Source organism: Equus quagga, chromosome 4 (genome assembly GCF_021613505.1).
Source record: "Equus quagga isolate Etosha38 chromosome 4, UCLA_HA_Equagga_1.0, whole genome shotgun sequence".
In the NCBI taxonomy this organism is placed as follows: domain Eukaryota; kingdom Metazoa; phylum Chordata; class Mammalia; order Perissodactyla; family Equidae; genus Equus; species Equus quagga.
The window spans coordinates 28,645,303-28,716,112 of NC_060270.1; the positions used below are offsets into that span (position 1 = coordinate 28,645,303).

General features: G+C 45.4%; 3 protein-coding genes across 12 annotated transcripts in view; 2 read left to right on the forward strand and 1 right to left on the reverse strand.

Annotated features, from left to right (window-relative positions):
• Nucleotides 1-9,378: 9,378 nt before the first annotated feature.
• Nucleotides 9,379-12,463, reverse strand: FAM43A (family with sequence similarity 43 member A). The gene has a single exon (XM_046659710.1). The coding sequence runs from the start codon at nucleotides 11,582-11,584 to the stop codon at nucleotides 10,313-10,315; it is 1,272 nt and encodes a 423-aa protein (XP_046515666.1). The 5' UTR covers nucleotides 11,585-12,463; the 3' UTR covers nucleotides 9,379-10,312.
• A 13,364-nt stretch (nucleotides 12,464-25,827) lies between these two features.
• LSG1 (large 60S subunit nuclear export GTPase 1) lies at nucleotides 25,828-56,350 on the forward strand. The gene is made up of 14 exons (XM_046658076.1): nucleotides 25,828-25,966; nucleotides 27,557-27,683; nucleotides 32,455-32,575; nucleotides 32,757-32,843; nucleotides 33,365-33,451; nucleotides 37,810-37,870; nucleotides 39,606-39,782; nucleotides 43,722-44,138; nucleotides 46,599-46,700; nucleotides 46,846-46,989; nucleotides 48,865-48,988; nucleotides 51,526-51,605; nucleotides 52,959-53,132; nucleotides 55,867-56,350. Exons 1-14 carry the CDS (start codon nucleotides 25,868-25,870, stop codon nucleotides 56,044-56,046), a joined length of 1,980 nt encoding a protein of 659 aa, XP_046514032.1. The 5' UTR covers nucleotides 25,828-25,867; the 3' UTR covers nucleotides 56,047-56,350.
• Nucleotides 56,351-65,838: 9,488 nt separating this feature from the next.
• TMEM44 (transmembrane protein 44) overlaps nucleotides 65,839-70,810 on the forward strand; it is a 37,180-nt gene continuing 32,208 nt past the window's right edge. For 3 of the 10 annotated variants that reach the window (XR_006888184.1, XR_006888185.1, XM_046658082.1), the window contains exons 1-2: nucleotides 65,845-66,535; nucleotides 69,153-69,279. Coding sequence is in view for 7 of the 10 variants with exons in the window: in XM_046658082.1 (XP_046514038.1) it covers nucleotides 66,375-66,535; nucleotides 69,153-69,279 (288 nt within the window). In the remaining 3 variants the exon portion in view is untranslated. Of the gene's footprint in view, nucleotides 66,536-69,152; nucleotides 69,280-70,810 lie in introns of all 10 variants that reach the window. The other 7 variants (XM_046658079.1, XM_046658077.1, XM_046658078.1 and 4 more) reach the window with 6 other exon arrangements.

A 70,810-nucleotide genomic window follows, 5' to 3' on the forward strand; every position in this document is an offset into this window, starting at 1 on the left:
GCATTTCCCAGCTGCCCTTGCAGTTACATGTAGCTGGGAACTCAGTTCTGGCCAACGGAACATGGCCAAAACTTGGGTGTGTCACTTCTAGGCGTGCCCATTAAAACCCCAAAATGATCATGCACACTCTTTCTCTGTCCACTGGAGGACATTCTCTGGCCAGAAGCAGATGACCCAGAGAGAATTCTGAGGCACTAGGGTGGGGTCAGCAAACTTTTTCTGTAAAAGGTCAGATACTAAGTATTTTAGGCTTGTGGGCTATATAGTCTTTGTTGCAACTACTCAGCTCTGCTCTTGTAGTGCAGAGCAGCCATAGACAATATGAAAATGAATGAGCATGATTGCGTTACAATAAATCTTCATATACAAAAACAGCCTGCAGGCCCAATTTGAGCCAGAACTCCTGCTCTAGAAGATGGTGGAACCACAATATAGAAAGAGCCTGAGTCCCTGAATGACTGCTTGACAACCAAGAGTTTTCATGCTGGATATTGCATAGGTGAGAAATAAACTCTTGGGGCTGGTCCCGTGGCCGAATGGTTAAGTTTGTGCGCTTCACTTCGGCAGCCCAGGGTTTAGCCAGTTCGGATCCTGGGTGCGGACATGGCATCACTCGTCAAAGCCATGCTGAGGCAGCATCCCACATAGCACAGCCAGAGGCACTCACAACTACAATACACAACTATGTACTGGGGAGCTTTGGGGAGAAAAAGGAAATTGCCAACAGTTATTAGCTTAGGTGCCAATCTTTCAAAAAAGAAATAAACTCTAATTATGTTAAGCCAGTAAGAGTATGGGATTTGTCAAAGCAGCTAGCATTCTTGACCCTGTTTAACTATATCCACCATATTCTGTTCCTTCTGGTTGCCAAGTTCATGGATCAGGAATGGACCAATGAGGAAGAAAACCCAAATATTCTTCTGAAATGGCCCTTAGAAGTACAAGGGTGGAGAGAGGTTGCAGGTAAGAGATCTTCAAAAACACCCCCAATCTCCCTTCCCCATAAAAAAGCTCTAGAGAATTATGCTTCCTCTAGAACTTAGATCAGGCAAGCTTTTATGACTCAGTCAGATCCTTTGAGGAGACCACTTTAATGGCTTAGGAGGATGATCACCTCTTTTGTGAAGCCCGCTGTGAGCACCCCTGCCTCCCTTGGGTGAGGTGGGGTGGATTGGCTGCTCCTTCTCTGTGTTCCCTCAGTACTTGACACTTAAACTGATCATACTTCTTTTTATGTTGGATAGGTACCACACGTTTTAGTCTTTTCTACTGGATTATGAGCTCCAGGAGAGCAAGGACTGCTTCCTCTTTCCCACCCCCATCCCCCACCTCACCCCCACAACCAGCACAGTGCTTGGCACACAGTAGATGTATTATAAATAATTCTTCAGTGAAGGAGGGAACAGGAATGAATGAATGAAGACATGTATAGATTAAGGTCAAAATTACCCGAGTAATAGGTAGGGAAATTATATCATTTATCATCCACACTAGGTCACTTTTGAGAGTAAAAGGTGGCTCCACTATAATTCTGTGAGGACATCAGGCACAAACAGGGACTTCCCTGAGCAAACCAGAATCTGTGTTCATCCTAGCAGTGGGCCTCTTTGGATCATGGTCTCCAGCAATCTAGAGCATTCCTAAAGGAAACTGGTGATTTCTATCACTTCAAGGACCCTTTAAGATTAAAAACAAACAAAAAAGAAAACTCAGAATACAATGGAAAGGAAAGGGTGATGTGATTTGAAGTTTTCCTTGGCAGAAATCTGGGAGGATCAGCATAGCTCTCTCATTGCGCTGTGAGTTTTCACTGATCATTTCACACTACTGCCAACCACAACAGCTTGAGTTCACAGTACAGCTCATATTTACCCTCGAGCACAGTCCCAGCCATACCCACAGGAACACACACACACATACACACACAGAGTTCCATCAGAACAAGTGCACCCCAGCTATTCCTGTGTGTACTCTATGTAGAATGTCTCCAAGGAAAATCTCAGAATCTCTGCATTTCTAGAAAACAGTCCAAAGAATTAGTTTAAGAGGATTGTGTTCATTTCAGGAACATCTATTTGAGAAGTAAATGAAATCATGCTTGCAAATATTTGTGGCAAGTTTTGGAAGCAGTGTGTGTGCCTGCGTGCGCATGTGTGTGTCTGAGTATAGAACACTAATCACACTAGAAATATTGATCTGGGCTGATAATCACATGCTGACAAAATGAATCCTATTACAGAGAACAAATAAAAGTCCAGCCAGAGAGCACAGCCAGCTGCCATGCTCTCCCGCTACAGCTGATGGAAGAGATCGGGCTGGAGATGGAGCCACGTAGTACGTGTGGATATCTAGAGCTTCAGATGGAAAGTTGGCCTGTAATCTTTCCACATAAAGCCTACCATTTAAGTACCACCTACTGTTTCCTATTCTTAATAGATCACTTCCTCGTTTTTGCCTGTTTTCCCTCCTTGGGCCCTGGAACATGTTTCATGGAAAATGTCGCTAACCATGGACAGGATCGCCCTGTGGGAGAGCCCCCCTGAGGCTCACTCATCCCAACCGTGTTATTTCTGAATATCCCAGCAGTAACCACTCCTTTCCCGTACCGCACTTTACGAAGCACTTACTCATCCGATATTTAGATTTTGAGCCTCAAAACAACCTGAGAGATAGTTTGGTTAGATAGTACTATCTCCATTTCACAGAAAGAACTCGACTCAAAAGGAAACTTGCCCAAGGTCAAAGAGCTAATGTGTGGGAAAACCGGGGCCAGATCCGGATCTCAAGTCTAGTTCTCTTTCAGCTATCCCTTACAGCCTTGCCCACAGGAATACTGCTCCCGTCCCCTCCTTAGCCCCCCAATGCCTCATTTGTCAGGTAATATTGGACATTTGCTAAGACCATGGTCAAAAGAATGGAATGGCAGAGCTATAGCATAAGATTAAAAGCCTCTTTTGACTTCATCAATGTGAAAAGTTCCAAATGGGTCTGACCAGCCCTGGACTCTGAAAGCGTCCTTCACTGGCAACGACTGCTGTAGATATGACACACCTTGGTGTGTCTGCACATCTCATTCGGACAAGTGGGTAAGCAGCGTGGTTTAGTTCCAGCACAAACGGGTGCACCCAATCACATGGTGCTCTTTTAAATAGAGGAGCTCCTCTACTGGAAATCAGATGGTGAGTGGTTTTCCCCGGGAGTTAGGGACACTGGAAGCAAGTTGGCATGCAAAGCCTAAAACAAGCTTATCTGCAGAGGAAGTCCTGGAGGAGGACAGAGAGCAGCTGTGGATAAGGAACTGCTGATGATTTTGTAGATCTGTAGATGGTGCCCGGGAATCATTTGCAAGCCCTGAACTAGAACACAGAACTGAGAGTGTGCTGATGCAGGACCCAGTGGCCCTACCCACCCTCCCTCCTTGAACTCACGTGACCTTGAAAACATCACTTTCTCTTTCTCTGTATAAGAGTTCAGCTGCAAGAGTAGAACCTTTAGGAATACGGTTTATGATGCCAGAAGAACATTGGTAGTGTTAGGGGTGGTACTCCCTGTGCCAAAATATTCCTTCCTTCCTACTCTAGCCTCCTCCCATCATGGTGCCTGAAATACCCTGATTATTTGGTCTTTTATATCTCAAAGGCTTTTAATATTCAAAAGTCCCTTATTAAAATGTCAATTCCCTGAAAAGTCCAATTTAGGTAAGAGTTTGGGATATCCACTGTAGGCTGAGGAACAACAGCTTGAGGAGGCAAAAGTGCGAAGTTCATCACTTGTGGAAAGAGGACAGCTCTGTGCTTCACACACACACAATTGGTCCATGTCACCAAGGAAGCGGGGCTCCCCGCATTACTGTTGAGGGTTTCTAAAAGACAACAGTGTGGCATCTTGGAAAGAGATTGGGGGAAAGCAGAAGCCTGAGTTCTAATCCTGGCTATGCTATAAGATTCCTGTGACAGTTGAACAAGTCCTTTGCCTTCTCCGGGCCTCAGCTCCCTCAGCTGTAAAATGAAGAGACTGGACTGGAGGAGCCTGAGGTTCTGTCTGGCTCTCAGGCTCTCAGGCCTAGAGAGGGTAGAAGATCTTGGCATGAGCTGGTGACCCCTTGAGCCATTGTTGGCTAATCCTGGAACAAAGAGGAGGGAGAATCCCTGACAGACAGCTAGGAACAAATTCTCCTGGGAGAGGGACCTGGGACTGGGGTGGTCCTGGAGCAGGGAGTAGCCTGCTGCAAAGGGAGGCGGGGAAGGATGCCCTGGTTGTCAGCTCCCTCTTAGTCCCAGACTTGCTGCAGGCGGGTCCTGGTCTCCATCATTAGGAAAACAAAACACCCAGCTGCCAGGTGCCCTCGTGGCCTTTGAGCAGACGCCTGAGCCCTGCCAGAGTTCCTTGGATAGTTCCTGGGTTGCTTCCAAACTAACTTATCCCAACTCAAAAGGTACAGGGAAAAGAGTGTAGGACTTGGAGTCAGGAGACCTGAATTCTGGCCCCAACGTGCTGAGTGATTGGGAAAGTCATTTTATGGTCCCTAATGTGGCCCAAACCTGACCTTTAGATTCAGTGTCAGTTCCCATTTTAAGACCCACTGTGACCTCCATGTTTTGAGATGGTGAAAGGGAAGCCTAACAGGCAACTCCTGCTCTGGTTTGGCCAAGAGAACGTCACCTCCAAATTAGACTTTGGTGAGGGTCCAGGCCACCATGGGTCCCAAAGATGAGCGCTGTGCACAGAGCCCTAGGAAGTTTCTAGCCCGTGGTCAGAGGTTTCTTCTGTTCTGTCCCACTAGGGGATGCAGGAGGGCAGAACACACCTGACCTTACCCTTTGCTCCTTCTTCCATCCAGAACATTGGTGCTGAAAGTCTTGCAATTATCTAAACCCACCCACCCATTTACCTATGATAATCCTGAGGCTAGAGAGGAGAAGTGACCTGACTGAGTCAATGCAGAGGGAGCACAGGTCACTTCAAGGCCTGGGTCCAAGGCTCTTCCTGCAGGCTTTATGCCACACCACATTATTTAAGCCTTCATTTGGCTCAAATTAGAGGGATCTGGGCAAAAACCTTGCAGCTGAGATGAGCAGAGACGGGACTCCAATTCCAGTCAAAGCCAATTGCAAATAAACCACCTTTCTCCAAACCAGATCCACTCCTCCCGAAGAAGGTCAGGGCAGTTCCAAGAAAAGTCTTGGGAGTCCAATCTACCCCATGTAGCACTGAAGAGTCAATTGAATCCCAATCCTCCCTCCTTTCTAGACATATATTCTTAGAACCTTGGCTCTTCCATCTGGGTGATGACCTTGAGCTTTACGAGACCTATTCTCCTACCCTGACATGGAGTCACCCCTTTACTTCTTCTTCAGCATTTCCTGAGTACCCCCTAGGTACCAGGCTCTATGCTAAGTTTGGTGAGTCAGAGATGCCTAAAGACATATCCCTGTCCTTGGAGAACTCAACCAACCAAGAAGGATACAGATGATTAATAATCATCAGGCAATGGGAAGAGCTCCCTCACCCTCAAACTAGACCTGCTCTTCTAGGGCGAGGTCTTGCCAGACCAGATCTCAGGGATGGAAACAAGAGGAGACCAAGTTCTTCTGGGGGTTGCCACCCCACCCACCAGGAGCATTCTTGCCAGGAAAACAGACAGCTGACCTCTCTACCTCCAGCTTTGTGCAGCTAGTAGATACTCATTCACAATTGGCGGTGGGAGTGGCATGTTGATGAATGGCATCACAAATATTTATCATCAAGTATCTACCATGTGTGAAATGTAGGGGTACAAAAGAAAAGGGGAAACAAAAAAAATCTGACTGCCAGTTTCTGCCCATGCCAAAGCCAAAAATTTGGTTATAAGCCATAAAAACTGGAGGAATGTGAAAAGAGCATGGGTTTAAGAATTTGGACCCCTGGGTCTTTGTCCCTCCTGTGTAACCTTGGGCAAGACATTGCCCCTCTATGCATCAGTTTGCACATCTCTAAGAGAGGGACAGAGCCAAAGCAGGCCTAGGAATTGCAGGATTGGTGCTAACTGATGATGACTGTGTACTTGGTTTGTTTTTCCCTTAAATTTTGGGCTTTTTTTCTTTTAGGTGATTTAAGATCTGAGCTAGGTTTGTGGGAAGGGGGAGAAATGAAGCCAGGATCAGGTGGGAAGCTGGATAACAGGAGAAGCCAGAGGGGAATGATGGGTTACAGGAGGAGGTGGGATGGGAGAGAGATTAAGAGGAGATGCGAGAGGAGGCTGTCGGAAGGGCCACTCTCCATGGAAGTCAGAAACAAGGACCCGTGCTGGTGCCACTGAACAGCCCTAGAGAGGGGGAGGAATGAGCACCAAGCTCCAGGACCACCTAGCCATTCAAACCACCAAAACGGTGGTTAGTCAAGGCTGCTCAGATTGGATCACATTGGAGCTGGAGGTGAGGGTTTGGTCCCAGGCACACCTGTGGCCTGTGAAAATAGATGAACCAGCAGGAGAAGCCCCAGCTAACAGTAAAGTCAGATGTGCCCACATGCAGAAAAACCTGGTAGGCCGAGAGTACAGAGCGCCCTGGCCCCAGCCACCTCCCGCCTGCCTGGCATGCTGAGCAGTTTCCCATGGTCAGACATGGCTCCCAGGCGCAGCAGGCCACGCACATCTCTAGCTCTGTCACGCATCACTTACCAGCAGATGCTAGGACTACTGATGCGTACCACACAGAGGAGAGAGTTCTGCTTATCAAATTACCAAATCCTGCTGGAAACGAGGGCAACTTGCTCCTAATAGAATTTTTATGTTTCTCATGATCCCGGGTGACTCCTGTGAGGTTTTTAATCTCAGTGTGGTGCCAGGGGTGGATTCCCCCAGCCAGTTCTCTTGTCTTTCACCAGCAGAACCCTAAAAAAGCAGCCCTGTCCCTGGGATGGAATGTGCTTTCTTGGTGCAGCAGAGCCTTTCTCATTTATTTAAAATCTACTGTTCTGTTGATGGTGGGGCAGGGAGAGGGCGGTGTCCTTCAGGGTACATCATGCGTGTGCATGTGTATGTGTGTGTAGCGTGGGTGTCCTTCTCTGACATCATAATAGTTGAGAGGGTATGTAATACTATTGTTTATTTTATACCATCCTCCTCCTCCCTCCTTCCCCCTCAACACACACAACGATTTGTGCTGAGAGAAGTTGACGAATGCCTCCGCCAGGGACTCACGCTGCCCTCTCTGCCACCATCCCTCTTGCTGCCGGAAGCCAAGGCTGCATTGTTGGACTCAGAGGCTTACTTAGGCTGGGGAGGAATGTGGAAAGTGTCTTACAGCACCAAAAGTACCATCGGGTTACATAAAGGAGAAACACAAGCCTCACCTGGCAAGAAGGAAAAGCTGTGTAAACCAGACCTCAGGTGCTTTCTGGAATGTGTATTTCATCTAACTACTTAGTTTGGCTTTTGTCGCACCACTCCCGTCCCTCTGAGCATCAGGAACAAATTTGTTTCTGGTTTTTGTTTTTGTTTTTTTTTTTCATTCAAAACATCTCTTCTTACACTAGTGATGTCATCCCTGGAAGACTGAGATGTAAGAAGAGGTGAATCACGTATCACCTTCGCATCTCTTCTAGAATTACATCAGCCAGAGCCCTGGGGTACAGTGGGGATAAAGCCAAAAAATGGAGGAGAGGAGAGGACACCAGGAGGGAGGGAGGGAGGGAAGGAGGGAGCCGGGTTTTACACGGTCTGCTTATTTTCTTCTTCCTCCTTCCTTCCCTAAGGCCCCCCTTCCCTATTTCTAAATCAGGTAACAGGAAAAATCAGACTTAAAGAGATAGTTGCCTTATACTTATTGATGGTGTTGGTTTAAATGGCATTCCTCTGAGCTTTCTGACCAATCACCATGGCCCCATCAGTCCAAGATGGAAGCCAACCTTGGCATTCCCACTGGACACACAGATTGGATAAGAATGAAGACATGCAGACCCTGCCTCACCCCCAAGTATTAGCCATTTGATCGTCACCCTGTTTAACGTCCCCATCAGTTTCAAACAGCAGAGAATCTTGGGAACGTGTGGAAATTATTTGAAATGTGAAACCCAGTCATGCAAGCTAGTGATGGCCCTCACAGCTGTCTGCCCGTCAGGTGAGAGCCGTGTGGAAGGCATGCCATGTGGGTGTCTGGGTGTGGTAGGATTTGACCTTCCCAACTCTCTCTACCTGGGATTTTAAAATGTCACTCCATGATGTGTATCTGAGGCATTCGGGGACAGGGAGAGGGACTCTCAACCAAACCAAAATATGACAGACACAAGGCCCGGACTTTCTCCAGTGCCCTTAGGTGACTGTGAATATTTTTAATTATTTCCCATGCACCCTTTTCTTTTCTAAAGATAGTCTTCTGCCTGAACCAGTCCTGTTCTTGAGGAAGAAGATCTTTCACCCTCCCTTCCTCTAGGGTTCCAGTGAATTCTAGACTCCTTAGGATCTCTGGATCTAGCTGCTTAGACCATATTTATGATGAAAACAAAGCAAAGTGGCCTCAGGACACCACGGAAGGCCAGGAGTGCAATCCATTTCTGCAGTGCAGGAAAAGGGGCCCACAGGGGCAAAGGGAAAAAATAATTTGCAGAAGGCACAGCTTTGGCAGCATCTTTACAACATCCAGCTAATCAGTTGTGGCCAAACTAGAGACATCTGTCTGGAGTTTACAACGGAAACAAACACACAGAAAGCATGAAAACCCTAAGACACACACACACACAGACCAAGCTCTAACAGCTTTCTCTGCCTTGACCTCCACACCATTCCCACACTCGTCAGACTGGCTCACAGACGGGAATAGTTTCTTCCACCTGCCTCTCCACCCAACCCACCTGCACCGTGGCTCATTCATCCCATGACTGAAACGTAACTCTCCTCTCTCCTTGATTTTCCTCCTAGGAAAGAGAGATGGCCCCACTGCTCAGAGAGCCCCAGGGGGCACTTTCTTTAGGTCTCTAGTTCATCTTTAAAGTTCCTTGAGCTGCTTATAAAGAAAAAGGTGAACCACAGAAGGAGGTGGTAAGACCTCATTAGACCTTAAAAGTTACTCCTCCCTAAATAACCTCACAGGTCTGAGAGTAAGCAACAGAATTCATCCTGCATCTCCAACAATTAACTCAGAGACCAGAAAAAGCCCACACGCCCACAACTCAGTGAGTGAAGAACATGGGATATACTCGAAGAGAGGGCCCAGCCACAGCACCCAGAATTACGAAGGACCAGAAGGACCTCAGACTACGCATACGGCAGCTTCCCCTCCCCTAATCGCCTCCCAGCACTGCAAAGGCCAAGACTGTCCTAGCACACTGTCCCAGCAATGGCCACCCCTCTCCCACACCCACAGCCAAGCACTGTCAGCAGCAGTTCCAGACACTCACCTGTTCTCTTCAGTTTTCCTCTTTATTCTCTCCCCAGTGGTGTGCAAACAGAACCAGAACATTGCTACTCTTAAAAAATAACAAAATGTTTTATACACGTTTCTGTATATACAACTGAACAACATTTTACATGTCCCTTTTGCACAGCAAAAGATATAAACATTCAGCTCTGAGAACAGTTATGTACAAAAAAAAATGTCAAAAATACTTCACAACAGTGCAAAAATATTTTACACAGTATCATGGAGTGAGATCTTTTGAGCAGGAGGAAGGTGTGTGTGTTTCTAAAGGAAAACTCCTTTTTTAGATATTAGATGTCTTAGCTGTAAACAAAATGCAACTTTCCTTCATTTCCACGCCCCCCGCCCCAAAAACACAGTTATTTGAGGAATTTGGCAGAATTTCAAGGGTCTGAGTCTGAGGTAAACAACCCAAGCTCTCGCACCACAAAGACTAGGGGCAAGGAGGTGGCATTCAAGCCTCAAATATTGTGAGAGCAAATTCATTTGTTTTTTGTAAATGACATGTCAATGACAGGCTAGGCCGCTGCCAGTTAGGGGGTTGGGGAGGAAGTTAACCCCTCCTCCTCAGGCCCCAGATGCCCCACAAACAGGAAACTGGCCGGCAGGCACCTCACGCCTCCAGGACTTGGTTAACTTCAGCAGGCCCTTCCCCCACCTCCCACCCGAGCCCACAGCCTCTTTCTCCTTCCTTGCGGGGTTTGCCCCTTCGCGCATCTCCCCACATCTCCACGCGCAACCTAAGCCCGCTTCAAACAGAGCCAACTGTGTCAAGGGAGAGGGGCAAGGGGATCTCTGGGCCGCAAGTGTCCCATTTCCCCTTTCCTGGGGCAGGCGGGGGGTAAGGAGGTTGTAGAGACACGACGGGTAGAGTCACAGTGGGGCGCCAGGGGCGCACGCTGGAGATTGCTGGGACCTCAGCCCGAGTGGGGCTCTTCTGGGCTGGCGCCGTCGATGGGGCCGGATGGGTCCCCGGCGGCGGCAGAGGTGGAGTCCGGGGCCCCCCCTTCGATGGAGCTCTCGCTGCCGGTGCTGTCGCCAGACAGCAGGCGCGTCACCCGCAAGTCGGCCTGCAGGCTGCGCACATCGTTGCCGAAGCTAAGCTCGCCCAGGTCGTTAATAAGCTGCGACAGCTCGGCCTTCATGTCGGAGGCGCTGCCCAGCAGCAGAGGCGGAGGCCCAGCCCCGGGGCCCAGCGAGACCCCGCCGCCCCCCAGCGCCTCCTCGCGGCCACTCTCCAGCGTGTCCAGCAAGTCCCCGCATTCGAAGTGCATGGCCACCACCAGCGCCTGCTGCGCCTCGGCCTCTTCCTCTGCCCGGTCTCCCTCCCCGGCACGATCCTCCTCCTCCTCCAGGCAGCCCTCGGTGTGCTCCTCTTCCTCTTCCTCCTGCAGCTCCTGCTCCTGCTGTTCGCCGAGCAGGTCCTCGGTGATGGAGCCGAGCTTGGGCGCGCTGCGGCTGCGCTCCACTGGCGGCTTGTAGCAGCAGGGTCCGTGCAGGAGCAGTTTGCGCAGCGGCACTAGCGGAATGGTGTGCGCGCCCACCAGCTCCTGCTGCTGGTGACGCGCGTCGTCCCGCCGCTTGAGCCGTTTAAATTCCGCCAGTGCGTTGGCCGACGTCTGGTAGAGCAGCAGGGCCATGGCCTGCGCCTTCTCGGGCTTAGACACCAGCACCGCGTGGCAGCGCAGCATTACCGCCTTGTGTTTGAGCTCGTGCCGGTACACCCAGGCGAAGACCTTGGGCAGCCGCGCGTCCGCCACGCAGTAGGTAACGCGGTGCAGCAGGTAGAGGTGGCCCGGGCGGCGCAGCGCACGCTCCTCGGCGTGCACCATGCGGATACCCTGCGCACTCACAGTCAGCTTCATCTTGGTGCCCTGACGACCCGCCTCGCTCTTGCTCCAGATCTTGCCCACCGCTAGGTCAGTGCAGCCGTCGCCGCGCGCCTGGATGGTGGTGGCATTGCCCAGGTAGAGCACGGTGTAAGTGGGGTCCTCGCTGGTGATGTGCAGCTTCTTGCGCTTGGAGCGGAACATGCTGCCCACCCGGCTGAGGGCGCCTTCGGGGCACGCCCGCGCCAGCGAGCTGAGCGCTGAGTAGTGCAGGCTCACCGCGTAGCCCTTGGGTTTGGACGCCTGCCGCGGCGGCGCCTCGGCCAGCAGCTCGAACTTGTGCTTCTTCCACGGCAGCATCTCCGGAGGGCGCCCCCGCGCAGCTGGGCGGCGGCAGCGGAGCGCCGGGTGCGATCCCCGCTGATCCACCCGCCCCGGCCGGACTCGGGCCGAAAAATAAAACTCCGCTGGGAGCGGCCCAGTGGTAGAGAGTGGGGGAGGTATAGCGCTCTGGAAGCCCGCTGGAGAGGGCAGGGGTAGAATTCTTAGAAGAAAATATTCAGCGGCGAGTGTGGGGGGAAGAAAAAAAGAGCACACAGATTTACCCCAGCCTGGGCAAGGACGAGGGCAAAGAGTCTTAGGCAAGCAAAATGAGAGAAAGACTGAACGAGAGTGGAGCGGAAAATGTCTCTAGCAAAAAAAAAAAAAAAGAGAGATGCGCGCGTGCAAATAAATAGAGGGAGCCCCCCAGCAAAGGCAGCCGGGATGGTGCGAGAATATGCAGGAACTCCTCGGCAAACGTGAAAAGGGCCCCCTCTCGCTCACACACAATCCCCAGGGCTGGGGCCAGAAACCGCGGAAACTCAAGGGCCCAGGGGCCAGTGCTCCCCACCCTAAGGGGTGCTGGAGACAGAGAGTCCCTCGGCTGCGCTGGTCCCAGAATCAGCTCCTGCCCCAAGCGCGGTCAGATGGCGGGTCCGGCTGGCCGCGGCGGGCCCCGCGCAGCAGTCCCGTTCACTGCATCTTCGCTCCGGCCGGACGCCGGGGACTCGGGCTCGGCCGGGGCGGCGCGGGGCTCCACGGGCGGGGCGCGCGCATGGTCGGCTCCAGGGTCGGTCGCTACCTCATTTCTTTCCTCCGGGGGGTGTCCGACTCCGCTCTCGGGATCCCCCTCGGTCTGCTGCCCGCCTTTCCAGCGCGCCCCCTCTGGTGCTGGGAGCGGTAGCCGGCTCGCCAGGCTCACATCCTTACGGTCTGAGGAGATCTCGGGTAAATATAGGCCGGCGCGAACCATTCGCCGCGCGGGGACAGGGGAGGAGCAGAGAAGAGGCTCCGTCTGGGGTTTGGACGCCCGGCGGGTTCCTAGTTTCTTAAAGGGACCTGGTTGCAGCGGTTGGTCGAGGGAAAGAAGACACCAATCCAATCTGGCAATTACATCCCAAATTTATCAGCGTCTCTTTTATCTACAGATATCGCCAAGACCTGGGGTTACCCCTCAGGAAGCAACTTGAATTCTGACACTCCACGCCCAGGCTGAATTGCAATTCACTCCATCGAAACTTCTGGGGGAGGTAGTGGAAGGTGGGATTTCGACTAATTTACAATGCAGAAAGGTTGGGGAAATAGTGGTTCATTCATTGTGTGACAGTTCTCTGAGAATGACTGGGTGCTGTTTAGTATCATTTTTCCCCCTAATTTTATTCTATTAAAGAAAATAGAGAGGGGCAAAGAAAATACGGATTTATTTTTCACCACGTTGGAGCCCTTGCTCCGCAGGTCAGCAGCAGATCGTGAAAAATGAGATGAGTGGTGATAAGAAGATTGGAGTGAATAATATAGGGTGTAGTGGAAAAATAAAGGGCTTCCGGCTCCGAACCCCCAGTGGTGCCCCCTCCTGCTGTCAGGGCTCCGAGGAGAGCAGTTTGCTGAGATATATACGGTTTCTAAGAAATGTTTGTGTGTGGTTAGAACTCAGTTTACTTTGGCAGGCCAGTCATTCAGTTTTATTACATCACTGACACATTTTGCATGAGAATTCTTAGTAAAAATTCAAATGACATTTTTTATTTGAGTGTCAATTAATGCCCAGCGACTCTCCACTGAGAATGACAATCATATTAATCATGCTTTTCTCATGTGCCAACCAGACAATGTAGCTTTAGTCATCTAACCAGCTTGACCCTTGGCTAGTAACTCATTTCCCGGTCCTTGAAACAACCTGCTTGCCTCTATGGTCTGCTCAAAGCAAAAAAACTGCTAGCTGGAATGTGTGATATGTGGACAGATGGTGCTGCATCAAACTCCCAAGCTTGTCCTGGAGGGGGATGGTGGACTCCACTCCTCCTCTACGGGCCCAGTCCACCAGGGGTCGTGGATGCCTCTGGCTTCCAAGCCAGGTCCACAGAACCACCATGGCCTCTCCTGGAAATTCCCTGTGCTCTGCCTTTGGTAACTTTTAACCTTTCTTTGAACTTTGGCCCAATTTTCTCAAAGTCATTGGTGCTGAGTTTCAATTTAACTAACTTTTCTGAGAGCTTTTTGGTGTCAGGCCCTGAGCTAGGATCAGGCACAATTCCTGTCTCCAAGAAGCTCCCAGTCCCAGGATGGATGCAAACTCCCCCCACCTCTGGGCTTCTGCTGGAACGTAGGCTCTACAAGGGCACCGTGTATCCGCCAGTGCCTGGGACAAACAGGCACACCTTAATTGTTGAGTTGATGCACGAGACATGGATGTGAACAAGCAGACAGAGGGGGCTAAATGCCCTGAGTAAGACCCAAAGTACACTGAGAAGCTAGAAGAAGAAAAAGTTCATTGTGACTGGGAAAATCCGAAAAGGCTCCTTGGAGGTGGTGACATTCGAAGGATGAACAGGATTTCTCTAAGCAGGAAAGAATTAAAGGGCTTTCTGGGTATAGAAGACAGCAAAATTATAGAACATGAAAATGAGTGCATATGTGCTGATTAGGGTGGAGTTAATGATTATAACAATGAAAGAAGAAAGCTTTTTGATCATGGTTTTTGGGCCCTAGTCTCTGAGAGAATGAATGGCCTTTTCGTGGCTGCCTGGCCCCGGGCTGTCATTAGACCAGAGCTGTAACACCTTACTCCTCAGTTAATGGAGGGATTCCAGCCACGGTATTGGAATGAGCCAGTTAGAACTGTAATAAACCATTTAAGCCAAGGTTAATGCCTCTTCTGCTCAAATTTCTGGAATATTTGCAGTGGCAATGAAGTAGACAGGATGTGCTCCAAATCATAAATTCTAGTAAAAACACACACCAGGCAAACCTGTGCTAAGCGACCTTTACCTAGTCCATACTCTCGAAGTCTGACCTCTACAAAAGCAGACATCATGTTCTAGCAGTTAACATTTTCAAATTGCTCAGAGGGCCAAGGGTCAGAAGGGTTTGGGGAGGAGGAGGAGGAGGGACCAGTGGTGGGAACTAAGGCTGGTTTCAGCCTCTGCAAGGGGCACCGCCTTGGGCCTCAAGTGGAGGGAGGCAGGGAGACCAGTGGAGCGTGGTGGCAGGGAGGATTCTACTGGCGGCCAGACTTTTCAGCAGCAGCCAGAGTGTCGGTCCCAGATGCACAGGCCCACAGAGCTGCTGCTGTGGAGTGGTCTCTGCCACGCCTGGACTACCTTCTTAATAAGCATGTTTTTTAATTTTTTTGCTGAGGAAGATTAGCCCTGAGCTAACATCTGTGGCAGTCTTCCTCCACTTTATATCTGGGCGCCGAAGCAGCATGGAAGACGAGTAGTGTATGTCCTAGCCCAGGATTCCGAACCCGCTAAACCAGGCCACCGAAGCAAGGCGCACGAACTTAACCACTATGCCATGGGGCTGACCCCTTAATAAGCCTGTTTTCAACCTCAAGAGGACAGAAAGGTCTAGGCAAATTCAAACCCCGCTGTGTGTGAGTCGTGCTCAGAGCCTGTGCTCAAAGACCCGGGAGGAGGACCAGGCTGTCTCCCGGGGGCCTAGAATTGGGCCAGCCTCGGGGGCCTGCTCACCTTGCAGAGAAGCTGGTCACCCCCTTGGAAAGCACATCGAAACTGAGGCTGCATTTCTTTGGCCAGGAAAGCTGGCAGTACCATTTACGAGCCCACACCACAGATCTGAGACAAGGCAGTTCCAGAACAGAACATCAGCAAAGTCAGTTGGGAAAGAGATTAGAAACTGCATTGGACTGCAGACAGCACTTTTTTTTATGACAGTGCCCCATCTACTGGTGCCAGGCAGAAGTGCCATTGGTGGGATGGTTTCTCACCGAACTGGATAAGCCAGTGGTTGAATCAACACACAGCCAAGTCACAGCTGGAAAGAAATCCAGCCTCTGACCCAACATCAGAGAGCCAGCCTTTTAGCTCACAGAGGGCTTCCAAGCCAGCTCTCCCCTCACCTTATTTTCTGCATAATGCTCCTGCCTCGCGGTCCCCCTCCCCCAACATCCCACTGAATGAACACTGGCTTCTGACATGACAAATGACAAATCTGGGATCTTCAAAATCATCCAACAAACATTTGTTGTGAGTCTCCCGTGGATGTGACGTAGTTGCTGGGGATATCGCGCTAAAGAAGACAGACAGGTCTTTGCTCTCATGGGATTCACATCCCATGAGGAGGCAGATAATAAACAAATAACTAGTAAAATATCAGATAGCGAGACATTTCTGAAGTAAAGAAAGCAGTGTTAGGAGTGGGAGGTGGCTGGTTTCAACAGCGAGGACGGGGCAGGTGCCTCCGGGCAGAGATCTGAACGAGACGGAACCAGCCGTGCAAAGATACGAGGGGAGAACATTCTAGCCTGTGCTGGCCAATACTGTATTCACTAACCACGTGTGGCTATTGAGCACTTGAAATGTAATTGGTCTAAATTGAGATGTGATGCAAGTGTGAAATACACAAATGGATTTTGAAGATTTAGTAAGACAAAAAGAATGTAAAAGATCTCAGTAATTTTATAGTAATTATATATTGAATGATAATATTTTGACTCTGGTGAGTTACCTAGAATATATGACTAAGATTAATTTTGCCTGTTTCCTTTTGCTTCTTTAATGTGGGTATGAGAACATTTATAACTATATACATGCACAACATTGTGCTAGCAGAGGGCACAGCTAATGTGAAGGCCTCAAGGTGGGAATGAGCCCAGCAGGTTCAAGGACTCTCAAGCTTCAAAAATCGCACTGTACAGTCTCAGCCTCTTATTCTCCCAGCCCTCTTCACTCCTGACCCCTATCATATCAGTTCTTTAACCTCCTCAGGACCTCTAGGATCTACATCAGCATTCCTCATAGAATGGACTCACCCACTGGCTGTAGCAGAATTCTCTGGGCCAGCTCCCGGATCCCATTCCTAAATGAGAATCTCTGCTTAAATTCCTCTGTGATTGAATACATACTAAAGTTTGGGGAGCCCTGCCCTAGCCCACTTCATTTCTCCCACTATGGACTCCTTCCTAGCCTCTTATCTTTTCCCTGCTCCCCATCCAATACTTTCCAGATGAGCATGGGGTCCACAATTTCTGCACACCGCATCCACCCAGCAGAGCCTCCACCCTGAACCACTACTACCATCCATATGCTCTGCTTCTGGAGCTGGACTGCTGAGTAGAATCCCTCAGCTGTTCAGGCAGTACCTCGACACACGCTCTGACCCCTGCTGTGGTAGGCAGAATAATGACCCCCCCCGCCAAGATGTCTATGTCCTAATCCCCAGAACCTGTGAATATGTTACATGGCAAAGGGGAAGGAAGAGAGCAGATGAAATTAAGGTTGCTAATCATCTGACCTTAAAATAGGAAGAGTATTCTGGATGATCCAGATGGGCTCAATAGAATCACCAGGGTCTTTAAAATGGAAACAGGAAACATTAGGCTAAGTGAAAAAAAACAGACACCAAAGGTCACATAGCATATGAGTGCATTATATGAACTGTGCAGAATAGGTGAATCCATAGTGACAGAACACAGACTGGTGGTTGCCAGGGGCTAGAGGGATGGAGGAATGGAGAGCGACTGCTTAAAGGGAATGGAATTTCCTTTTGGGGGGATGAAAATGTTTTGGATTTCGGTGGTAGTTGCATAACATTGTGAATGTGCTAAAGACCACTTAATCATTCACTTTAAAATGGTTAATTTTATGTTATATTTATTTAGAAACTGGAAGAAGAAGGCAGAAGAGAGGGTCAGAGTGACGTGATATGAGAAAACCCTCTCTTGCTGGTTTTGAAGATGGAGAAAGGAGCCACAGGCCGAAGAATGCAGGCAGCCTGTAGAAGCCGGAAAGGGGAAGGGATGAATTCTCCCCTAGAGTTTCCAGGAAGGAGGCCCTACTGACACCTTGATTTTAGCCCCTTGAGACCTGGGTTGGACTTCTAACCTGCAGAATTGTAAATTTTTGTTGATTTAAGTTTATGGTAATTTGTTTCCGCAGCAATACCCCTCCCATCCAGCCAGCCATCTAATAATCCTTCTGCCACTCCCCTCAATGAGTGCCCCGAATCCTCACCAGTTTCCGAAGCTGCCCAATCCCCATCACAGCCAAGCAGAGGACCTGGTGCTTCCTCAAAAACACTGAGACAGTTAGGGCAACATTAACTGTGCCAACCTCAACTAACCCACTCAGCCACATCCATGCTCCTTCCCATCTCTTTCCTCCGGGCTCCAGGGTCTCTGTTTACCTGCGCCCCTCAAATCCATCCTCCACACTGTTAGCAAGCACAGATCTGACCTTGCCCCTCTTCCCTCTATAGCCATTCAGTGGCTTCCCACCAACCACAGGTTAAAGTCTCAGCTCCTCACTGCAACACATGAGAATTTTCAGGTCTGGCCCCTGCCCACCTCTGCAGCCTCATCCATCACCTCTCCTGGCCTCACAACTTCTGCTCCGGGGATGGAGAATATCCTGTGCTTCTCCTCATGCTCATGAGACTGTTTCTTGTCTTCCTGCCATTGCGTATGTGCTTCTGTCTAACTGGAATGACCTCTTCCTGCCACTTCCTCTGGCTGATCCGTACTCATTTGTAAAGAGCCAGCTTGGGTACCATCCTCTCCGGAAAAATGTCCTGGGCCTCCTTAACTCCTTCTCTACGCTCCCTTGTATGTATCTCTACTTCTGCATTTGCCTTCTTGTAATGTTATTGTCTTTACCTCTGCCTCCCTCACTAGACTGTGAACTCCTTGAGGGCAGTGACTATATTTAATTCATCTTTCTGTCCCCAGATCCTAGCCCAATGCCTGCCACCAAGTCAGTATGCAATAAACGTTTGTGGAATGAACATTAACCATGTGTTTATTTTCATAGCAGACAGACTGTCCTGAGCACCGACTGTCAGAATTGGAAGGGCCCTTTAAGACAATGTAGTCAACACCCCTGGTGTTACAGATGAGGAAACCGAGACCCTGAGAATACATATACATGGCCATACATTTTGTTAGTGACCAAGCCAAGATTAAGACCCATGTGACTTGAGTTTCAGTTCAGGGCACTTTCCTTCGGCTATACATAAAGTCAGAGGCTTTAAACACAAAAATGTGCAGAACACGTGTTCTACGCTCTCCTCTTCTCTGAAAGGCTATGTTTTGGGGGCTCGTGCGTTCATTTGGTGGGTTGGGCAGGAGCAGCCCTCGTCAACCAAATATGCTTCTCATGACCCAACTGAGCTGCCGCTCACTGGGCGCCTTAACGAAAAGTCCCCTTGGTACTTGATCTCACTGTCACCAAAGAGGTAAGAGCCAAGCATGACTGTCATGGGATCTACACGGTGACACTCTGGTCCCCCTAGTGGTTGAGATCATACTCAGGTCCATGAGACTGGTGGTCCACTGGGTTCCTCTGCTCTGCCCAGTGACCCTTGACCTCTCTGGGATTTCCACTTCAAAAACAATGTGAGTTGTAGTGCCCTATCTCTCAGGAAATGTATAAAGAAATACCAATGAAATTAAATGCATAAGGTAAACACTTGGAGATTTTCAAATTGAGCATAAAGAGGATACTATGCAACCCGTATTTTAGTTTGTCTCTTATTTTTGAATTTCTCTCTGGGCATGCGGGCCTGGCCCATCTTTAGTTGGGCTATACAAATGAGCTGGCAAAGTATCAGCTGTTCAATCACAAAGATTAACTTTGCTGGCCTCTCCCCACTAGGTGCTGGGGAGATGCACATGGTCTTGCCCTTAAGAGGATTATAATCCAGTATTCAGTGATTCAGAGAGGACTCGAGGAGGTACTTTGGGAGGCTGTGGGGGATGAAACACAGGTACAAATGAGTTTGACCTGAGATAGCAAAGGCTGAACTTAACACAAAGCACTGTAGGGGCTCAGAGGGAAAAATAACCTCTAGCCAAACAGCACAGAGACCAGGGCTCTCATCAGGACGGGATGGGCTTCATGCTTCTCTGAAGGATGGGCAGCTTGCTGCAGAGAGAGACAGGAGCGAGAAGTCCAGAGGGAGGAAACCGCTCATACGGATGGTGGTTAATGTTGAAAACTAATGACTGAGGCAACAGCAGGAGATGCAAGGATGCTGAGCACCTACTCCGTGTCAGGCACCACTCTAAGCGCTTTAGATCATCCTGATGTTTCATCCTCATGAGAGTGTTCGGGGGTCCTTGATATTCTTTTCATTTTACGGAAAGAGAAGGCTGAGGCCTGGAAGAGTTAAGAAACTTCCCCAAGATCTCCAAAGCCTATGCTGTTTGTGTTTGAGTCAGGTTGGGGCCTGATTTCAGAGGGCCTTGAATGGCAGGCAGAGGCACCTGCCAGGCTGTGGTGAGTCACTGGAGGCGTCTGAGCAGGGACAAGCCACGATCAGAGCCAGAGCTCAGACACCCACGTTCCAGCCCAGACTCACTGAGGGTCCCAGAGCAAGATGCTGCCCCTCTCTGGGCCCTCGCCTCCCTGTTTGTGAGCTGAGCAAATTCTCTTCCAGTTCTAAGATCATCGGAGGCTCCATTGGTTCCCAAGGCTGCCACAACAAATTACCATAAACAGGGTGGCTTGGAACAACAGAAATTTTTCTCTCACAGTTCTGGAGATGTCCTTTCTTGCCTCTTCCCAGCTTCTGCAGCTGCCGGCAATCCTAGGCATTCCTTGGCTTGTAGCTATATGGCTCCAGTCTCTGCCTCCGTCCTCACATGGTGTTTTCCCTGTGTCTTCCCTGTGTGTGTCCAAATTTCTATCTTCTTTTTTTTTTCGTGAGGAAGAGTGTCCCCCAGATCTAACATCTGTTGCCAATCTTCCCCTTTTGGCTTGAGGAAGATTGTTGCTGAGTTAACATCTGTCCCAATCTTCCTCAACTTTATGTGGGACGCCACCACAGCATGGCTTGATGAGCAGTGAGAGGTCTGTGCCCGGGATCTGAACCTACGAACCCCAGGCTGCTGAAATGGAGCACGTTAACTCGACCACTAAGCCACCAGGTAGGCCCCCAAATTTGTATCATCTTATAAGGACACTTGTCATTGCACTAGGGCCCACTCTAATCTAGTATGACCTCATCTTCACTTGATTACATCTGTAAAGACCCTATTTCCAAATAAGGTCACATCCACAGGTACTTGGGGTTAGGACTGGAACCTATCTTTTTGACAGACACCATTCAATGCAAAACAGAGGAAATCGCAGTAGTGAGAGGAACAATAGACAAGTCAGATGTCTACAAACTCCAGAGGTCACCCTGTGGGCCAAAATCCCGGAAATGCTCTCTCCATGACCCTTGCTTGCCATGAAGCCCCTCCTTTCATCTATTGCTTGTTTGGAATGTTCACCACCTGAACAAGACCCATGCAGAAATGCAAAGGCAAGAGAAAGAGTCAAAAGAAATGAACCTGTGAGCCTTACAAGTGAATCTTTCTCCTCACTGTCACCAGAAGCAAGGACCAGATCGGTGTATCCCCTCTGAAGGTGGAGGGAGGAGAAATCACCACTCCTGCATGGTTTGCTTTAACCCTGAAGCCTTGGATCTTAATGTTTCCATTTGTAATAGCAGTATTTGTAACTAATGATGACTAAATTTGCCAGATGATGGTTCATGGTGCCTCAACCCTCACATGACAAAGGGTGCAGGATGTCGTCCTCTCCCTGAGTTACATGGTGGAGGCACTGCCCTGCCTTTACCAGCCTAGGCACCCTTTCTGAGACCACCATTGTTCCCCTGTTACTTCAGACACTAGGGTGAAGCAGAGGGCAGCAGGAAGTGGAAGGGAACCTATGAGGGTAAAGAGCCTGTTAAGCGCCTCAGCGGTCCTCCGTTCCAGCACCCTCTTTGAAGCATGAACCTGCTTTAGTACATCCTGACCCTTGGTTATTAGCCTTTGCTTGAACACGCCTGGTGGCAGGGAGCTCACTACCTTTCAAAGCTGTCCATTCCATCTTTGAACCTCTTCGATTGTAGGAAGGTTCAAACAAATTGAGCCTAAAATTTCGACTCTGTGGTTTCTACCCATTTGTTCCAGTTTTCTTGCTTTGTGTCCACTCAGAATAATCGTCTCTCCCTTCCCTATACTAATCATTCCCATAAATAGAAATGGCACCATGTACCCCGGGAGTCCCCTCTCTTGAGGCCAGTCTCATCTCCTTCTCCTTTTCCTCATCCCCTCACCATCCAGGTTGACCTGTAACACTTATTAATGTAGTTATTAGAGTGATTTAAGGGAAGGGGTCACATTCAGAGATAAAAAGTAAGGTCTAACTTGAGAGGTGGTGTAGTTCAAGGCCCCACCACTGACTTGAGCGATTTACACTTGGATGAGTTCCTCTGACAGGCTGATCACCACTAAAATGTAAGCTCATGGGGGCAGGGAGTTCATCCAATGCCGACCCCCCAGAGCCTAGTGATGAATGAGTAAAAATGAATGAATGAGAGAAACCTGGTGCTTTCCACCTGCAGATTTTAGAGTTGGTGATTTTTAATTCTACTTCTAGCCTCCTTTGTTTTACTTTGCTTAACTTTATTGGGTTTCAATCTCTACCTCCGAAAGTTCAGAAAAATAACAGTGCCCTTTCTCACTCGACTGTCGTGAGGAAAAAGATAATTGCAAAGTCGTTGGGAATAGAAGCCCCGAGATATTCCACATATAACTACAGGAGTTGGGAAAAAATTCATAGGTTCAAATATAGTGTCCACAGGATCTGTAGCCTGTATCACCAAAGCAAGAGATCTTTTACACTTTTCATTGCACTCACAATGACTTGCACAAGCAGGCAATCACTGTTTGACTGAAGTGACTCAAATTAATCATTTATAACAACCACAAATGAAAGGCGGCTGAATTGTTGAAACTGACTCATGTGTAAGAATCCACCCGTTTTCGACAGGGATACATTGAGAATCGCAGATAATCGAAGGGAGTTTCCCTACTGATTCACTGACTTTGCAGAGACTGCCAGGCTTCTATTTCCACAACCCTCAGCCTTGTGCAAACTGCTTCAGCGTCCTTGTGGAAAAAAGTATTGTAGAGAAGGGGAGAGCGGCAGGGGCGGGGCTGCAAGTTTGCCTGGGAACAATTTTTCTGCCACTGACACATCTTTGGCCAAGCGGTGAAAAGAAAAAACAGAAACCCACCCACTCTCCCCTCTCCCTCCCCAGAAAGATGTGGTGCCCAGAGGCACAAGAGGGTGGAGTTTGAGAGCTGAAAGCTACTCCAAGGTTTGTTCCTGGGTGTGGGTTTCAGGGCTTGTAACTACATTTGTTTAGCCACAGTAAATCAAGTATTACACAACATCATGAATGAGAAACACTCTCTGTGTTGCTATCTGGAAGCTGGATATGAATCAAAATCAATGCAGCCTCCTCCAGGGGTCAGCTGTTCAGAGAATCCTGGCTCAAACAGAAGGGCTCTGCTGTGTGGGGAATCAGGAGGATCTGACCAGTCTTCTAGACACAAGCCTAGGGGATGAGCATTTCCACTGTCTTCACAGAGTGATGAGAGGAGTTTGGCTGGATTGTGTTGTTCCCTGAAGTGTGTGGGTGAAACAGTTGAAGGCAGGGACCTGGGCTGATTCATCTTTGCAACCCCCTCACTGGGGCAGCGGCCAGCACCTTGCTCCACCCTTCACACCACCATCATCCCTCCCCTCTCAATCTCACTTTGTTTCTCTGAATCTGGATCCCGTGATCTTGTGTCATCAGCATCCTCAATTCCCTTCCTCCTCACCTTTCTCAATGAACTAGCTCATTATCCCTCAACATGGATCAATTATACATCTGGATTCTCATCTGCATCCTTGGGTTGCTGGGGGAAAACATTTGTTGATCTGTGAAAATTGGTACTCCACAAACCACTAGGCAATGACCTTGCAGCATTATCTCATTTGCTACCTCTGCAGGACAAGAATTATTATCCCCATTAACCAGATGAGAAAACTGAGGTTCAGTTAGTTCTTTTTCAATGGTAGATTTGAGGAACATTTTGTGGGAAATATTAGAATTATTTAAGCCTTACTTATTTGTCAGCTAAGAATAGTTACTGCTATTTTAACCTTACAAAGTCAGTGTCTTTTTTTGTTTTTTTGTTTTTGTTTTTGTAGGAAGATTAGCCCTGAGCTAACTACTACCAATCCTCCTCTTTTTGCTGAGGAAGACTGGCCCTGAGCTAACATCCATGCCCATCTTCCTCTACTTTATACGTGGGATGCCTACCACAGCATGCCTTTTGCTAAGCGGCGCCATGTCTGCACCCGGGATCCGAACCAGTGAACCCCGGGCCGCCGAGAAGCGGAACATGTGAACTTAACCGTTGAGCCACCTGTCAGTGTCTTTTTGACTCCTCACCAGTCTTGACTAAATTATCACTTTATTTGGTGAACAGTTTTTGGAGCCCATGAGAAGAATGACGATAGAAACTCAAAGTGTTTGCTTTCTCTAAATCTCTGGAAGTGACAAAATCCGGAAAAGGAAATGAGGGTGAAGTTCCAATTTCCAGATTGAGCTCCAGGAATGAGAAGGCAGGTTTCTATGTATCATCTACGGTTGTTTTTGTCATTAGAATGTAAAATCCATTTAATCTTACTTTATGAGTTAGTTTTATCTTTAACCACTCAGCTCCAAGAGATACCAGGAACTGTCTGCTTATTCTCTCCCATGAGTCTTCTCCATATCTTATTTCTGGAAATTATGTTCAAGTTTTTTAAAGATATACGGTTTCTAAGTTGGGAAATGGGAGAAACCATTCCTTCACCGATCTCTGAGCACTGCCTTCCCAAAGCCTCGCTGACTACTACACGGCTTCTCAGCAACCCCTTGGGTGTTTCCCAAAGTTGACTCCAGTTCAGTAAGAGTCAGCAGTGAGGCATGGCACACAGTGGGCTTGGCAGGGAATCCAGAGATGAGTGGGTGATATGGTGCCAGCTCTGCACGCCCCTAACTTGCTGTGACTGGACTTTTAGCCAGTCCACTTCAGTGCCTTCATCTGCACCAGAAGTAAGTAGATCTCTCTTGCTACTCAAAGTGTGGCCCATGAACCAGACCATCAGCATCAGCATCACCTGGAAGCTTGTTAGACATACAGAGTCCAGAGCCTCCCTCCAGACCTTATTAATCAGAATCAGCATGTTAATGAGCTTCCCAGAGGATTTATATGCATATTAAAGTCTGAGAAGCACCGGGTTCTGAAATACCCGCTAACAACCCTCATTTTCCCCATTCCCCAGGAGCATATAGGATAGTTGGTAAGGCTTGGGTTTGACTCCTGACACCACACATAGTCCATCTATGACTTGGGCAAACTTCTTCCTCTCTGAGCATAAGGTCAAGGTGGTTCTCCCAGTTAATGCAATTTCGGTAAAAGGCCCAGCGCCCATGCAACTCTAATTTGTCTTTTTATATTCCTATTATACAGAAATTAACATAAAATGAGGAACAAAAGCTCAGGCTACAAAGAGTGGAGCCGGCTCACTGTCTTCACTTTATTTTAACTATTAGAAAATTTTAATACAATTCTAAGTGGAACTTTTAAACTTAAAAAAAAATTATTTGAAATAAAGCATTTAATTCAGATCCTGTTGGCTTTCCTTGCAACCTTGGAAGAATAATGGAAGCATTATTCATCCTTTCATTCCAAACTTCCATCCAGGCGGGGACTTCTCTCCCCAGTTCGCAGCTCGGAAAGACTAAGTTAACCAAAAGGTACTTAGTTGCTGGGCTTGGACAGATGCGACGCCACATCTTGAGACACCAGAGGAAAACCAACGCCAAGAAGCAACGCCACCTCGCGCCAGCCACATCCTTCACCCGAGACTCCGCCTCCTCGTGACGAAAACAGCAAGGAGGCGGGGTTAGTACCGCCAATGTGAAAGGCCATGTTTTTCGAGTCTCCTAGTTCCTCGCCGGACGCCAAAGACCGAAGCACAAATCTGGAAGGTACCATTCGTTTGATTCCAGCACTCTATCCAAGTTTGAGATATTCGTAGAGATATCTATAGAAAATTAAGTTTATAGACCATTTTTACATTTATATTCTATAATATTGGCAAGTGCGGGATATATAAAGGGCAATTTGGAGTAAGTTATTTCGTTTTCCCTTCAACTCGGGCCTTCACTACTTGGGCTCGCTCCTACGTCACTTCCGGGATCGCGCTCTTGGGGACCGGAAAACGCGAGCTCGGCAGAGAAGGTTCGTGTGGCGGCGGTGTGCTGATGGGCCGGAGGAGAGCGCCGGGGGCTGGGTCCCTCGGCCGGGCGCTTATCCGCCATCAGACTCAGCGGAGCCGTAACCAGCGTTACGCTGACTCCTGGGTGAGACAGACCGTGTCATCTTTCTCAGGCTTTCTGTCTAGTTATGAGAATATGAATGTCAGGAAGCCGAGGGTCAAAGATCCTGGAAATTTTCCAGAGGAAGCGACGCAGAAGAAGGGTTTTGAAGGATGAGTATAAGGTTCTGCCAGGACGATAAGTAGGCAGAGGACACAGAGGCGGAAGCTTGAAAGGAGGGATAGTGCGATGATGAGACTGGAGTGAGGTCTTGAAGGGTCTTGGTCTTTGTCATATAAGCCATGGGAGCTTGGGAAATTTCTGAGCAGCAAAGACCAAAAACTACTCTTTTTGTATTAATTTGTTCAAAGAATTGACCTTTCCAGAGGAGCGAGTTGCTACCAGAAATACGAAATAACTTAAAGCCCTGCTTCGCCCCTGTTATTGCCTGATGGTTTCACTCAAAGATGAACGCTTCATCTCCAAAGTGTGGCTGGCCAGCGTAATGTTTCCCTAGGGCCTAGGACGGTCATCGTTTTCGGATCCTGGACACGTGGATGGAGTAGTTTGACTTGTGTTTGTGATGTTTGACATTCATGGCCCCCAGGGATTTGAGACTCACTAAGTTCTCAGTAAGAACCTGTGCTGAAGTCAGGGGTGTCCCTGATGCTAACTCAGCATGTGCCACTACCGCACCACCTGATTTCCGTTCATATAACATGCAGAGTAAACAGCATACAGGGCTCATCGCTATTCATCAGGTCAAAGTTACTCTGGACATTAGACTTTGTTAGATGATCATTTTAATTACGTAATCATTAGATGACAATTTTAATTGATTTTTCAAGCAGCTTGTTACTAATATAGCTTTTAGGAAGTGGTGGGAAGATTGAATGTGAATTCTAAAGAGAACTGGCGTCTAATCTTTACTCTGACTTTTTTTCTGGGTCTATGGCCCTGGGCAGACCACCTAACCTTTTAACCTTAAGTTTCTCCATTTTTTTATACCTGTACTGAGCAAGTAGTTAGGGTGGTGTGTATCAAACGCTGGGGTGTGTCTGGAACTTAGCTAAGTATGCTGCAACTAGCGGTTTTTTAACCTAACAGAATAAAATTCAAAATGTCAGTCTGTTACATGTAATAAGATAACTTTGTTTCAGGACTCTTTTGTTTATACTGCATGGTACAAAGTTGTCTCACTATTTGTATCCCAGCATTTGGGTCACTGTATAAAATAGATTTCACACTGTGGGTCTCCATCAAAATATTTTGACCACCAGTGGCTGCCAGGACAGAGTCTGGGTTCACATTCTATATCTACTACTTATTAGCTGCAATGACATATAGGCAAGTTATTTTATCTATGTAAGCCTTTCTCCTCATCAGTAAAGTAGAGAGACAATAAAATTTACTTCAAAAAATTTTGAACATTAAACGAAATAATGAATGGAAAGTGCCTATTATGAGGTAAGAAAGTGCTCATTTAAATGTCAACTGTTATTAGTATTGAGTCTAATGGGGCTGACAGCACCCTCAAGAACACAGAATAGTTAGTTCCTTGGGAGTTTAGAGTTTGTTTGGATGTCGAGCAGAAGGGAACAGCTGTATTATTATTACCCTGTGTTTTCTTCATAGTTGCATACAAGTGAACTCAGTGATGGCTACGATTGGGGTCGTCTTAATCTTCAGTCGGTGACTGAGCAGAGCTCCCTTGATGACTTCCTTGCAACTGCAGAACTCGCAGGAACAGAGTTTGTAGCTGGTGAGTTGTTTGTTGCAGAGTGCACGTGACACTGGTCACATTTCCGTCTTTGCAGACTAGCTGCAAATAAGTCTACATGGAAGTGTTTTGCGGACCCTGCTAAACTCGTAAATGAGCTCTTTAACTCAAAGGCAGATATCCCAGAAGCAGTGTGGGAAGGTCCAGTTGAACGCAAGATGTGAGGTACAGAATGTGCCACAGTTTTAAAATTCAGCTCTAATAAGCTCTTTAGATTATACATCATTATATCACGTTCAGGAAAGTCAATCTCTCATAGAAAAAAGACCAATCAACGTTATGGTGGACAATACCAGCATTTCCAGAAAATGTTTTCTGATACCATTGTTAGAAGCAAAATCCTGGGCCTGCTGCTTTTACTTAGGCAATTTGAATTAGATCTTAAAGGACTTGTCAACACATTATGGTGAATTCTTCCGAATTTTTCCATGCATGTAATTTGTTTTAGTCACTGCTCTCCCTTGTTTTTTTTTGTGTCTTCTAAGCACTTAGAAAAGTACCTGGCACAGAAATAGCATTATAAACTATTATTTCTCTGTTTTATTATCGTAAACGTTATTCTGTTGTTTAGCAAATTCACTTATTTGTTCAAAATGCTTTTATTGAGCTCCAGCTACTCTCAGGCATTGTACTGCCTACTAAGAGTGCAGTGTTGACAAAGACAAATTTTGTTTCTGCAAAATTTTGTTTTAGGTGCCATGAAAGAAGTCTGTAGCAGACAATGGGATCGTAAAAGATGGAGTTAGTATTTGTTTTGTCTGAAGGAAGACTTGGGCTGGTCAGAGAAATCTTTACCCTGGGGCTGAGTCTCAAAAGATGAGTAGATGTTAGAAGGACAGTCAAGATGACAGGCAGGCAGAGGACTTAAGCTAAGATATCAGCAGCAACCTACATTGTTCAGAAAATGGTTAGAAGTTTGTCCTCCCTGGTGCTTAAAGTACACAGGGGCAGGTTGTGATGAGCGAATCTAGGGAGGTGGGTAAAGGTCAGATCCGGCAAGAATAGGGGCTTTAAAGGAGTCTAGAGGGGTTTAAGCAAGGATAAAAGGTGATTTCAGGTTTCATTCTTTGAACGATCACTGATGGATTCTGAGGATGACAGACCAGTTAGGAGACTTAAGTCCAGCAAGAGAAGTGGCCAGAATTGAAATAGTAATAGTAGAAGAATGGGGAAAAGAATGAGAGTGGGATTGTGAGGGAGCCAGAATAAACCCGACTTTGTGGAGGGGTGAAGTAAGTGAAGAGCGAGGAGTGGTAGAGCCACAGTTGGAGGCAAGGGGAAAAGGGGGTGGAAGGTAAGGAAGTTGACTTAATGGGGATGTTGTATTCTTTTAAGATGTTTTGCTGTGGCAGGGAAAGAGAGGGGTGTGTGTGTGTGTGTGAAAGATCAAGGTTACTATTAGCATGTGCACAGGTTCTGGGGTGAGAGCCAGTAGAGAAGGAGAAGTCGAAAATACAACATTTGGTTTAGTTGTATCTATTAGAAATTTAAAGTATATGTCCTACAACCCAGCATTTCCAATTTCCAGTATCTACCCGAGAGCACTGGTTCTCAAATTTTAGTATCAGAATTACCTGGAAAACTTGTTACACAGACTCCTGGGCCCCTCTGAAGATTCAGTAAGTGTGGGTTGAGCCTGAGAAGTTACATTTCTAACAAGTTCCCAGAAGATGCTGTATCTTAACAATGAACACTTGGAAACAACCTAAATGTTCACTAGGTAGGCAAATGGCTGAATGAGCTGTGGTATAGACGTGCTATGAAATGCTGTTGTAACCACTGGTCCTCTAGAACCAGTTCAACGGACGCCGTCTTAACAGAGTAACTAAGAGTGGTTTTTCAGGAACTGAGAAACAACCCCTCACCCAGTTTAGGCCGGTTGAGACCACCAACCCATCAACTGGGCCTGTGCAGATGCCTTGTAAGTGACCTTTTTGACATCAAGGGGCTGAAAACTCAACCCTGAGATCATATTAACGCTGCCATTTTTTGAACACGCATCCTATGAAGAGCCGTTAAGCTTGACCACACTTGCGCATATCGTCAATTACGTTACTTCTCTCTACCTCCAATCATCTATCTCCAGACTTCAGACCACTCTGTCTTTCATCTCATAAATTTTGCCCCAAGCTCTGGATTGGGAAGACAGATCTGAGAGCTCATGTCTCCTGTCTCCTTGCAGATGGGTCTCACAATAAAGCTTTTTTTTTTTCCTTAAAAGCTGATGCTGTAACACTCAGGTCTTTATGCGTATCAGGCAAGAGAACCTCAGTTTTGTGCGGTAACACCATGTGGCAGTTAAAAAGAATGAGGTAAATTTCAGGCTACTAATGTGAAGGATCTCCAAGACCAATTATCAAGTGAAAAGACCACGTTGCAGAATAGTGTATATAGTGTGGTACCACTTGCATTAAAAAAATAATCTGACCAATCCATATATGTATGTTTATATTAGGAAAAAACTTGGAAGGCCACGCATTTAATCAGTAACCTCAAGGGAGAGATCTGGGATTGCAGGAGTGGGGAGAAGTTTGGAGGTTGGTCAAAGAGAATGTTTAGCTGGCTATATTGTTGAATTTTTTACAAGGAGAGCCTATGTATTGTGTAATTGTGTAATTAAAAGTTAATTTTTAAAAACATGAAAGAAAATAGAGATTAATAAGGAAATGGAACATAGTTTGAGTCTGGAAGGAGATGGGAATAGAATGGGATCAAAAGCAGAGTTGAGATTAGCTTTATAGAAAAGAAGGAACACAGCTTCCTCTGAGGCTGAAAGAAGGAAGCTGAAGGTGGACGCACACATTGAGAAATGTGTAGATGAGAAGCTGAGAGGGTGCATATCTAATAGCTTCAGTTTTTCTCTTGTTAAGGTAGAAGATCATCTGAAAGGAAGTGGGTGGAGGAGGCCTTGGGAGCTTAAGGAGAGTAGTTATAGTTTAAGGAATGGGAGAAATAAAACCAAGAACATAGCAGGATTTTCTTCCTTCTGTGGGAAGTCCTAAGAACTTAGCTAATGTTGAGCCCACACATTTGTAGTGACAGTTTGATGTTCTGATATAATGAGAAATATATATTTAGTTTTCTTTCTGGGTTCCTGACATGAAAATTTCTAAGACCTTTGGAGTCTCTGGAGTGGTGAGTCTTTTGTATGCTAATGAGATAATTGGTGCTTGAGGACTCCTAGATAGCTTCAGGATGGGGATTGGTGTCTAGGCAGACCCAGGCATAATTAAAGGATTGGACCTGTTAGCTCAACTCTGGGGAGGGAAGAGGGCTGGAGATTGAGTTAAAGCCTCCATAAAAACCCATTCAGAGATTTGGTATCTAAAGTGGGGCAGTTTTCTGGGACTGAGCCCTAAAACCTGTAGTATCTGACATTAACTCTTGATGGTTAGTGTCAGAATAGAATTGAATTTTAGGACACCCAGTTGGTGTCCAGAGAGTTGGAGAACTGGTTGTTGGTGTGGGAAAACACACATTTGGTGTCAGAAGTGTTGATAGTAACAACAGTTCAGAGCCAGGTGGCTGCATTATTGTGTGATTACTTGCAGCAGCACTCATAGCATTGCTACTGAAATGAGAATGGGAGTGGATAGTTGGTTTTCTCTAAGGTTGGAGATTTGGGAGTGGGTACAGTGGAGTGAAGAATTTGATGATGTTCATTCAGAGAGTGGTTGAATGGATGTATCATATTGTTTTAGCAAATAGGGAAAAAAATGAAGCTACGAGTTGGATGATGGACTAGGAGAAGAGGAAAGAATCAAGGGGCTAGAGGTGTTTGCAGAGGTTGGACAAAGCAAAGTGGGATTGTTGGGTGGGAAATCATTGGAAGGAGGAATTCATGTGAAAAAGTTGTCAGACATGGGGCTAGAAGATGTCTGTTTTGACTGTTGGTTGAGGATGGCGTGAATGAGAATGGTGGTTGGGGTCACTGTTCTGGGTTACTGGACTGTGCAGACCACGGTAGTAGATGGTATCAGTGGTCTGACGAGGATAACGGACCTCCATCTTTGCTTAATGATCAGGAGGAACGTTGGTGAAGATGTCCTGTTGTCTTTGAATAGGACCTTCCCTTAGCATTTCGGTAAGAAGCTCAGCTGACTTCTCAGGTGCTTATCTCGGTGGAGTCACCTCCCCATGGAGATGAGGTGGCTGTGTGTGGTGAAATAGAGAGGCCTAGAGGTCTCTGTAGTTTGTACACAGACTTAGCATTTCTTTATTTCCTTGAATTCCTTTAAATAATAATTCCTTTGAATAAATGAATTCTTATACAACATTCATTATGGGCATGCATCATAAATATATAAATTATAGTAATATAATAGTTCACCAATTCTAACTGGAGTCTCTTTGCTGAATCTTTGCTTCCCCCTGCCCCACTCCTCTTGTCTTAGAATTATTCTCTGTATGTAAATGAGGAGATTGGTTATCCTGAATCTTTACAATCTCTTCCTGCTCTTACTGTTTCTGTTTCCATGAAGTGCATTCAGCACACGGAGTTTTATAAACTCAGTACTTGAAAAAATGGTTGGCCTTTTGAAAGCTTTAGTAAAGGTTTTTTCTTTCTTTCATTCCCTTTTTTTAGCATAAAACTTCATTTGAAAATTATAATTTGTCCAAGGCTAATGACATCTAAATCAGGATAGCTTAAATGCCGTTTTAGGTGCTCAAATTTGTGGTTTTCCAAGTAATGGCCCACATTCACTATCTATATTGCCACTTGAGTAACAGCACTTTTCTTTTCTCTAAACAGAGAAGCTTAATATTAAGTTTGTGCATCCTGAGGCCAGAACTGGACTGCTGTCTTTTGAGGAGAGCCAGAGAATTAAGAAACTCCATGAAAAAAACAAACAGTTCTTGTGTATACCAAGGAGGTGAGTTGAACAAGAATGTAGGACATTACAAGGCACGAGAAGGCCACTGAGTGCAAAATTTTTAATTTAATGTTCCCTTTGTTTCTGCTTCCTTTTCTCAGCTGCCATTATTAAATCCAGATCCCCTTTTTTATTTTGGTAACTCATGTGGAATTTTTTTTGTCTTCTGTGATTGTTTTAGACCAAAGTGGAACAAAAACACTAGCCCAGAAGAACTCAAACAGGCAGAGAAAGATAACTTCCTAGAATGGAGACGTCAGCTTGTCTGGTGAGTGTTAGACCATGTGAAGATTGGCCTTGAAATTCTGAGTCAGACATTTTGGTGTGCTTGCATTGCTGTTTGCATTTTGGAGGCTCGATTCTTTTAAAAAGGATGTGTAGATTTCTTCTTATGAGCACAAATAGCATTGCTGGGTGCACATACATCCTTGCACAAAGATGGTGAGTTGGTTACTCTGCTCCATTGCTGGCTGTCTCTCCTTTTCGTACTCTTCTCTAGCCATTAGTCACCCTGGAGTTGATCGCTGCTCTCTTGAGCATTCTTCCAGAAGGAGAGGTATGGGAGAAATGTCATTTTGTGTGATAGATAAACTTCCAGGGCTTTAATAGCTTAAGTATAAAATTTAAATTTGATTTTCATATTGACTCAGCAGAAAGTATATACAAATAATTTGACAGTTAATAATTGTGTATTTATTTTTTAATGCAATGAATTTGAGAATCAGTTATACTACTTGAAACCTTCTGTTATAATCTGGCAAAGATATAAACTTTTCATTCTAAAGCCAGGCTAGAAGAGGAACAAAAGCTGATATTGACTCCATTTGAAAGAAATTTGGATTTTTGGCGCCAGCTCTGGAGGGTGATTGAGAGAAGGTAAGTTACCATTTTCTTTTGGTGTCATGAAGACATTGTACTAGTGTTATATTAGATTTGGGTGTCAATATATGCTCCTCAGCCCAGGGACGAGGTATAGAGGGGAGGCACACAGGGATTAAGCTGTGCAAAAGGCTATTGAAAATTATCATAAAAACTGAAAGTATGATAATGTACTTCTTCTAAATATAGGTGTTTTTTGTTATTAGATTGATAAGCATGTGAGAAGGATGAACACTTTCTGTAAGATGAGTTCTACACTTATAGTTATTTCAACAAATTTATGTTGAATTCCGACTGGTAATATGGAAAATATGGGTGTGAAAAGGGGTAGGTATCTGCCTGCAAAGAGCAAACATGGGGGGAGGCCAACCAAAGTGCCAGGCACCAGGAGCACATGGATGAATGAAATGCAATCCTTGCACTCAACATGACTCAGTACCTACTAAAATACAAAGATAATGTGATTCCTGCTGTGTTACAGATAGAAAGGCAGTGGGCCGAGTCATTGCAGTGGATAAAGATTGGGGGAAATCAAGGGGTGATTTATTTTGTTTTGTGTTTTGCTGAGGAAGATTAGCCCTGAGCTAACATCTGTGCCAGTCTTCTTCCACTTTATATGTGGGTCACCACCACAGCATGACTAAGAGTGGTGTAGGTCCTTGCCTGGGATCCAAACCCGAGGATCCAGGCCGCCAAAGCAGAGTGCACTGAACTTAGCTGCTACACCATGGGGCTGGCCCCAAGGGGTGATTTGTTTAAATTGGGCTTTAATTCTCTGAGAATTATTTTTAATAAGTTGAGAATGGGAGATTTTCAGTCTTTTCCTTGTCCTAATTGTTAGAAGTTAATAAATCAACTTTCTCCAGTCTCACCTCTTTGGTATAGTTAAAAGGTTTTTGTTTTCCTCAAAGAGTGTGAATTATTTTCAAGGATTTCATAAATAAATCTTATATTTGAAGTGATGCTTTTTAACTGGAACCTTCAGGCTCTTTTTTTTTTTTTTAATCCATGAAATATACCCAGTAAGAACGTTAGGAAATAGGGTACTTTAATTGGGATTCTCAGAAAAGGATACAGTCATCCGTGGGGATACATTTTGAGAAATGAGTCGTTAGTTGATTTCGTCATTGTGTGAACATCACAGAGTGTACTTACACAAACCTACATGGTGTAGCCTAATACACGCCTAGGCTGTATGGTACTGATCTCAGGGGACCACTGTTGTATGTGCCGTCCGTTGTTGACCGAGATGTTATTATGCGGCACGTGACTGTGTTAGCACATTTAGCATTGTGACTTGGATTAAACTTGTAAAAGTCACTTACATTTCTTTTTAGCGTGGTGAAAATGTTCTGGAATTACGTAGTCGTAATGATTGCACAACTTTGTGAATATACTAAAACCACTGAGTTGTGTACTTTCAAAAAGGGTGAATTTTATGATGTGTGAATTATATCTGTTTTTTGAGAAGTCACTTCCTTCCCTCCCCCATCCTGCTCCCTTGGGGACAGAGAGCGCTATTGGGCTGGGATGTGGGGAGGTCAGGATAGCAAGGCAAGTCTCTAAGTCTGAAAAAGTAGAAGCTTGCTGCTCTGGGCAGACCCCTTTGAAGGGGCTTGAGAAGACCCACTGTGATTCTCTGGGAACTTCTGTGGAGCAGAGTGACCTGATCTCTCCTTTGGTGCGTCATTAGCAGGTGAGGGTGTGTACTCCAAAGAAAAATGGTAACAAGCTCTAAAATATCAAAACCTTGACCTTGAGGGAATGCCCCCATCTGCACGCTCTCTTTCCTTTGTGTTCCTTTTTTTTCTATTTATTCTGGTTTCTGACTCTTAGGTAGGAGGCCTTCCTCAGATGTCAGTGATGTTTGTTGTCTGTTCATATTTAAAAACGAAGCATTACAAGGCCAACTGACAGGACTACCTGTTTAGGTGAAGTTTGCCACCTGGTGAACTTCACGATCAGGTGACTGAGCAGGGATCAATTTTATTTTGTTGGAATAATCCAAGATGTTACTATCTATCGGCGTTCTCCGTAGGGCCAGCCAGTTTCATAAAGAGAATGAGGCTAACGGCAGTGGTATAATGCCAGGGCGTTGGGCATTTTCACCATTTGATATGTAGACTCGTGTTTAATCCCCTTTTTCTCAGCGTGGCGTTTCTTTCCCGCCTTCTCCTGTGTTTGACGTCCCAGTTTTGAAGCCTCTCAGGTTCATTTTCTCCGTAATAAACCCTGGCCTTCTGCCATTGAGAGAGGAGATTGAAGGGGTGTAGTTGTCTGGCTGAATGAACAGGGGAGCAGACCTCAGAGCTCCCTAGTCAGACTGGTTTTAGTCCCATACCTCATTCTTGCCTTGAGAGTGGATCTGACGCTCCTGATCCTGAGCGTTCTTGTGGTTCTGGGACATGAACAGGTTTGCTTCTTGGTTAGTTTGACATTTCTTAGTGCTGTTCTTTCTTCCTCTTTGTCCTAATGAGTTTCAGCCTTTACTTCAGTTTTTGTAGGTTTTGAGAAGGAGCAGAGGTAACCGTATGTGCTCATTCTTCCACGTTTAACAGGGAGGCCCTTTACATGCTTTTTGTGCTCCTAAGCAAGCCACTGGTTTCCCCAGAGTGAGCCTGTACTTGTTGAAACTTCTCGCTTCACTGGATTTATAATACAGCTCTGTTATTTTTCTTATGTGATATTTCTCTTTTTATAGGAGAGAACATGTTTCTAACTCAAGGAGTCTGATTTATATCACATGGAAGTGGATCTGAATTACATGGAAATATTACCAATAAAGTGACTGCTGCCACATCTTTTAACAGGACATGTTTTTTGATGTGTTTTGTACAGCAGATGTCTCCTGTTTGGTAACAGGCTAAGCCATCTGCCTCTTTAATTTCAAGTTATCAGGAAAGATTTGATGTATAACATGTCATTGAAATGCAGGAAACTGCTGAGGCACTCAGGGCAGAACACTGTATTCCTGTAAGATAAGGCGCTTCCATTGTTGCGTAAGCCCTTCCTGGTACATAGCTGGCACTTTGCTCTGCATCCTAATTCAGCACACAAAGCAAGCTGTCTAAAATTTGTCTTCTTTTCTTAGTGGTTTCTAAGCTGATTATTCTTCCTTCATGTTTGATAGGTAGACATAATGTTTGTGGACCTTGTAATTTTAGTTTATCAGGCTTTATCCTTTTCTTTGCAATCATTCTTGCATTTACTGTTAAATCCTCACAGTTTGAAAGTGGTAGATATCACCTTAAAGAAGAAATACTGGGACCCACTTAATTAGAGAACTTAAAAACAATTCCTCATAAATTAGCAAGTCTATGAGTTCCTTTGAATCACAAGATTGTGCTGGAAATTTAACTATCCTGAAAGAAAATCCACTTTGACTGTGAAAGCCTGCCCTAAGTGGTAACCTTGAGTTGTTACTTCCTTGGTGTTCAGCGTTGCCTGAGTTACCTCGGAACAGGCTAACCAGGTATGGACACGGGGGAGACCGCTGTGAGGTGCTGGTGCGTCTGCTCCTTATTCCCGTTCGGTGGCAGTCACAGCCGGCCCTTAGAGTGTCCTCCCAGCCACAGAGGCTGAAGGAAGGGAGCATCCTCCCAGAGACGTGAAGTACTTACTGCTGCAGTGCTGGGCTGCTGTAGTCCTCACTACATTTGTGAGAGATTTGAGGGGCTTGCTCTCAGCTGCAGGAAGTTTTCTCATTGTGACGTCTTCTTGTAGTTGGACTCATTCCTGATTCAGCGTGGCAACTTATGTTGGTATTTTGCTGTTTTGTATTTTTGCCATTTGAATGCATTCTTGGAACTGGTAGATGATCATTTGCTAGATGTGTACTTTCTCTTGTCAGCCCTGGGTTTAAGTAAGATACAGGCTTCGATAGTGGCAGCTGTCAGCAAGTGATTTATTAGTTTACTTTTGAGGCCTTAACACAACTGTAGATTAGGTACTGCATGAGCAACAGACCTCACCTTGGATTGAAGTATTTGGAATACTCTTTTTATCTTGCCAGGAGAGTTTACTGGAAGATACCATTACAGTTTTAGCAGTGAAACATCATCAGAGCCTCTCCAGGGCATATGATAGCAGGCAAATGTTTTAATTAGGAGCATGGCCTCTGGTTCTGACTGCCAGAGTTCCCAGTCTGGCCTCATCACTTGGTAGCTGGTGACCTTGGACAGGTTACTTAACTGTTTCTAAGCTTCAGTTTCTTCATGTAAACTGGGAATAATTGTACCTTAAAAAGTTACATATGTCAAGTGCTTAATGTGGGGCAAGTGTTTGCTCCTGTTATTACATGGTCAGTGTTTCCTTTCACTTCACAGTGACTGGAGTATCTCACGTTTGTTTTTCAGTGACATTGTGGTCCAGATAGTAGATGCTCGAAACCCACTCCTGTTTAGATGTGAGGATTTGGTAAGTAAAGTGTGGCAAGATTCAAACGTAAAGTCCTTGGAGCAGCAGTGGGGGGACAGCATCACTGTAGCGTATGGACAGCATAGTGGTAACTGGAGGCAGGCATTCCTTCTGTCCTCGCGCTTTGTTTGTAAGGCCTCCCTCTCCTCCCAAGGTCAGGAGCTTGCATAATGCCGCTGTTTGGACAGATGTTTTCTCTTCTAAAACAATTGTTTCCATCTGCAGGAAGGCACAAACACTTAGATGAACTTTCTAGATTTTAGTTTAGAAACTACTTTGTTAATAGACATTTGCCAGTGTTTCTTTTTTAAGAGACATCAGTCAAAATAGAATTTACTTTCTTTAGTATATTCCTAGTCGCTTTATTTCTTATCCATCCCGTTAAGTTCTCTCTTCTCACACCTTAGTTATTACTTCCTGTGGTATTGTACAAGTGAACTAAGTTTGTAAAGCACCACAGGGAGTAATAATTAAGGTATGAGGATTACATGAAATAATACAGGCTTTGAATTAATCAGACACTGTACGCATGTGAAGTATTCCTGTTTCTGTTTGAGGACCGTAGTCGTAATAGTACAGATTTTTTGTTTGTTTGTTTGTTAAGATTGACACCTGAGCTAACGTCTGTTGCTAATCTTGTTGAGTTTTTTTTTCTTCTTTGTCTTCTCAAAGCCCCCCAGTACATAGTTGTATATTCTAGTTGTAGGTCCTTCTGGTTGTGGCATGTGGGACGCCGCCTCAGCATGGTTTGATGAGCCGTGCCATGTCCATGCCCAGGATCCAAACCAGCAAAACCCTGGGCTGCAGAAGCGGAGCGTGTGAACTTAATCACTCAGCCACGGGGCCAGCCCCCAGTACAGATTATTTTGAAATCCACTGATGACAATAACAAGAATCTTAATGATGAAACTTATAAAGTCAGCTTTTATACCTCTGTTGTATTTTCTAATGAAGAGCTGTGCTTGGGAATTAGTTTCAGTTACTGAGTCTTGTTTTTCTTTTAGACTTCAATAATATATTTTACATTAAAAGATGAGATTATTGACTGTTATCACTTGACTGAAAAATAGTCCCTGCTAGCTGCCAAATCTACTAGTTATACAATTCTTTAACTTTGTTTAAAAGAAACAATTCAGTGTTATTAAAGAGAGGAGCTACATTATTTAAAGAGAAAGAACCTGCTATACTTCAACAGGATGGGAAAGCATTTCTATTTACCATTTCAATTTCTTATGTTAAGAGTGTTTCTAGGGCTGGCCCCATGGCCAAGTGGTTAAGTTCGTGTGCTCCACTTCGGCAGCCCAGGGTTTCACCAGTTCAGATCCTGGGTGCAGACATGGCACCGCTTGTCAGGCCATGCTGAGGGGGCATCTCACATGCCACAACTAGAAGGACCCCCAACTAAAAAGATATACAACTATGTACTGGGGGGCTTTGGGGAGAAAAAGGAAAAAAAAAAGATTGGCAACAGATGTTAGCTCAGATGCCAATCTTTAAAAAAGAAAAAAACCCATGTTAAAAAAAAAAGAATATTTCTAAGTTTATGTGACCTAACTTCTCTTCAAAGCTTACTGAAAGGATCAGTAGAATGTACCATGATGAAAAATCTTTAAATTAGGAATGATTTAAAAATGGGGGCAGTAAAAACTTTGAGTCAGAGCCGGGGGTCTTCAATATAATTTGCCTAGTTTTTACTTGTTCGAAGAGGCCTTTCTAAATATCATTGTCTTGCCAGGAACGTTATGTGAAAGAAAGAGATGGCGAGAAGGAGAACGTCATTCTGGTCAATAAGGCCGACTTGCTGACCGCTGAGCAGCGGAGCGCCTGGGCCACGCACTTTGAAACACAAGATGTGAAGGTTATTTTCTGGTCAGCTTTGGCGGAAGCCGTTCAACTGACTGGGGACTCCAAGGTAACCTGGGGGAGTTGTGCAGGTTGGCTTCCACGGAGGATTTCAGTTTCTGATTAATGTGCTTTGTTTGTTGTTTCTTATTGGAGATTTGTGGGAATTCAGGGTGTCTGTTTGTTTTTTCCCTAAATGCTATGATAGTAGGATGACCTATAGAAAAATGAGTCAGAGGGTTACTCTCTTAGGTTGTGGAACAGTCTGCCATCCCCAGCGCTCTGTGTTACACACTGATGTGAGCTGTAATTTTTCATTTTTAAAAATTTTAGGCAGGAAATTGTATAGGAAGTTTCATAATGACTTTATAATTGCTTTTAAGAAAAGCAGGTACAACTGAAGGATGTAGTAACTTCTCAGGTCTTGATTAGAATCTCTTTTGACATTGTTTTGAAAACAAAGAAATGAGGTAATCCTAAATTAAGATACACCATGTCGTTTTCTTTTTTCTCTCTCTTTTTTTTCTGTGAGGAAGATTAGCTCTGAGCTAACATCTGTACCGGTCTTCCTCTATTTTGTATGTGGGACACCACCACAGTGTGGCTTGATGAGCAGTGTGTAAGTCCACACCAAGGATCCAACCCCTTGAACCCTGGGCCACTGAAGTGGAGCGTGTAAACTTAACCACTACACCACCACACCAGCCTCCATGTTGTTGTCTATATCTTTTTAAATTTTACAGCAACAGTTTGGGGTTTATTTTCTAATAACAAATAATAACTATGAAAAGAAATTAATAATAAGATCTTAGAACTGGAAGAGAATTAATCTCTCCTGTCTTCCTCCTTTCCTTTTCTCTCTATCAACCCCATCTGTTGGCTGTGGAGTATGCTGAACTTGGTGCTGGGAACACAGTACCCCCGCCTTGATGGGCTCACGAGGTAGTGAGCTCTGCCTCTGGAGACTTCCTTCCTCCACCTCCCTGGCACAGTCTTTAATCTCCCTGTGACCACTTTAAATGACAGAGACCAGGGAGCTCAATCTTTATTTCTAAATTTAGGAAGTTTTTCTGTTGAGGGAAACTAAGCCTTCCTCCCTAACGTTTGACTAAGGACTCTTCCTTTGTCCCCTTAGTTCTGTCTTCGCGCGATACATTTTCTGCTCTCCTATTCATCGTAGACACCATCTCCGGGACATTCAGGTCCTGAGTGCCTGTCTGCCTGTGTCAGGATCACACTTAAAATTGGTGGCACCTAATTGAACACATTATTCCAGGGGTAGTTTGCCCGGGGCCTATACAGAGGGACTCTTCCTTCTTGTGATCAAAATATCCCTAATAATTTTTTGTTGTTGTTAATTCATCCCATTTCAAAGGAGCTACATTGTGCTCTTGGCTCATTGAACCTATGAACAACCAAATCCCTCAAACATTTTTTAAAAAGGAACGGCCTTATTAAGCAAATCTTATCTCATCTTTACATGTGGAAAAAGTTTTTCATTTTGTTTTTACCTCAAGTTAGAATAGTACTTTTCCTACTAAATATTGTTAGTGATTTGGGGCCAAGGTAGAGTTCGTTTTGGATGTGCAGTTTGCTTTTTTTTCCTTCTAGCTTTGAATCATCTGCAGATTTGTATGTTTCCCCTTCTGTGTATCTTTCCAGTCACTGATAAGATTTCTGAACAGATGAGGACCAAGGGTAGGGCTCTGTAACGTTCTGTGGACTTATCAAGCACTCTGTACCAAGCATTTTAGTGTGAGGAATACAGGTGTATTTGCAAGGATATAACAGTAATTATTCTTTTATTACTGTTGTTAATAAAAACTAACCCCTGGAAAACTTATTCTCTGCTACACACCACTGTCCTAAGCACTTTACATACTTTATTCATTTAATCTTCTTAACACTAGGTATAAGTACTTACTGTCCGCAGGCAGTCTGGCTTCATGGTTTTTCCTCCTAACCATCATTTCTTTTGTTTCACATCTTTCCTGAAAGTTGCTATCTTGCTGAAGTTTTCGAATAAATATTAATCACTATATCTCTTAGCCCTGGTGCGCCAACCCAATAACCCTATCAAAAGTGGGAAAAGGGTTAGTTTCTACGTCTGTGGTATTCCCTGGCCTGTTAGCAAAGTAGTAAATTCCACCAGGAAATGGGGTTTGTTTGCGTGATCTGTTCTCGGGAAACCCTTGCTGCCTCCTGTTGCTGTCTGTCTGCTTTTTAGGGCTCACCAGGTAACTTGTGGAATTGTTTCCACATCAGACTGTGGGTTAACAGTGTGTGGTTTATGGAAGATATTCCTTCTCCCTTTTTAAAAGCCAGGCACCATTCACTCCTCCCAAGTCTTCTGAAATCTCTACTGTTCTTCGCGATTTCCCAAGAAAAAATAACCGGCTACTGTTGTGATGTCATATCTGTAATCACATCTGTCATTTGAGGATCAAACAGGAATTTCTAAAAATGGCTTGATATTCACTGTTTTCTTGCCATTCTGAAGTTTGGGTCTTCTGCTATAGTTGTTCTGCCCCTTCTTATTTTACAAAAATATGACCTTTTTTGAAATGAGTACTGTGGTTTTCTCTTGGCCATCTGTTAAATGGCACTCTGTTCCCCAAAGGATTGACTTTTCCCTTTTTCTTTTTTTTTCTTTTTTGTGTGAGGAAGATCGTTCCTGAGCTAACATCCGTGCCAGTCTTCCTTTGCTTTGTATGTGGGATGCTGCCACAGCATGACTTGATGAGTGGTGTGTAGGTCCGTGCCCAGGACCCAAACCTGTGAACCCCGGGCCACCTAAGCAGAGCACACAAACTTACCCACTACAACACCAGGCCAGCCCCTGTTTTCTTTTTATTTTTAATATAGTTACTACAAAGTCCTTTTTTTATCTTTATCATTTTTGTTGAACCTAAACATCTTCTGCCTTAGTTTTCCTAACTTACATCCACGTTGAGTTCACATTCTTGTTTTCTGTCTCTCTCGTGTTTTGAAATGATTCAGAAGAGCTCACGGTGAAGACTCACTCACTTCTTTACATTCATTGCTCATTTGTCATAGAAGTTGCTTCCAATTCTATGGTTCTGTTGTAAGCCATATTTCTTTTTGACTTGCCAGGCATGGTTAGGAAATCCTACCTCTTTTCCGACATTTTGTTTATATCTGTACTTTCCTAAAATTTAGGAAACCTGTTTAACTGTGTTCATTGTGTTCTCCTCCGTGACAGCTGCTCATATTAACAGCAAGGTTTGCATCACCTGTAAATGCAAACCAGTTCACCCTTGTTGATATAAATTAGTAACACTGTAAATTGCCTTATTTCTGCTTTATCAGTAGGAATGCAGAAGAATTAACACACCTGTGAATAGTAAATGATTTCTTACCTTTCTCTATTCAAAGCAAGTCTTTAATTGGTGAATGATTTCCGCATATGGAGTTGAGTTTTGTTGCTCCTGCATTTCATACACAGGGAACCAGGATCCACGGTGCTTTGAGTTTTAAAGGCGATTATAAAGGAATAGCAGTTCCCCTAAACCTGCAAACCACTGTCTTTAAAAACGCAAATGTAAAGTGAAGCTCAGATTACACCCCTCTTGCTTTGTTCAGAGAGGAGAATGTTAACATGTTTTATTATTAATGAGAAATGCTTTGTTTTATTCTACAGCCCATTGCAAAATAATATACTGCCAAAGAATTCAGCTTGACATGGGCTTTTCTAAATCCTTGCTTTCGTAAAAGATTTATCTGTTAGAAAAGTAATACATGTTATTTGTACAAAGTTTAAGTAATACAGAAATGTATAAAGTGAAGGCCCACGGCTCCTCGCCCCCCGGGTGACGCTGCTCTTGAGAGTTGGGTTGTGTCCCTGCACTGAAAGGCTTATGTTGTCCCCTTCATGACTTTCCTTGTCCTCTGTGCATCTGAGATAACCAGCTGTTGAGTATTTTCACTAGAGTGAAAAGTGCAGTTGTTAGACACTTCAGAACTCTTGTGATTTCTGTTATTTCATCAGGAACAGGTAAATGGAGATGCTGAAGAAGCCAACGCAACTGAGTTGGAAAACTCCAGTTGCGATGAGGCTGAAACTCCACATGATGACACTGAACATCTTCTAGGTGGGGATTCTCTCTCACTTAGTGAAGTTGCCACTAGTGATGAAGACGACAGTGAGTATGAGGACTGTCAGGAGGAGGAGGACGAAGATTGGCAGACATGTTCGGAAGAGGACAGCAACCCTGGTGAAGAGGCCGGCGGCCAGGACTGCAGAGAAAGCTGTACTGTGGATTCTGAGGCTCAGGGCAGGAAAACTCCGGAGAAGAGGCAAATGCACAATTTTAGCCACCTGGTATCAAAGCAGGAATTATTGGAGATCTTTAAGCAGCTACACACTGGGAAGAAGGTGAAAGATGGGCAACTTACTGTTGGACTGGTAAGATGAAATATGTCATCAAATTGTTACCACATGAAGATCGTTATTCCCCATCCTTTGGTAGCTACCCTGGAACTCCAGAGACCAGTCAGGCTTCTGATATCATAGGGAACTGCTGTCTTCTTGTTGCCCATTGGCATCATGGGAGTCCGAAGTGTGGCAGGCAAAGCCAGCTCAAAAGCGTGAACTTTCTCAAGGCTTATATTGGTTACACCCGTGTTCATAACAATTACCTTCTCTAGTCTCCTTCCAGTTCAGCCCTGCCTGTCATGTGACTTACCAAGAGATACTAGAATGAGAGAGCTTTTAATGTTGTCTTCAGACTTCCAGTCCAACGTTCTTACTTTCTGTAAGCTTTTGGCATCCTGTGATGCTTGCCAGCTTATTACTGTCAATGTTCAGATGCATATTAGGGAGAATCCCAACATCTTGGGGACAGGCAGACTATGACAATTGCTTTAGTTGCATAAACACTACAAATGGGGGAAAGGAGATCACATCTCTAACTCCATTTCCCCTAATTCCAAGGGCAGCTGTGAAAACTGCCCAAGCCCCCAGGAGATACAGCATGGCTCCAGATGGCCCCATCTTTAGCTAAAGAAATGTAAGATGTTAGAGAAGGTATTTATTTATTTTTAAAATTTTCCAGTGAGAAGGTGTTTATTTTAAACATTTCCATCCAAGAGAATGAAACAGAATGGAAGAAAGTAGATCATGGCAGATGTAAAGTCCTCCAGCTCTTAAATTACACGCCAGATATAGTTAATCCTCATTACTTTGAGCCTCCGTTCCCTCCTCCCAATAAGAAGCCTACTTAAATCTGTAGTAGCTCGACGTTTGATTTTAGTCCACAGTTCAAAGAGTTGTCCCTGGAGGCAGGCAGACCTCTGTGTAATCCCACTTCTGCAGCGGAACTGGTTTACCTGCTGTCAACCTGGAGAAAGTTACTTAACTTCTCTCAGTTTTAAGGCTTCATTTCTCCATATTGCTAAAAATTCATTTTCCACATGTGCAAGAAAGCCCAACTTCCCTAAGAGTTGGTTTCTTTCTTTCTCACATTTATGGAAATGCTAAGCAGGCTCTCTCACTTTCAGAATTTCTTGCTCTAGAAATCCTGAGAATCGTTTATTCACTCTGCAAACATTTATTCATCCCCTGCCACATGCCAGGCATGCTTCTGGGCCCTGGCAGTGTTTTAGTAGACAAGACGGACAGAGTCCACTCCCTCGTAGGGCCTGTAATTCCCAGTGCGACGAGTGTGAAGAGGGGAAAGTTCCACATGCTATAGGGGTATATAATGAGGGAACGTGATTGGGGAGTGGGGGAGATGACAGCAACAGAAGTCCCCTCCCCCCAACAAATAACATTCAAACAAATAATAATATGTAATTAGGATATAAACACAAAGCAGTAGGAGAACATGGAAATTAATGAGCGGTCATCTGAAATCTTTCTATGAGAGGTTGCACCTTCAAGTATAATGTGAGGTTTTGACAAGTGACAGTGGAAAGGCACTCCTGACAGATAAAGGTAAATGTTTAAGCAAAGCTCCAGGAATGGCAAAGTGTGTTCATGGAATGGCAGGTAATTGAGTGTGGCTGAAGTGTGAAGAGTGGTGAGAGTTAAAGCTGGAATGGTGAAAGTATGGCCAGTGTGAGTTCTGTAATAGGTGGAAAGTTGGGATTTTATGTTCAGCAGGATGGTGTTTATAATCTTCCAGTCACGTTGATGGAGGGTCCTTGGCCCCATCTCAGAGTGGGAATCGGATTTGGAAGCATGGAGGAATGCCTGAGAGAAAGCATGGAACAAGGGTGGTGTGATTTAAGCAAAAAGATTGCTTGTCATCTTATTTGAGAACTTCTTTTGTTCCTGTGTATGATCCTGCTTGAGCTGAGGCAACATGAAGTTTCAGATTTATTGATAGTGTTGGGGAGAGGCAGAGGGCAAGGACTGGGTATTGTCTTACCCTGAACCCAAGAGTAAGTGAGTATTATAGCTTATTAACCCACATCAGGTCTTTGTGCCAGTTACAGTTTTTAGCTAGCAAGACAGAAACTTGGTGATAAGTCATTAAAAGTTAAAAATAATTGTGTGTTGTGATGATTAAGACATCTGTGTGGTGCTTGGCTTCACCCACAGTGTGGAAGATGCGGTGGAAACAGTGAAATGCCTGTAGGTGCAGCAGTGTTGGGGGGGCGGGGCTGAGAACAAGGGGGTGAGGTGTCCTATAGCATCTGCTGTTATAACAAAACCTGTAAAAATTAAACGTACTTTGCTTGACTGTTCATTGCTGGAGACAAGTCAGAATAAATGCAGTCACACCACAGGGGGAAAAAATGTGTAACAAACAGCATCTATTTCAAGTAATCTTCTAAGCAACCAGACACTGATGCTAGTGTTGCCACTATTTATGTAACATCTTTGAATCTTTGAGAAATACACTGTTGACTGTTCTTCTAGGTGGGCTACCCAAATGTTGGTAAGAGTTCAACTATCAACACCATCATGGGCAACAAGAAAGTGTCTGTGTCTGCTACTCCTGGGCACACCAAGCATTTTCAGGTATTTCTGCAGCCTTGACCTCTGTGTTTGCTTCTCAGCCAGTTTCTCCGTCTGGGTATTTTCTGAAGTTCTTTGCCGCTCATATGCTGCCCTTCTTTCCCTTCTCTGCTGTATGCCCAGCATAAACCTCTTACTTGTCTTGCAGACTCTCTATGTGGAACCTGGCCTCTGCTTATGTGACTGCCCAGGCCTGGTGATGCCATCCTTTGTCTCTACCAAGGCAGAGATGACTTGCAGTGGAATCCTCCCAATTGACCAGATGAGAGATCACGTCCCACCTGTGTCACTAATATCCTTTCTGCTTTGCGCAGGCTCTGGTTGTTATGTGTATATGAGGGCTTCACGTTTGGACATTGCCTTGCATTTGATGCAAGGTATCAAGTCTGATATCTTGAGAATGGGAAATCTAAAATACTTCTTAGTGATCTGCCCAAGTTTATACAATGAGATGACATTGGGACTTCAGAATTAGACCCTCATGTCCTGATTGCAGCAGTGTGGCCTGGTACAAATGGAACAACCCAGGCTTGGGATCTCAGCCCCCACTTGCAAACGTGTTTGAATTTGACTGTATGAGTGACTTCGGTAAACTTGCCTTCCAGAGACTTTCCTTTTCTATAAAATGGGGGTAATAATAGCTACTTCACAGTTGATTGGGAGAATTTAATCATTATAGCTAACATTTATTGCATGGTTGCTATGTGCTTTACAAAACATTTATCAAGTAATAACTCATTTAATTCTTAAAACAACCTTTGAAGTGGGTACTGCTATTGTTCCCGTTTCTTTAAACTTAAGGAAACTGAGGCACAGAGAAGTTAAACAGTTGGCCTAAGCTCTCACAGTGAGTATTGGGAGCTCTGCTGCCTGTTAGCAGCATAATGAGTTAACTTTGTGTGAAGTATCTAGGATAGTGTCTAGCATGGAAAAAGTAGTCCAAGATAGATCTGTTAAGACCTGCAGGGTCTAAGATTTCACCCTACTTACAGGCTGACGGGTTAGTCTGTTACTATTTTGTGGATCCTGGCAGAAGAGAGGAGGCTCCATGAAATTGGCACACGACCTTGTGAATTTGTGAGTAAGGAAAAATGTCAGGTGCTGCACGGTTCTTGACAAGATCCCTGATGACTACCCCTACGGCCACAGCTTTTTATTTACTCCAATTTATTTTCTTTCTAGAAGAAGTAATGAGTAAGAATTCATTTACCAGGATAAATAAAATATATTATCGCTAAAATAGAATACTATAAGTTGTTAAAAAGAATACACTAAATCTGCCTACAGCAACTTGATTAAATCTCAAAACATTATATGTACAGTATGACACCATTTTTGTAAAGATTTTCCTCTCGTAAATTGATACTTCGTATTAATAGATACCTGTGAATGTGAAAGTATGAAAAGTGGGCTGAAGGATGCACCACAAACTGCTTTCCCCTGGGTGGGGGAGGCACTGGTATAGTGTTTGAATTTTTTAATGTAATTTTTAGTAGGTGAAATATTGTTATTAATTCTTGGTAGTTGGAAACACAGGTGTTATGTTATTTATGCTTTTCTGTGTATTTTAAGTTTCTCTGTAAGTCAGTAATGAGGCACGCATTGAGCATTTACAAGCCAGCTTAGGTTGGTTTCTGTGGAGGACACAGGCATGAATCAGATGTGGATCCTGCCCTTTCAAGGTTAGATCTGGGGGGGATATGGAGCATGTGCCTGAATAACTGGTACAAGACAGAAGGTTGTACGTGGCTTAAGGAAAGTCTGAGTAATTAGACAAGGGAGGAAAAAAATAATCTCTGCTTGCATAGTTGTAAGGATTAGAAACAAAGACTCTTCGTGCTTTATTCCTGAATTAGGATCATCTCACAAATTTATCATTCATTTAGAATCATGCTTTTCAGGGTAAAAATGTGTTAGCTTTAAGGTCTGCTTCAGAGATAATATTTTAATAGTTATTTTTAAAGGATTCATTTGGAAGTGATCATTGGTGTGGCATAAAGTTTTGTTTAAAAGAGAAAAAAAAAAATCTTCAGTAACTGCCCTCCTCTTGGAGAGGTGAGCAGCTTTTTGTCAGAAGTGCTGAAGTACCATGTTCTTAGAGGCGTGTGTCAGACACCGTGGGAGGGCCGGGCTCAGTTCAGGGGACTGTATTCCTTCACAAGCTTATGTTTGCCAGAATATTCCGAGATACGTTTTAGAAGCTACCTATGGCATTAATATCATAAAGCCTAGAGAAGATGAGGATCCCTGTCGACCTCCAACATCAGAAGAACTGTTGACAGCTTATGGATGTGAGTTGGGATTTATTTTAAAACATGAAAAAAAATAATATAGTTAATGAGAGAAATGCTCGTCTGCAAAGATACAAATTCAGAATTTTTCTTAGCATTTGTTGCGTCAGCTTTGAGGGTTGATGTTTTTGTCATCTCTGTTGCCTTGCCTATGAGGTGACCTCCAGGAGGTTGATTTGGTGATGGTTTCAGGGTCCACCCGTAAGGGAGGGAGAGCTGACTGCTCCCTGAGTGTTACTTCACTTCGGTGTGTTAGTGCTTTTAGAGTTAGAGAAGGAGATGCTTGTATCCTCTGCCTCTTCCCCAGGTCTGCCCTCTCCTAACCTGCAGCACAGAAATCGATCCCTGGGAAACACATCTTCCCATGCGCTCCTTCCCTGAAGGAGGGAGGCCTAGATGCCGTCACTGTAAAGGCCCCACAGGGAGCCCTGGCAGGGCCTGTCAGCGGCTGTCACCCACTTCTAAGAAAAAGCCCGTAGGGCCATTCACCACTTTGATGGTACTCAGGTGTAGACACGGGTTCTCATCTGAGGCTGTCTTGGCTTTTTCTGGAGTCTTCTCCTTATCAGGAAAGAAAAGGGTTGTTGGGAGGAAAGTGAGTATACTTATCAGAGCAGGGTAGGAGAGTTGTGAGGGAGCCTCAGGAGGGAGAGCCTCAGAGATTGCGACAGAGTGGAGCTGGTTAGGATGGAGACACAGAACGTCCTCTTTGCCCGTCCATCGGTCCCTTGCCAACCTCGTTTGACATTAAAATGAGTCCACAGCTCTCCTGTCTCTATGTTTTACCCCACTTCTACTGGGAGTTACCTTTGCCTGTCATTTCTCCAGCTGATTGTGACTTCTTTACCTTAAATACAAACTTTAAAGGTGGTCTGGGTAAAGAAGAGCAGCGTTAGAAGCGTTCCCTGCATGTGTGGCTGGCCTTTAAAGGAATTGCCACCAGCTCTTGGGAAGGAAAAAAATCTGTCTACTGGCGGAGAAAGGTGATTTGATACGAACCACGCTTAAATCAGACCTAGGAGTTAGTTGAGAGACTTTAAAGAGGATAAGTGCTAAGCACTTGTGGTAAGACTGGTACAGTCACAAAGTCCTAGAACTTAAAGATCACCCACCTCTCGTCCCCCTTTTTTTAAGACAGCTAATCTGACAGCAGAGCCTGAAATGACCGCCCCGGGGTGGTTCTGGTCAGTGGCAGAGCCTGGGTGAGAACCCAGATTTCCTAATGCAGACTTCTCTCCACTGTGCTGGCCTGAAATGGGGAAAGGTGGGCTTCTACCAGACTTCCCATTTGGTCTGACTTCCAGATGAAACTGAAAGAATGAGAGTGTTTTAAGATTTTGTCATCTAATTCTGTCTGATAAAATCAGAATAAGGGAAAAGCCGGTTTGTAAAAATGGATGGCCACACGTGTACGGTTTCTAAGATCACCGTCTGCAGGGCTGTAAAGAACCGTCATTGGTGGTTCATTGTAAGTGCCGTCACTCACTCATTTTAATTTGCATTTCTTTAAACACTAGTGAAATTGAGCATCTGTCCCTGTATGTGTATTTATATTATATTTATTATATATTATTAATATTATATATTAAAATATATATAATATATTTATATTATATGGCCATTTATATTTCTTCTGGGAATCACCTTTTTCTGTGTGTTTGGCTTTTAACGATTTGTGGGAGTTCTTTGTTACATGTGCCATAAATGTTTTTCCCAATGTTTGTTTATGGTTTCTCGAGCCCTGTAGAAGTTAATTTTAATAGACTATTTTTTTCCTTTTCGGCTCAATTGGACTTGGTGTTTTACTTGGGAAGCCCTTTCCTATCCCAAGAGGACAGAACTGTTTTCCTGTAATCTTTTATTTTTTTAAACCTTTAGATTTTTAATCTGACTAAATGTATTTTTGTGTATGGTGTGAACTAGGGTTCTATTTTCTTCTAAACTAAGAGCCAACACACAGCTAGTGTGTGAGGGAGCTGAGTTTTGAACCCAACCTGTCTGCCAAACCCCGTATCCTTAACCTCGCTGCTCTGTGACTCTTCTGAGTTAATATCAAAGGGGTCTTTGTTGTATGTTTGGGAAACTGAAAAAAGTGTAGCTATATCATTAAATAAGGAAACTTGCCCTGTGGCTTTGAGTTTTGCTAATAATAGGACAACACAGCGTTCTCCAGGTAGCCTCCTTGTATAAATGTTTACAGTCAAGAAATGAAAGAAATAACTGGAGTAGAGAGAAATTGAATGTGTCTGTCACAGCATGGTCCTAGGTGGTCGGTAGGATATCAGACTATAACAGTCTAGTCTATTTTCCTAGATTATCAAATGTTTTTATAATGCTAACCAAAATATTTTCTACATTAATTGATTTTTTAAAGAAATAGAGTAAGGATGCATAGTTAGTGTAGTGATTTATTTGGTTACATAGTTTACGTAGTTAATGTAGTGATGGAAAAAGCTAGATTTCCATCACCTCAGTTGTGTTTGTTGTGGTGTTCTGTTTCCTAACTTAGGTGTTGCAAATTTCATTTCTCCTCACAGATATGCGAGGATTCATGACGGCCCATGGGCAGCCAGACCAACCTCGATCTGCGCGCTACATCCTGAAGGATTATGTCAATGTGAGTGAACCTTGCTTCTTGTTGCTCTTGAATAAGTAAATCTTCTTTCTCCGTAGTGTGTTCTTAGATAATGGCAACCTGTTAAGTTATAAAGGAATATTTTCTCATTGAGATTGTGTTATAGCTGGAGTTGTGTTCTTGATCCAAGGCAGCTAGCACCATATAAATCATAGACGTGACTGACAACATAATATGAGAGATGAAGATCTGTGAACATCTGTTATCAGTGAAAGTGATAAATTTATGCCTCTGGTCTTTCCATCTCCTGCAGCCCTTTGCTTGTTTCTGTTGCAGCCATATCACAATCTTCCTTAACTATAGCTGTGTATGTGCCTATTTTCTTATACTTATCTAGTAACAATAATAATAGCTACTATTTATGCAAAGCTAACCCCACTAGAATAGTTCTAAGTGTTTTACAAGTATTATCTCATTAAAAATAATAAGTCTGAGGTTTTTATTCTCATATTACAAATGAAAACTTGCTAAGTTTTGGGTTTCCTCCTCAATAAAATAGGAATAGTGCCTCTCTCATGAGATCGTTATGGGAAATAAGTGAGAACAGTGTATGCATATGGAGATGTGTGTGTGTGTATATACATACACACAAACACACCACTCTGCTCAGTGCCTGGCATTTACTTAGCCCCCAGTAATTTTTATATATTAAGCTTAATTCTTTCCGCAAATACACACAACATGGCCCGAATAATAACTGGTTGTGATGGTTTGGCTTTATTCCCTCCTCGTCTCAATACCACATCAGCAGAGCTCTTGGAACAGAGAAGTAAAAGTGAGCAGCCATATTCTCTCGCCTTCAATTCAGGAAGAAAGTAGTTAATAGAACATTTGTATGGATAAATTATTTATTCATTTGCCATTTATAAAACTAGATGAGAAGATGAGTTAAAAACAACCAGTTTTCAGTGTTTATGCTGGAAAGAGGAAAGTTTGCACCCAGTGAACAACTGCAACTTGCCCAGTATCGCCATGAGTACAGTCATACTGTCCACTGTGTCCTGGTTTTTGTTTTGGAAAATACTCTTCTTCAGTATAATCATATAAGTGTTCTGAAGAATACTCTAGTAGAAATGCAGACAAGGTAGCAGAAGTACAGAGGAGACAGGTTTCATGCTAGTTTGGGGCTCTGGGAAGAGCTAGGCGTCTAGAACACTAGGATCACCATCACATAGTGAGGACTCTGTGGTCAGAGTTGACGAAAACTCGGCTCAGCCAGCTTAATCACGAAGCAGAAAGCTCTGGCACAGTGTGCCCGTGTGGAGATGTCTCCTCTGAGGACTTTACACAGATGGCAGTTACAAGGCGCTGTTGTCATTCGCATTGTCTTTGTAGGGTAAACTTCTGTACTGTCATCCTCCTCCTGGAAGAGATCCAGTGACCTTTCAGCATCAACACCAGCGATTCCTAGAGAACAGAATGAATGGTGGTGAAGTCAAAGTGCAGCCAGGTGGAAATAGAAAAGCAAAACAGATTGAAAATGTAGTTGACAAAACTTTTTTCCATCAGGTAAGTTTTAAAGTTTCTTTAACTTCTGACCCACCACATTTTGCATAACAGTTTTATTGAAATATCAGGCACATACTGTAAAATTCACCCTTTTAAAATATACAGTTCAATAGTTATAGTATATTTACAGAGTTGTGCAACCATCAGCACTAATTTTAGAGCATTTTTATCACTTCAAAAGGAAACCCTGTATGCATTAGCATTCCCTCCCATTCCCCTCTCCCCTCAGCCCCTCCCAACCACTAATCTTTCTCTTTATATAGACTTGCCTGCTCTGGACATTTCATATAAATAGACATACAGTATGTGGTCTTTTTGTGACTGACTTCAACTTAGTATAATGACTTCAGGCTTCATCCATATATCAGTACTGTATTCCTTTTTATTGCTAAATAATATTCCATTGAATGGCTATACCACATTTTGTTTATCCATTCATCTATTGATGTCCATTTGGGTGGTTGCCACTTTTTCTCTATTATGAATAATGTTGCTGTGAACATTCACGTGCAAATTTTTGTGTGGACGTATGTTTTCAGTTCTCTTGGGTACATACTTAGGGTGGGGTTGCTGGGTCATATGGGAACTCCATGTTTAACATTTGAGGTACTGCCAAACTTTCCAAACTGGCTGTATCATTTTACACTCCCACCAGCAATGTATGAGGGTTTTAATTTCGCCACATCCTTGCCAATCTTTATTTTCTGTCTTTTTTATTTTAGGCATCCTAGTAGTGTGTGTGAGGTGGTGTCTCATGGTTTTGACTTGTTTCTCTAATGATTAATGATGTTGAGCATCTTTTCATGTGCTCACTGGCACGTGTATATCTTCTTTGGAGGAATGCTTGTTGTTGAGTTCTGAGAGTTCTCAGTATATTCTGGATACAAGCTTTTAAAATCATATTTTTGATTTGCAAATATTTTCTCCCATTTAGTAGGTTGTCTTTTCTCTGAGCCAGCACATTTTAATGACTTTAGTTGTTTACCTCACAGCTACAATTTGTATGCAGCATTTTAAAGAACAACTTTATATGCAGAACAGTTTAATCATGTAATTGTACCTAATGTATTTGTTAAATGCTTTTAAGTGGCTACAGTAGCCAAAAGGGGGCCGGGGGGGTGGTCAGTTGTATCCAGAGAATGACTGTCTCTGTGTTCATCTGGGGCGTTATTTGTGTCCTCACACTGAGCCTGTGGTGCGGCAGGCCAAGCCGATGTTATTACCCCCATTCTACCACCGAGGACATGGAGACTCAAGGAGGCTGAGTGACTTACCCAGGGACACTTGTTTTAAATGACAAAGCTGGAATGGAACTTAGATCGTTGTGGCTCCTAGTTTGAATTATATCCAAGGCTGCCAATATTTAACAGAAAATTTACCCATATGCAGAAAGATCACAGGTTCTTTCTTGAGCCTGCTACTGTCATACAGGACAAGTTGAATTTTTAAGTGTTTACAAAACATTTCTAAAGGTCATGTACAAGAATGCTGAAAACTGAGAGTTAATTACAATATAATAATGCATGAATCTAAGCTTTAGCCTCCAGAGTAATACTTTACTGTTATAAGAAATCATGAGATACTGCTTTACACTTGCAGATCATATTGGATTAAATTCTTTTTGCTAAGTAAACTTAAAATTTGTTTAGTTTTTTTGTTTTGTTTTGTTTTACTTAAATCACAAATTTATCAGAACTTTTTTGAGCACTTTCTGTGTGCCAACTACTATGTTAGGACCTGGGATACCAAAATAAGTAAGACACAATTATTATAAAATGATTATATAATGGGATCACATTCTAGCAAAGGAAACGGGCAAGTTAACAAAGAACATGACATGTTAGGTCTAAGACGGAGGTGGAAGTCAAGTACTTTGTGAACGCAGATTGGGGAGCAGTTGTCTTGGGAGTGAGTGAGAGTGAGAGTGGGTAAGTGAAAGCTACAGAGAGGAAGCGATACTGAAGCTGGACTTTAAGGGACAAAGAAAAATGTGCCAGTTGGAAGGAGTGGTGAGGGTCAGATTTCCAGGCAGAAGGAGGAGTGTGAACAAGGGCATAAAGATATGGGAGTGTGGGTTTTGTCAGTAAAGAGCCCATGTGTAGGTGGCCTTGTGTGCCATGTGAGGGAATATGAACTTGATTCCTCGGGCTACAGGGAGCCTGCAGAGATTTGTAGTGGGACACATGATCAGAGAACTCTTGTAGGAATGTGGACACTGGATCATCGAGCAGTGGAGGAGTCTTGCCGTGGTCTAGGGAAAGCTAATGAACATCTGGGTTAGCAGTGGGGATGGAGAGGAGGGCATGGATGAGTAACGTTGTAGAGACTGGAATCAACAGAACTGAGTGGCTGGCTGTATGTGATAGACACTGAAGACAGAGTGTGCTGTCTTGGCGGCTGGGTGAATTCTTATACCACTAGGCGAAATAAAGAATGGAGAGTCAGCTTCTAACTAAATTTGGGTTGAGGCAGGTTGAATTTTGATATCAAGATAGGAACTTCCAGAAAATAACTGGTATTAGGAGTCTAGTTCTAGATGGTATTAGAAGCTATGGGACTAAATAAAGTTGAGAAGAAAGAGAATGAACTGAAGACAGAACGCTGAGAATGGGGAAAGAGGACCAGTGAAGGAGGTGGAAGTCCGCCATCTTGGAGTCCTCCATAAATAACACTGTGCATATCCTCCAAAGGAGACTGCTGACATCTCAAACAATGTTTTCTTCTTGTTTCATAGGAAAACGTGAGAGCTTTGACCAAAGGAGTCCAGGCTGTGATGGGCTACAAGCCTGGCAGTGGCCTGGTCACTGCAACTACCGTGAGCTCTGAGAGCGGGGCTGGGAAGCCCTGGAAAAAACATGGTAACAGAAATAAAAAAGAGAAAAGTCGTAGACTCTACAAGCACCTGGATATGTGAACTTGGGCTGCAGCAGAAATGGCATCTGCGTTGTGCATCCAGACAAGAACAGAAGCTGCTCGTTGCCTGTGGTGCTGTAGAGTGGACCCTGCCCTTGTGGCACCCAGCCACTCCCAGCAGTCAGTATCAAAACCGAGGGGCTCCTCGGAGCACCAGCTCTGACTGACATGGTCACCTTGGAGCCCCAGAAAAAAGGAGGGAATGAATGATAGATATTTGTTGGTGTAAACATATACACAAATGTGTACTAATTTGTAAGTTGGGGATTTTTTGAAAAGATATTAAAATTAAATTGCCACTAACAGATGTTTTATTGGTTTATGTAGATACACTGCCATTTGGACATTTCATGTTCTTTAAATGATTTTAATTTGCTAAAACATGACTGGCATTTTAGATGGGTTCTTTTGAGTACATTATTTAGATTAGCGATTCTCAACCTCACACACGTACCCAGCACCCCCTGATAGGGCAGAAGGCAGTATCAGATCTTGGAATGGGGGTCTGGTACATGTGATTGTTAAAAGCCCCAGGAGAGCATGACCTATTGAAAAATCACCATCAACATAGCCACTACCACAGAGGGAAGCGTGTGTTTTTCTAGAGCTAACCCACAGGGAGTAAGAAGTGGGTGAGCCAGGGTAGGATTTATACAGGGGAGGAATGAAATGTGTTCTAATTCTTCACTTAAATGTCGGGTGAAAGGTTATTCCAGATCAAGACAGGTAGACTTAGAGGGGGCAAAGCTGAAGATGTAAAATTGTGCTCCTCCCTCTGTAACATCCTGCTTCCAGTCATTCCCTTTTATGTGAGAGAAGTGAGACAGCCTAAAAAGCTCTTGACAGAAGAGGACCAAGCACTGGCGTGTGAAAGCGTGCTTGGTTCCCTTTACAGAAGAACAGACACAGGCATATGGCAGGAACTTTCATATCAAAAGAATAAAGTGTGTATTTAGACTAGGTTTTGCTTTAATGATAGTGTAATAGCCAAAATATGAGACTTTTTAGAAAAAGAGTCTAATATATAATGCTTTCATGCTTTTACTTTTGTAACTGTTTTATTAAAATAATTTCATACCATACCCCAATATAAAGCATACAATTCAGTGGGTTTTAGTATATTCAAAGGGTTGTACGACCATCACCACAATCAATTTTACATTTTTATCACCCCAAAAAGAAACCCAGTACCCTTTGGCCATCAGCCCCCAATCCACTCACCCCTCACCCCCCAGGCGTAAGCAACCACTAATCTATTTTATATATAGATTTGCCTATTCTATTCATTTCATATAAATGGAATCAATGTCTTCAAGGTTCACCCATGTTAGAGCATTTATCAGTACTTCATTCCTTTTTATTGCCAAATAATATTCCATTGAGTGCACCTACCACATTTTGTTTATCCTTTTATCAATTAATAGACATTTGGGGTTTCTGCTTTTTTTGGCTATTATGCATAATGCTATGAACACTGATGTACAAGTTTTTGGGTAGACATAGTTTTCATTTCTCTTGGTAAATATCTAGGAGTAGAATTGCTGGGTCATTGGAATTGTGAGGTATTTAACCTTTTAAGGAGCTGTCAGACTATTTTCCAAAATAGTTCCACCATTTTACATTTCCCACCAGCAGTGTATAATGGTTCCAATTTCTCCACAGCCTTGTCCACACTAGTTACTGTCTTTTTAATTTTAGCTATCCTAGTGGGTGTGCAGTGGTGTCTCATTGTGGTTTTGCTTTGCATTTCCTTGATGACTAATGATGTTGAGCATCTTTTCATGTGTTTATTGGCCATTTGTATAAATCTTTGGAGAAATGTCTACTCAGATCCTTTGCCCATTTTTTAATTGGGTTATTTGTCTTTTTATTATTGAATTACAAGAGTTCTTTATATATTCTAGTTACAAGTCCTTTACTAGATATACAATTTGCAAATATTTTCTGCCATTCAATGGGTTGTCATCTTTCCCTGATAGTATCCTTTGAAGCACATTTTAAATTTTGGTGAAGTCCAAATTTATCTGTTTTTTCTTTGGTTGCCTGTGCTTTTGGTGTCATATTGAAGAAACTACCAGCAAATCTAAGGTTATTAAGATTTACTCCTATGTTTTCTTCTAAGAGTTTTATAGTTTTAGCTCTTACATTTAGCTCTCTGGTCCATTTTGAGTTAATTTTTGTATATGGTGTGAGGTAGGGGATGGACCAACTTCATTCTTTTGCATGTGGATATCCAGTAGTACCAGCACTATTTGTTCAAAAAACTAGTCTTTTCCCCCATTGAATTGTATTGGCATCCTTTTTGAAAATTGAACATAAATGTGAGAGCTCATTTCTGGATGAATACCTTTGATATTTAACATTCATGAATGTGGAACAATTGTGAAGAGTATCTGACTTAGTTTTCTAGCAAGTACTAATAGTAAGAGATGTATGCCTGTGTAGATACCCCACCCCACTCCATATCCCTTTGCCTACTTTGAGTTCACCTGCAGCCCCAGTGGACAGTTCCTGTGCAGGCTGACAGCTTTCCACTGCAAGCCCTGTGTTTCTGCTTACCTGCCTGAGGACGTGCTCCTGCAGCACAGGAGCCTGCTCAGCCTGCGCACAGGGCAGTTAGCGGGGCTGGGGGTTTAACAGGCCCAGAGCAAGCCTCACCCAGTGAGGAACTGGGGCTGGTTAGTAAGTGCCTCAGCTTCCCTGTCATTCTGGACATACATTCCACATGTTCCTCACAAGGTCCTCCTGGAAATTGAGCCTCACTTGCCCACAGCTAAAACCATGTCATTAACTCACCCTCCATGGCTTTTCTCCCCTCCCCGTCTCTGTCCCCTCTCCCTCACTCCTGCTTCGTGGAATTGCCCCAGTAAACTCACTGACCCTAAGTCCTTTGCTCCGAGTCTGAAGCACCCAAACTAGGACACCCTGAAAGAAGTTCTCTTTCCACCTTCGCTCCCGCCCACAATGTGAGTGCTTAAGCATCCTGGGCAGTTTTTTAAGTAGTCCCACTCCTGTTGTAGAGGTTAGTATTTAGCCTTACAAATTGCACTCATTATCACAGTATTGTTTTGAATTTTTTTTCCAGCGTTTTATTAGAAGGAATATACCACCCTTTTAAAGTAGAACCTGCTATTCATTTGTCATCTGTTTACTTTTCAGGAAATGAGAAGGAAGTTGAGGTTTTTGTTAAGCCAATAGCAACACATGTTCTCTTGGTGGGTAAAGTGGAAAATCCGGCAGCAAGCCAGAGACCTACTTAGTGCCACCTGGTTTTAATAGCACTTTCCCCTTTTCAGTGTGTGAAGGGAGGAAGGTCATTCAGAATTTCCACCCTTAGCTACCATTTGTTGTCTGTTGTGTTCAACGCACTGTACCAGTTGAGGGTGAAGAGGAGGCCACACAGAAAGGAAAGATCTCGCCTTCAAAGGACTCCAGTAGAAGGGGAAACAACAACTCTGAGCAACCTCAAAGTGAAGGGCATTATGTAAGAGTGCCCAGCACACGGCAGACCCTGAAGAAAATTTTTATTAAACGTTTTATCGAAGTGTATATGTATACAGAAGGTGCACACGTCAGAGGTGTACAGATAGCTGAATTCTCACAAATATTGTTTGTGATGCAACCAGCACCCTGATGGAGGCACAGAACGTGCCGGCACCCCAGAAGCCCCTTTGTGCTTCCTTTCAGTCAGTCACAACTGACCCTCCCAAGGGGAACCACCATTCTGACCTTTTCACCGGATTTGTATTATATACAAAAGCGTCTACAGTAATTACTCTTATGTGCCCAGCATCTTTAATCCAACATTGTGAGAGTCACCCATATGCTTACATACAATAAATAGTAAATCATTCTCATTGTTGTACAGTATTCTGTGGTGTAAACACATCAACAATTTATTCCATTATTGATGGAAGTGTGGATTTTGTTTGCCGGTTTGGGGATTTAAAAAAAATTTTTTTCCAATAAGCTTTATTTTTTAGAGCAGCCTTAGGTTCAGAGCAAAATTAAGCAGAATGTCCAGAGTGTTCCCATATTCCCCATCCCCACGCGTGCACAACCGACCCCGTTATCAGCACCCCGCACCACAGCGGTCCATTTGTGACAATAGATGACCTACACTGACACATCAGCATCACCCAGGGACTTTGGTTTTTAAAAATAGTGCTGCTGTGGACGTTCTAGTACAGTGCTGTCCAACAGAACTTTCTGCCCTAGGGAGATGTATAATCTGTGCTGTCCAGGAGGTAACTACGGCCGTGTGAGAATGACTGCTAAGCACTGAAGATGTGGCTAGTGGCAGCTTCAGCAGTCAGCTGCTAAGGGTAATGACTGGCAACTTCTGCCTGACCCAACCATCCAAGGGCTGAATGGTGAGATTTTTTCAGAGGAGGGATGGGGTGGATTTATGTTTTCAATTTATACATCTTGCCTGCGGCTAGAGTAGGCAACTAACAGTATTAAAACACTTACAATGTTTATATGTTATAAAATATCACATTGTTTTAAAAAGACCCTTGAATCCATAGTAATATTCAAAAAAGGGAGAGGAAGGGAAACTCTTTTTTTAGGAAAGAACCCCAGTTAAAAAAATGTAAAAGGAATGATAGAATCACCATTTTGTAACCATCAAAGAAATCATGGATGCTGAAACCACTGAGTAAAGTGTCCTTGGGGACCTGGTATAGTCACCCCATTTTAAAGTATCACCCACTGCTTGCTTACTAAGTACAAAGGGGAAAGTGTCAGTTACAACGGAGCCATCTAGCAGACACCACCTTACACAAGTGACCAAACTCAGCATCACCAGGGGGGCACCAGCCCGACGTTCTGTGCCTCCTGACATGGTGCGATAGGAAGTACACATCACCTTGTACTGTTTTTGCAAAAACATTTAACTTCAACCTAATCATGAGGAGACAATTAGACAATTCCAGATTTGGGACATTCTATAAGACAAGGGACTTGGACTAAAGACACACAGCACCAACTGAAGGAATCTTGAACGGAAAAAAAAAACCCCACTATATTGGACATTATTGGAACAATTGAGTACATTTTAATACAGATTACATACTAGATAATATTGTATCAGTGTAATAGAAGTGTAGTTCTGTAGAACATCCTTGGAGAGACAGGCTGATGCATTTAGGGGTAAAGTGTCATGATGGCTGCAGTTTCAAATGGTTCCCAGTGGAGTGAGAGACAGAAAACAAAATGTGGCAAAATGTTAACAATTGGTGAATCGAGGTATTCTTTCACCTTTTCTGTAGTTTTGAAATGTTTATCAAAATAAAAAAGTTGGAGAATGAGAGGACATATGAATAGACAATTAAGTGCCATAATGGCTTAAGAGCCATTTAGAAGAACAGACAGAATTATACCAGGAGACTAGAATCAAATTTTGTTTTTAGTGCCATTGTGTTGATTCCAACTCCCAGCGACCCTGTGGACAGCAGAGCGGAGCCCCGCCTGGTCCCTTGCACCATCCTCTCACCTGTCGGCACTGTATCAGACCGTGCTCCACTGCTGTTCACAAGGTTTTCATGGCCAATTTTTTTGGAAGTGAGTGGCCAGGTCCTTCTTCCTAGTCTGTGTTAGTCTGGAAGCTCCACTGAAACCTGTCCACCATGGGTGACCCTGCTGGTATTTGAAATACCGGTGGTGTAGCTTTCAGCATCACAGCAATATGCAGCCGCCACAGTGTGACAACCAACAAGGGTGTGGTTCCCTGACCGGGAAATGAACCTGGGCCACTGCAGTGAGAGCGCTGGATCTTAACCACTAGACCAACAAGGCTGGCTAGAATCAAACAGTTATCACAATTAACAGTAAGGTAGTTCTTGGGGCCCGCCCTGTGGCCAAGTGGTTAAGTTTGCGTGCTCCATTTTGGCAGCCCAGAGTTCTCCAGTTTGGATCCTGGGCATGGACCTACACACTGCTCATCAAGCCATGCTGTGGCGGCATCCCACTTGGAGGAACCAGAATGACCTACAACTAGGATATACAACTATATACTGGGGCTTTGGGGAGAAAAAGAAAAAGAGAGAAAGATTGGCAGCAGATGTTACCTCAGGGCCAATCTTAAAAAAAAAAAAATGGCTATTTCCCAAAAAAAAAAGGGCAAAAAGCTCACCTTCTCTCTCACTTGCCTAACTTACCATCACCATCCAGAGTTTTCCTCCTCGCTGAGGCTTAATCTCAATCTTTAAAAAAAAAAAAGGGAAAGAAACCTAGTTCCTCTTTTTACTCCACCTTCGCCAGCTTTTGGGAAGTGGGGATATCCAGTATCAGGTGTATGAACTTGGCAGGATGCTGGTTTCTTTCTGAATTGTCAACTGTGGTGAGAACTTATATTTATTTTCAATAATTATTTCAATGCAAATATTCCAATACTGAATGCCATTTAGTTGGCTCTTTAAAGGGTGAGTTGCCTTGCTATTAGACAGCATTCGCTGAGATTTGCCTCTTTGAAAATGTAGGGCTTTCCTTGGGGGAGCGTTTCAACGTCATTCAGTTCCATCAGCCCTTGCCTAGCTTCTGAGCATCTCGAACTAAGTGACTTTCAGCAACCGGAGGGTATTAATGAGGAATTTGAGGGGGAAAAAGTGAAGAAACCTTCACAAGATCATACAGTGAGTTGATGACAGAGTGTTAAATAGGGCCCAGGACCCCGACAGTCCCACCACCTGCTTCAGGCGTGACACTCCAACACGTCCACAACGGGACTCAGTAAAATTTGGAAAAGCCACTATTTCCAAATGCTTTCTCTTAGAATCGCTTTCTCCCTATTTACAGCAGGTAAATCAAACTGCCGTAGAGCTTTTTGTAATGTTTGAGTAGTAGCCACAAGCCCTGCCTCTAAATAATACATTTTACAAGAAGACTGGCAGGAAGCAAGTGTCCTCAGGAGAAAGCCGCTGAGCTGCCGGCCCATCCCCCGCAAGTGGCTGGGACTGTGGCCTCGACCCCTGCTCCTGCAGGGCCACCCGCTTCTTCAGGACGACGCCTGCGGGTGCAGTGCCTCTGCCAACAGAAAATGCCTGGGAGCCGGGACAGGGCATGTGCAAGATTCCTCTTGTTAGTTTTCCTTTTTGGCAAACTCTGGACCAAGGCCAAAGGCATTGGCTTTAGCTTCGGGGCGGGACAGCTGCCAGGCCCCAGGAGCCTGGAAAAGGAACTGATTCACTTCCTGAGCGCTGACCCACCGTGTGAAGAGCCCCACGGAAGGTCCTGGGAGGCTTAGGGAGGGGTCCTAGGGCCAGGGAGGGAGTTGGTCAGAACATGTAATCCTAAGGGTCCCCGCAGGATGAAATCCTGATTCCCTCATGACCAGCCGGCAGCGGCATGCCTCTCACTTCATCTCCTACCCTGGCTGCAGCACCTCTGCCACCTGCCCCTGTCCACAGCCTTGCCCTTCCTGCCTCCAGGAGGGCCTTTGCGGGGCTGGCGCCATGGCCTCGTTGCCAAGAGCAAACTTATTCTCCAAAGCCAGCTGAGGCGTTTCTTGAAAGCTTTCCCCACCACACCCACACCCACAACGTTAGGTGTTGCCAAAGCATTTTAAATATGCTCTTACTATAGTACATATCACACTTTTACAGACTGTTTAAAAATCAATTTATTCATTCAGTAAATATTTTCCTTATCATATGCCAGGCACCGAGCTGGGAGCTGAGGTTACAGGTATGAACTCAACAACCCCGGCTGCAGGACACTCACAGCCTGGTAGAAAGACAGCTTGAGAGGCGCCCTACTAGCAGAGGAGCACAGGCACGGGGACTTGGGCCCCTACAGGACCAGGACACCCAGGCGGCCTGTGCAGGGACTACAGCAGGCGGAGTAGCTTTGGGAGGAAAAATCACGAGTTTGGTTTCAGATGTGCTCTACTAGACACGCAAGTGGGGATGTCGAGTTGCCTGTGTGAGTCTAAAGCCCGGGAGGGCTGACCTGGAGATGCTCGCTCGGAGGCACAGGCCGAGCCACAGTATTAAAGCCAGAAATCCAGGTGCTTCTGGCATCTGGTCGAGAAAAGACCCAAGAACTGAGCTCTGTGTCTCCCTATCACGAGTTGACCTTCCTTGTCCCATTTTCTTTGAACCATTTTTTTGAGTGGATTTGAGGCTCTTCCTAGGAAAGACAACAACAATAATTTCCACTGTTGACATGTGCCAGATGCTTTACCTGCAGAGTTTCTAACAACCACAGTAACTCTACAGTAGGTACCATTCTCAGTTTCCAGATGAGAATCCTCAAGCGTGGAGAGGATCAGCGCTTCACCCCAGGTCACAACTGCCAGGAAGCAGAGTGACAATTCCGTCCAAGATCTGCAGGCTTTAAGGCCCCCGTTCTCATCACATCTTTCTCGGAGCCGACAGTCCAGTGACTGGGAACTGCTCCCCCAGCTCCCCACGCCTCACTGAGGGCCGTCTCCACAACCAGTGTTTCTCATTAAAATCTCCCAGGAAGCTTGTGAAAATGCAGCGTCGTAGGCTGCATAATGGCTCCGGAATATGCCAAGTCCTAATTCCTCCAACCTGTAAATTTTACCTTACGTGGAAAAAGAGTCCTTTCAGATGAAGTTAAAGATCTTGAGACACCCGGAGATTACCATGGATTATCTGAGCAGGCCATAACTGCAATCACAAGTGTCTTTATAAGAGCGAGGCAGAGGGAGACCAAACACACAGGAGAGGACTCAGTGTGGCCGTGGAAGCAGGAGGCAGAGACTGATCAGAGAGATGCGGCCACAAGGCAAGGAATGCTGGCAGCCACCAGAAGCTGGAAGAGGCAAGACAAGAAATAGATTCTCCCCCCACCCCAAAGCCCCAGAGAGAGGCAGCCCTTGATTTTGGTCCACAAACTGGTTTCAGACTTCTGATCTCCACACGGTGAGGGAATAAATTTATGTTGTTTTAAGCCACTAAATTTGTGGTAATTTGTTTCAGCAGCTCTAGGAAATGAATCCATGCAGATTCCAAGGACACGTGCCCAGAGAGCTGGATTTACTGGGTCTGCTTTTTGACATCAGCCGGAATGATTCTGATACCAGTGATCTATAGACCAGACCACCCCAGTGCTCAGGCAGCGGACTCAGAGGACTCAAACCCTTAAACTAGGGGGTTTAGTCAGGGGTCTACTCCTCCATGGAATCCACAATTGAATTTCAAGCATTCCATAAATTCCTGAAGATTGCAGGAGAAACTCTGTATGGATGTGCACAAATTTTTCAGGGATGAGGTTTTCTTCAGATTCTCAAAGAGGTCACAAAAACCGTAGAGAATTAATTACTATTCCAAGAAAAAACTGTTGAGGTGTGTCAACCGGTCCAGGGTGGGTGGGGAGGATTGAAGCAATTTTTAAACTAGGCCCACCTTCCCAGGGTTTAGGCTGAGCCTGGGGGAGAGGCAAGCTGTCATAAAGACTGAATCAAATTAAAATCAGCAAGGAAATTCAAAAATTATAATAATAGTTTTGTTTTCAAAAAAAAAAACCAGCTCTGTGCACCAGAATTGTGTGGCTGTGGGGCTGGATGGCAGGGGACAGATTGCTAAGATCATCTGCCTCCTTGGCTGCTGGGGTCGCCTTCTAGAATGACTTCCAGAAGTCTGGCTTGGGTGACTGAGTGGGGGCAGAGGGGGCCGCTGACAGTTTCAGGAAAGAGAGTGCGAGAAGATGTGGGCAGGATATGTTCGCCGACGCGTTTGTTTCCTCCTTCCCGGCCTCCCTCTACACCCTTTGCATGGCACCCTTTAACCATCAGAACCAGGCCCCACTCACCCCGGGATCCCCAGCATCCAAGGCTTCGGCAGGCGCGAAGTACGTGTATTGCTTAGCTCAGAAAATGTGGCGGGTTAATGAACGGACAAAGTGCCTTACAGTGACCCGGCAGGTCACTGCGTTCCCCTCCGGCCGCCGGCTTTGGGCGTGGGTGACTGCAAAGGGGTCCGCGGGCGCGGCGCGGCGCGGCGCGGCCACCGCTGCCTGGGGGGCGGGGGCCGCAGCCTTTGTGCCGAGGCTGCTCCCGGCTCCCGCCGCTGGGGGGCGGCCTCCGGCCCGTCGACCCCCAACAATAGGCAGGGGTGGGGAGCCGCGCGGTCCCGGAAACTTTTCCCTCGTGTCTCCGCCGCCCGGGAGCGCGTTGCTGGGCGCGCCCATCCCCGCCCGGGATCGGTGCGCTCGTCCGGGGCCGCGGCGGCGGAACCGCTACCAGAGAAGGGGGCGCGGGGCGGCAGCGGCCAGGGCTGTCCGCGGCCGAGGGAGGCTGCGCCCGGGTCCCCGGCCACGCGGGAGGCTCGGACACTGCGGCGGGCGGAGCCGAGCCGTGCCATGGGGGAGGCGCCCAGCCCCGCGCCCGCGCCCTCGCCCTCGCCCGCGCCCGCGCTCTGGGACTGGGACTACCTGGACCGCTGCTTCGCCCGCCACCGCGTCTGCATCTCCTTCGGCCTGTGGATCTGCTCCTCCTCCTGCTGGATCGCCGCCCACGCGCTGTAATGGGGACCGGGGCTGGGCGGCCGGGGCTGCCGCGAGGGGAATGGGGCGCTCCCCCGCTGCTTACTCCCTCTTGGAAACCTAGAGGGAAGGGGGCAGAAAGGGAGGGTCCATGAGGCGGCACAATTCCAGAATCGAAACTAACATTTTGCTGTTGATTGAAGTCGGATACTTCTTTCCGGATTCCACGCACAGGGAGGCTGGGCTGCGAGCCAGCAGGAGGAGGCTGGGAGTTGCAGGTGGATGGGGCCCTGGACGGGAAGCCGTGAGCCCTGGGTTCTATTGTCAGCCTTTCCCCATTGACTCGCCGTGTGAGCTGGGCAACCGATAGAACCACTGGGCCTCATTTTCCTCACATAAACGGGGATGATAACTCATAGGACGCATGGGAGGATTAAATGAGTTACTACCGGTAAAGCCCTTAGTAAGTGCCCATGAAACGTCATGATTATTGCTCTGGCTCTGCCACCAGCCTTTGGCAGAGGGCAAGGACCTTGGACGAGTCTCTCGCTGTTTCTGGCCTCAATTTACCTAAGGCCCTCTTAATTGGGAAGGTGGGTGGTGATGACCTGTCTCTGGCCACAGCCTTTGCCCTGGTCTGTCCAGCATCTGGAGCAGTCTGGCCGGGTGGTCACCATAACCTGGGTTCTAATGGTGAGCGCTGGTTAAAGTTGGCCTGCGGGTCTTCAGCCGCCCTGTCCCAAGCTCAGAAATCCACAGACTGGTACAAGCAATGCCCAGCATGGTGCCACCTAAATATTTCCTGGCAGAGCAGAAAGGACCAGCACCTCTGGGGGAGGTGGCACCGCTCACCTTAGGCACTCGATGGAGTACCCTCGGGCTTGGTATTGTTGCGGAGATCCTGCAGCCCCACTAACCAGTCACTGGAAAACGAATACAGAGACACTTAGCACATTTACTGTGGGCTGCTGTTGCATTCATTTACTCTTTTAACCCCTGCCACAACCCCAGGAGGTAGGGACTGTTATTGCCCCCGTTTAGATGAGGAAGCCCAGGGTTCCTAGAGGTTAACTAACTTGCCTCAGTGAATGGGAAGAAGCGAAACCCCAGATCCTATTAGAAAGGGGCAGGCTTGTGAGGATTAAAGTCTGCAGATCAGAGGGTGGAAGCTAACAGGCACTTGACGCGCATGATCTCATTTGTTCCTCACAGCCGCCCTCGAGGTCAGCATTAGTAGACATTAGACTATTAGATTACTAGCCTACGGCTTGGAGAGGTTAAGCACTCCCTCGAGAATGCCCAGCCAGTCAGTCTGGGAGCAGAGCCTCTGCTTTTCCCCCTGCCTCAGGTCTGGAGATGCCTGTCTGTTTTCAGGACTTCGTTCTCCCTGATCCACTGTTCGTCTTTGGGGACTGTATCTCCTCTGAGCTGTGTGTGGGCTGGCTTATGGTCAGCCCGGGATCCCTGACCCCTGAGAGCCGGGGAAGTGCTGAAGAGCAGCAGGTGCAGAGCAGAGCCTGCACGCGTGACATACCTTACCACCAGAGGCCTCCGGGTTCCCCTCTCCCAAATGGGAGGGCTGAAATAATTCTTTCTGATCTGGGCTAGCTCAGAGTCTCTAATTTAGAGTCTTCACTCCTAGGCCTTGTATCACTCTCAGGAGCCCGGGACCCAAATTCAAAAGGGTGATGTTCCCCCTGTGAGCTTCAGGCTTCGTCCGGCAGGTCAGGCAATGTTTGGGAACCCAAATAGTCTCCTATCCTTAGGCACCAGGGCTGACACCCAGAACGCCGCAAACAGTCTTAATGAGGTGCAGTGAGTACCGCCCTGTGGTTAAAGGTAATGAAACCCGAGCCGCTGTGGTCGTGCCTCGGTTTCTCCATAGAAATGGAGCAGGCAAACAACATGGTTTCCGAGATCCGATCAATGATGCCAAAGAAACCTCTGGCCCTGTCCAGCCTGTCTGCATCTCTGCACTTGATTCTGGGTGTGTGGCAGTGGGGGGGGGGGGGGGGGGGGCGTGGAAAGAGGAGAATAGGGAGAGAAGCCAGCAGTGGGGGACGCTAGTGGGAGGTCAGCCCACAGCGCCATGCATCTTCAAAGCTTTTCACTCTCCCTGTGTGGGAGAACATGCACCCAAATGAAATCACCTTGGATGCCACCCCACTGCCGGGAGGGAGTATAAGGACTTCACGTTAACGTCAAAGAAACCAGTTGCCTTTTTAATTTAGGCGGGTAACCCTGCTCTGCAGTTAACTGCATTGTCAAGTTACTTTTACAACTCTCCTGCTTCCTTTCAAAACATAAAACCTGACAGCTCGTTTGTCAGCACTGAGTGATGGGTCATTAAATTGAGTCGGGGCGGGGTGGGGGGGGGGCGGCGTGGTTTGCAGGAGGAAAGAAATTCTTCATTAGAGGCGTTAGAGGCGAGTGTCTCCAGGTTTCCTGAGGTCGGGCTCCCGCGGGCTTGTTGACCAGAGTCCTGGGAGTCTTTGATCCTTTCTTTTCTCGTCTGTAAACTGAGTCCAAAGACACCTGCTGATTACCTGGGGGGAAAGTGCTTCGTGAAGACACAAATTCCCAGTGCCCTTTTCAGACCCTACTTTGGGAGCCCAAGCTCACGGCCCTGTGTTCTGTCATACCCCTGTCACCCAGGCTTCTCTATCTGAGATGTTCAAAGAAACCCAGACGGGACCAGACGGCGCCGTGTGCTGCCTGCTGCCTCCTGACCAGCCTGTGTGACACCGTCGGGGGGATTCTGGCCAGACAGCTCACGATCCAGGTGCGTCAGGCCCGCAGGTGACGGTGGCTTCTGTCTTGTTCTTTCACCATATGGGGAACAGTTTCACCTCAGGGCCCCATCCATCCTCTTGCTCCATAGCCACATGGCTCACTGCTTACCTCCTTCAAGTCTTTGCTTGAAAGTCACCCTTTTAATGAGACCTCACCCGACCATCTGTTTAAAAGTGTGCTCTGCCTCTACCACACGCTCCAGACCCCCTCATCCTGCTCTGTGCTCTCCCGTAGCGTACCCCGAACCCACCATCTACTGTACATTCTGGTTATGTTTATGGCTTATCATGTGTTAACCCCTGCCAGAATGTCCACTCCACAGGAGCGAGAATTTGTCTTCACTACTGAATCTCCATCACTTTGAACAGCAGCTGGCATATAGTTGATCCTCCATAAACAGGGATTGTCCTTGTTACTGATTTCGAGCCTGGGGCCAGCCCAGCTCATGCAGGGGCGGCTGAAGCCTTTCCCAAGTGGTGATGCGGGCTTCGGAGCAAGTGAGAAAGGGTTTCAAGTTTTCCCAAAGTCTAGGCCCTCAGACAAACCTGCAGAGAAGGGGCCTATGCAAAAACACATACGCCAAGGAGAATCTGTTGGGCCCCAGGGTGGGGGTCCCTCATGGGGCTGGTCCTAGCCTTGTGCCCACCCAGGCAGACATGAAGAAGGGCAGCCTAGTGGTCGGGACCCAGATTTGGAGAGTTCTAGATGCTGCTGTGAGCACTCTTGTCTCAGAAAAGCATCATCTTTTGTTTTGGGGGCCCATTCTCATTGGCTGATAGGCTATAACGAGGCCCTGCTCAAGTCCAATAAAAACAGCTAATATTTATTAAATACTCAGCTACGTACTTGGCACTGACAGCTTTCCATGTATTAATTCATTTAATCCTCAAATCATCCTATGACGTGGGTGCTCTCGTTACCCCTGTTTTAGACGTGTGGAAACTGAGGCATAGAGGGGTTCAATAACTTCTCTAAGGTCACCCCCTAGTAAGTGGCCATGCCAGGATTAAGACTCCAGAGCACATGCTCTTCCCGCCAACCGTCCTGTCATGGTGGCTGGGGCATTTGTGGGTGGGCGCATTTTATTTTCCTTCAGCCGCTGGTCTAAGCACTTTCCATGTATTGACTCATATAATCTGCTTAACAGTCCGTGGAGGGGGATGAGGGGGCGGGCGGGCACCGTGATTATCCCTGGCTTACAGATGAGGAAACAGGCCCAGAAGAGTTCAGTGGCCACAGTTACGCAGCAGAGGCTAACCGTGTGGTGGAGAGTGTTGTGTAGGGTGCAGAGGGCTAGGTTCTGGTCCCATCTCTACCCATGGGCATCGGCCATAACGGGATTGGTCATTTAAGTGCCCCGTCTCCTCGTCAGTCCAACAGGGATGATAATCGACTTTCTTGGGGCTGGTGGGAGGCTCCCTGGAAGCACCGCATATTGGAAGAACAACGTGGTAGAGGAGATCTGGGATGAGAGACAATGTCATGGCTGAACGATGTTTAAACACTGGGTCTCTGTTTCT

Bases quoted from the DNA above. Each gene is read 5' to 3' on its own strand.
- LSG1 (XM_046658076.1), top strand. From the start codon at position 25,868: ATGGGCCGGAGGAGAGCGCCGGGGGCTGGGTCCCTCGGCCGGGCGCTT. The intron at 27,684-32,454 runs GTGAGTTGTTTG...TTCTCTAAACAG, and splicing joins AGGAACAGAGTTTGTAGCTG to AGAAGCTTAATATTAAGTTT. The intron at 53,133-55,866 runs GTAAGTTTTAAA...CTTGTTTCATAG, and splicing joins ACAAAACTTTTTTCCATCAG to GAAAACGTGAGAGCTTTGAC.
- FAM43A (XM_046659710.1), bottom strand. From the start codon at position 11,584: ATGCTGCCGTGGAAGAAGCACAAGTTCGAGCTGCTGGCCGAGGCGCCG.